Below are 71,644 nucleotides of genomic sequence, written 5' to 3' on the forward strand. Positions count from 1 at the left end.
AATCCTGAGACCCGGCCGCTTGGATCAGCTGATTTACATCCCTCTCCCTGACATGGGCTCTCGCTCCGCCATCCTACGCGCAAACCTCCGCAAGTCCCCGGTGGCTAAGGTCATTCTCACACTCACACACACACACACACATCTCCACATGAAGCCCCCCTCTAACGGTGTGTTCCTCAGGACGTGGACCTGGCGTATCTGTCCCGGATAACGGAGGGCTTCTCGGGAGCGGACCTGACTGAGATCTGCCAGAGAGCCTGTAAGCTGGCCATCAGAGAAGCCATCGAGGCAGAGATCCGTGCGGAGAGACAGCGCCAGGAGCGGAAAGACACTGCTATGGTGAGAGAGTGTGTGTGTGTGTGTGTGTGTGTGTGTGTGTGTGTGTGTGTGTGTGTGTGTGTGTGTGTGAGTGAGTGAGTGAGTGAGAAAAACACTGTATCCAGCCGTGTGTGTGCTGAACATGAATTTAGTCCTGGTTTCCTAAAGGACAGCTGACTCTTTTATGAGCTGGTCTCGGCCAACAACAACGCAAAACTCAATGAAAAACACACATGCATAAAGGAGAACACACACACAATGAATGTGGCGACTGTTGGAATGGAAATATCTGTTGTTAGTTAAAAGAATATTGTTGTTTGTTTACTCGTCGTTTTTGTGAGTAATTTAAGATGAAGAAGCAACACTGATGTCGGATTGTATTACTAATTTTAAAAATTGTATTAAAATAATCTTGACAAAAAGTTTAGGAATTTTTTTTCCTTACTCTAATTATGTTAGCAGCTATTGCTAAAAACAAAAACATAGATAAACCTCACTCATCAAATGTCAAACTAATGACCATTCTGACTAATCCCTTGTGATTAATATCCCCTGTAGTCAATAATTGTATCCCTTAAAACTCGTCTTTGATCACCACAATGACATATTTAAATGTTTTTTCCGTGAATAAAAATTATTCATGACTTAAAAATATCTTGATTTAACTCGACACCCTTGCCTCATTTAGTATGCACGGTTCTATGAATATGCAAATGAGCCCCGCCTCCACTCACTCACTCAGCTCAGAGATCCACTCGTTGACGATCACACGTTGATCTGATTGGTCACAAGATAGTTTGTGACGTCAGAAACACCAGCGATTTCAAAGCGTGTTTTTGAGACTGTCTTTGGTTCACTGCAGTTTTAAGAGGAAAATACTCAGCAATGGTGTCGACTAATGAATTTGCACATGGTTTGTCTTAAAGCAGATTAAAAACACCACATAGACACATAAACAACATTAAAAGATGGATTTTCACCACACATTTTATATTGTGTGTTTAGAGTGTGATATACACACACGTGATTCATACCTGTGCATTACATCTTCATGACTGTTTCCAGGACGATGATTATGACCCGGTGCCTGAGATCAGGAAGGATCATTTTGAGGAAGCCATGAGATTTGCTCGTCGGTCTGTTAGTGATAACGACATACGCAAGTACGAGATGTTTGCTCAGACTCTTCAGCAGAGCCGTGGATTTGGGAACTTCAGGTACTCAAACACACAAACACACAAATCAACATGCAGCAATGCTACAGTTTCTAAATGTCATAATCATTTGTTAACAAACAAGTATTCACTACTTCAATACGCTCATTGTTTCTGCCTTAAATTATTACACTGTTTAAATGAATACATTTTTAGCTATCTGTGATTTTGTATGTACATTTCTGAAATACATAACTCAGTTTCCTCTGATAACAGATCACTCTGAATTGTAATGTGAACTCGTGTATTTTCTGTAAAGCTGCTGTGAAACGATGTGTATTGTGAAAAGCGCTATACAAATCAATGTGAACTGAATTGAAATCAAAGGTAGCTCATCTCATACCTCGTTTTGTGATGTAAATAATCTCTGTCTTTCATTCTTTGCCTCGTCATCAGGTTTCCTACAGCGGCTCAGTCAGGTGGAGGTCAAGGGTCAGGCCAAGGCTCCGGTGGTCAGTTCAGAAATGATGGAGATGATGACCTCTATCAGTAATCAAGGTCAACTCTCCTCGACCAGCCCAACACCTGAGAGAGGAGATGAAACCCACTTGTGACTGAAAATCGGCACATTATGATTATTAAAGAGACAGTTCTCTCGCAAAAATTAAGAATATGGGCAACCAAACAGTTTATGGGCCCCGTTGACTTCCATAGTATATTTTTTTATACTGGAAGTCAATGGGGTCCAACAACAGTTTGGTTGCCCATTTTCTTCAAAAATATCTTCTTTTGTGTTCGACAGAAGAAAGAAACTCTTACAGGTTTGAAACAACTTGAGTAAATGATGACAGAATCTTTATTTTTGGGTGAGCTGTTCCTTTAACAGTAGAAACAACCAATATCTGTATGTTGTGTTTTTTTTCTGACAGGGATTATAATCTCTTTTAGCTCTGCGAGAAACGAATGTCAGAAATATTGAATTGAATCAGTGGTGTAAATGTCATTAGTTAATGTACTTAAGTATATTTTTGGCTACTTAGTAGTTTGACTGAGTCAAAGACTTTTACTCTCTACTTGACTACATTTTTAAATAAGTAAATGTACTCTTTACTCCAATACATTTGTGATGAGTAATGCAATTACTTGTTAAATTTTGCATGGCACCTTACTTTTTCTGCTGCAGTTTATTATGCAAAAGAACAAAAGACAAAAGAAGTGATATCTCCATCTACAGGGAATTGAAGGTAGTGTATGTTTTGCGTTTTAGCCTTGTTCACAAACACTTGTCAGCAAGGCCACTTTACATGAGTGCGAGTGCATTAGCAGGTGTTTCATATATTAGATGAGGACATGAATGCAGGCATGTCCAGTGCAAGTAGGCTTTGACTACTTAATTTTACTTAACATTAGTTTATTTATCCATTATATTGGATATTGGTTTACTTACGCTCTTTTTGAACAGTTGAGCTTAACTGAGACTTGAGTGTCTGTAGATGTTTAAGAGGCTGTTGATCTTGATTCATTGCTATTTTGAAGTGTTCAGTTTTATTTTAAGTGAATAAACATGTGATTGCTCTCCTCAGAAATCAACTGTTTCATGTTTCACGTCACTGGCATGTCTCTTAGGTGTTGAGGATTAGTGCAACTTTGAGCCCACATTCAGTACGAGTAAAAAAAACGTCTTAATTACTGTTAAAATCAGATACCATAATCTCCGGTTTCACAGACCAGGCTTAAAATAGTCTCAGACTAAAATGCATGTTTGAGCCGTTTTAACTGAAAGCATCTTAAACAGTGCCATTGTTTTGTATCAAGATGCACATCATGTTTTTTTTTTCTAAGGCACGTACATTTATAAAAGCTACTAAAAATGTCCTAATTGAATTAAGGCCTAATCCGGACTTAATCTAAGCCCTGTCTGTGAAACCAGGCCTAAGATTTTTACTCGAGTCGTATTGGAATTGGTGAATTGTACGGTTTACTTTACTCCAGATCCTTTACTTTTCAGTTACTCTTTACACCTCTGAATTTTAAACCTATTATTCACATTAAATTATAAGTTGATGCTGTTAAATACATGTGTTGATGTGATTGTGTGTCTGACTGTAATAATAAATTATGCCCCCCTGGCTGTAGAAACCTCTTTCTCATATTTAGCCTAATTCATGAGTGCCTGATCCTGGAGATCTGCCTGTTCAGATCCAAGCCTGATCCAACACCTGTAACATTACGTCTAAAGATCTCAGTTTGCTGGTTCAGTTGTGTTTGATCAGGGTCTTAAATGTCACCATAATGTATATTGAATTTCAAAACGAGACAGTAATCTTAACTTTGTTTAAAATGTTCAATTAACTTAACAAGCTCAAGTAAATATTTGCCGTCTAAATCCTTACCACAAAACAAATTTGCAGATCCACTCGTCTGCCATCTTTTAAGAATCATAAATACATCCAATGAACACATTAAATGAAGAGAACCAGAGCGAGTTGACACTGACCGTCAGTTTTTGAATTTCTGTGGCAGAAGCATGGACAGCTCATCAGGTAAACAAAATTAAGTCTGTTTTATTAAAGTCCCTCTGTAGTCTATCATTTTATCCCTTAAAACTCGTCTTTGATCACGAAAATGACTTATTTAAATGTTTTTGTCCTTGGAAAAAAATTTCTTAATGTCTTAAAAATAGCTTGAATGTAACTTGACACCCTTGCCTAATTTAGTATAAGGTTCTATGAATATGCAACTGAGCCCCGCCTCCACTCACTCACTCAGCTCAGAGATCCACCATAGACAGGAGATCCACTGGTTGACGATCACACGTTGATCTGATTGGTTACAAGGTAGTTTGTGACGTCAGAAACACCAGCGATTTCTAAGTGTGTCTTTGAGACTGTCTTTGGTTCACTGCAGTTTTAAGGAGAAAATACTCAGCAATGGAGTCGACTTATGAATTTAAGCCAAGTTCAAGTTACATGGTTTGTCTAAAAGCCTATTAAAAACACCACATAGACATATAAACAACATTAAAAACTGGATTTTCACCACAGGGGGACTTTACTGAATGTGCTTTTTTTATTATTGAAGAGGGCAGAAAATTGGGTTTTATGGTAATAAACTGAAATCTAACGTCCACGCAATACATGTAACGTGTGATATGAACATCAGCGATTTATTTTCGAGTTAATCTTTGACAGCCTTTTAGGGAGATCTCGAGGCGGAACGGGATCATTGGTGTCGAGGGCGTTCAGGAGAGTTTAACTCGTTGCGCGTGTTTACTTCCGGCGCAGACCGGAAGCTTCAGCTGGTTTCTGGAGGTGACCGAATGGCAATGTGAAGAATTGATTTGCTTTCTGCATTATAAGCGGTACTGTAGTTCTCTGTAGCTGGACGTTAAGCAGTTTTGCAGTCAGAGGTGATATTCTGCGTTGAGGATGGGGTCTCATCTCGTGCGGAGCTACATCACGGAGAGGGACGTGACACCGGACCCGCGGAAGCCGTCAGAATATGACCCGACTCTGGGCTTCGGCGAGCGGAAGGAGAGAGGTGACACGACCGCTCAAACACACACTTCATCCGCGCGTTTCACACACTCTCCCTCAACGGCAGGGTTTATTAACTCTCTAAATATGAACCGCGAGTCTTTAGGTCCTCAGAATGACTCTGAACTTCAGATATGCCACTAAATGTGTCTGTCTAGTTATGAGTTATGAGTGTTTGTAGGGTTGGTGTCATTACAACTCAACTTCATGTAGAGTTGACTAAAGAACATTGTTTCCAAAACACACAATGCATTTGCAGTTTTATGTTTATAAACTTATTGTGATGCATGTTTTTCAGTCATACATAAAAGAAAAAGGTTAGATTTCTGAACTCTGCATTCAAACTCTAGTTTATTATTAACCATTTGTGTCTATTAGATTTCATTTAAATGATTATTTAAAAAGCTTTTATTTATCCAACTCGACTTACAAATGATGAGAATAATATAATCACCATATATCTATTCATTGTGAAAACAATTTGTTATTCAGACAAATTGTTAAAGTGTGGCTAGCCATGAAACGAGCAACATTGGTTTAAAGATTGAATTGATTTTATTCATGATGATTGTATATAAACCTGTTTTTTTTGTGTGTATTTTACACGCATTGTTTATTAATACTATCACAGAGATCTTACCTCTCATTTCATGCACTGACACATATATGCAAACATTACGTGTATTAGTTTGTTAAAACGGTGTAATCCAAATGGATGGATATTTTACATGCAATTCAAATATACAGTCAAAGCAACATTTATTCAGACACCTTCAACATTTCTCACATTATCACAGTTTATTCGCTATAGTTTAGAAAGTGGTAATAAAATATGAGAAGAACTCAGAGTTATTAAATCAGGGGATATTTCAGTGGTTTTGTCCGTCCTTCTGTTAGACTGTCTCATAAATGAATTATGTAGAATATCTGTCAGCTGTTAAATTTAACTACACAATTAGATAATACCAGTTTAGCTCAACCAGTTACCAAGCAATGCTTCATTTAGTTCAGTCTGTGTGTGAAAAGGTCCATTAGCAATTAAAGAAAAAAACACTGAAGAAAACATGATCAGGTCAAAGAGTCGGAATAAGTTTTTGTTCCAAATTTGTATAATTTTACTGGTAGTCACTGTATGAAGAATATTTTTATATAATATGTCACAGTTTCAAACATTTTCCCCCTTTGACTCCAGGTAATATCTTGTTCACTGCTCCTGTCATGTAATAAAACGGGCTGTAAAGTTGAACACACTCTATGATTATTCCAGCTTGTGTTGTGTTGTTTCTCAGTGATGCTGGCGTCGCAGGAGCAGATGAACCAGGCCATGTTGCCGGTGCAGCAGAGAGATTACTGCGCACACCACCTCATCAAACTCATGAAGTGCAAGAGGGACAACTTCCCCAACTTCCTGGCCTGCAAACACGAGCGGCACGACTGGGACTACTGTGAACATCAGGAGTAAGAGACCCTGCGCTCACACACACACACACACACACACACACACACACACACACACACACACACACACACACACACACACACACACACACACACACACACACACACAGTCTGGTCATTGGACTGTTATATGAAGAAGTGCCACTGGTTTTAAACTGATTTCTAATCTGAAAAATCTGCCTTTGAAAGTTCGTTTGGTTCCAAAAGTAATACTATTAACTTCTGCTCACACTAAATTATCATAGATTAATTTAAAGAGCAACATTTGGTAACACTTTATTTTACAGTGTTACATGTACTTACTATAGTAATAACAGTAATTTATGCATAATTAGATGCAACTAACCCTCAACCAGACCCTAATCCTACCCTAACCCTATAATAAATACATGTAGTTTATTATTACTCAGTACTTAACCTTAATTGGTCATTACTGCAAAAAAAAGTCATTGGAAACGGTCTGAGAGTGAGTGGAGTTCAGCTAGTCAATGTGTCCCTGGCTTTAGAAGAGCAATATTATTATCATAACCCTGAATAAAAAAATATTGTCTTATTTTTTATATATACACTACCGTTCAAAAGTTTGAGGTCAGTAAGATTTTTAATGTTTTTTAAAGAAGTATCTTCTGCTCACCAAGGCTGCATTTATTTGATCAAAAACAATAATAAAAAAAACAGTAATTTTGTGAAATATTATGACAATTTAAAATGACTGTTTTCCATTTTAATATATTTTAAACTGTAATTTATTCCTGTGATCAAAGCATCATTACTCCAGTCTTCAGTGTCACATGACCCTTCACAAATCACTCTAATATGATGATTTGATGATCAAGAAACATTCATTATTCAATGTTTTCAATCATATTCTTTGATGAATAGAAAGTTCAAAAGAACAGCATTTATTTAAAATAGAATATTTTCTAACATTATAAATGTCTTCACTGTAACTTTTGATCAGTTTAACTCATCCTTGATGAATAAAAGTATTGATTTATTTTATTTCTTTCCCCCAAAAATAAAATTAAAATTCTTACTGACCCCAAACTTTTGCAAGGTAGTGTTTAATGTTACAAAAGCTTTCCATTTCAGATAAATGCTGTTCTTTTTTACTTTCTATTCATCATAGCATAATGAAATAAAAATGTAAATAACTGTTTTCAACATTTATAATGATGATAAATGTTTCTTGAGCATCAAATCATCATATTAGAATGAGTTCTGAAGGATCATGTGACACTGAAGACTGGAGTAATGATGATAACAGGAATAAATTACACTTTACTGTATATTCTCATAGAAAACAGCTGTTTTAAATTGGAATAATATTTCACAATATTACTGTTTTTGTTTGTATTTTTAATCAAATAAATGCAGCCTTGGTGAGCAGAAGAGACTTCTTTTAAAAACATTAAAAATCTTACTGACCCCAAACTTTTGAACGGTAGTGTATATTTTTTATAATTATTCATTACTGCACACTGCATTTGTTTTATACTGATATTACTGAAGTTATCTGTTTTTAATGTATAAACGCTTAAATACTGATTCAGGCAAATTATCAGTGCTGGTACTACTCGACCTCAGTGCTGCATTTGACACTGTCGATCATAACATACTTCTAGACAGGCTGGAAAACTGGGTGGGGCTTTCTGGGATAGTCCTAAAATGGTTCAGGTCATACTTAGATGGGAGAGGTTATTATGTGAGTATAGGAGACCATAAGTCTGAGTGGACATCCATGACATGCGGAGTCCCTCAAGGCTCAATTCTTGCGCCACTCCTGTTCAACCTGTATATGCTCCCAATGAGCCAAATAATGAGAAAGAACCAAATTGCTTACCACAGCTATGCAGACGACACACAGCTCTACTTAGCCCTATCGCCTAACGATTACAGCCCCATTGACTCCCTGTGCCAATGCATTGATGAAGTCAAAAGTTGGATGTGTCAAAACTTTCTTCAGCTAAACAAAGACAAAACTGAAGTCATTGCGTTTGGAAACAAAGATGAAGTTCTCAAGGTGAACGCATACCTTCACTCTAGGGGTCAAACAACTAAAAATCAAGTCAGGAATCTCGGTGTGTCCCTAGAGTCAGACCTTAGTTTCAGTAGTCATGTCAAAGCAATAACTAAATCAGCGTACTATCATCAGAAAAATATTGCAAGAATTAGATGCTTTGTTTCCAGACAAGACTTAGAGAAACTTGTGCATGCTTTCATCACCAGCAGGGTGGATTATTGTAATGGACTCCTCACCAGCCTTCCCAAAAAGACCATAAGACAGTTGCAGCTCATACAGAACGCTGCCGCCAGGATTCTGAGCAGAACCAGAAAATATGAACATATCACACCAGTCCTCAGGTCTTTACATTGGCTCCCAGTTACATTTAGGATTGATTTTAAAGTATTATTACTGGTATATAAATCATTCAATGGCCTAGGACCTCAATATATTGCAGATATGCTCACTGAATATAAACCCAACAGATCACTCAGATCACTAGGATCACATCAGCTAGAAATACCAAGGGTTCACTCTAAGCATGGCGAGTCCGCTTTTAGCTATTATGCCAGCCGCAGCTGGAACCAGCTTCCAGAGGAGATCAGATGTGCTCCTACTGTAGTCACATTCAAATCCAGACTCAAAACACTTCTGTTTAGCTGTGCATTTACTGAATGAGCACTGTGCCAATGTTCGTCCGACTGTTTGTACTGTATTTTATTTTATTTTTCTAAACTGTTTTAATTATTCTTATTTCTTTTATTATTTTAATTTCTTCTATGTAAAGCACTTTGAATTGCCATTGTGTATGAAATGTGCTATATAAATAAACTTGCCTTGCCTTGCCTAATGTGAAATTTTAAGTAGGCCTACAATTGACATAGAAGAACCATTGTTTTCTTAGTGTAAAGGACATTTTAATAATCTGAAGATTATTTTCAAAATGAAAGAACCTTTTGTGCTCTTAAAAAGGTTCTCAATGGAACAATCAATGCCAACAAAGAACATTTATTTGAATGTGAACCACATTTCATTCTGTGGTATTTCACAGTGGTGTATTTCTGAAGATACGGTCGTCTTATTGAGTGTCTCCTCTTCTTTTTGCAGTTATGTGATGAGGATGAAAGAGTACGAGAGAGAGAGAAGACTGAACTTGAGGAAGAAGAGGATCGAGGCAAATGCTGCTTAAATATCCCGCTTCATTTCTCCATCATTTTCCCCTGTTTCTGTGTATATAAATGGCTCTCTCAATAATAAAGATTATCTTTGAGCTCTACAGAATGAGTCTTTGCTCATATGTGTGTGTCCCTGTGTGTTTTATTCAGAAAGACAACCAATCTAGCAGATTATCATAAAATGTTACGCATGAATTACAGTACACATTACCATCTGTAAATACTTGGACAAAATCACAAGACAATTACCCTTTTTTTTCTCTTTTATATAAATTGTTAGGTCAACAAAACTGTTCTGGGATCTGCAGTTTGCACCAAGTTTCCTTTAGCATGATTAAAACATGAATCACACACACAGCATGTCGGAGGTAAACTTCAGAGCTGAACGCAGGCGACTGTCTCTGATCCGTTCACTTCAGGACCTCTCGATCATCACAATGAATACAAGCAGAACTAAAGATCTTTACTGAAGTCACAGCCATCACATTATCAGTGCATATCCGAGATCTCACAAACACACACACTCAAAACACAGTAGCGGAGCACACACAGGCTACAGGCGGGGAACACTAGTGTGTTTAATGACTAGATGAGCGGACTCTAATGAAGAAACGTGCAGGTCTGGGGAAAATACTGCGCACAAAATGACCTCGCTTTCATGACAAGCACTTTTCCCTCCAAATATTTCATTATTGAAATGAAAATATATATATATATATATATATATGCAAATTTGTATATATATACTTGTATATGTATACTTACAGTTGTATTTCAAAAGTCACAGCTATTGAGAATTGAGGGTGTGCTTAGTTATGAAAACGACGTCGATTTTTGTCTTAAAATGTGCTCTTTTCTTTTGTGCAAAATATGAGTAACTTCTGATTGAATTCTGATGTGGACAGGCTTAGGACAGTTCTCATCAGTTTCCTCCTGATGTTAGAGATCAGGCCTGCAGGGGGCGATACAGCGCCATTAACATGAAGCTTGAGGTTCTGGATCTGAGCAGACTTTATTATTCAGAGTCAGTCCGTTCTAAGAGATGAGCGTGTGCGGTATAAAAGAGAGAGAAGAGAGGTTAAAAGACGGCGATGTCCTACAGGACGAAGGGCAGGATGGGCGAGCGGAGCGTGGGATAGTCCCGAAACTCCTTCAGGTAACTGCGGTGTTTCCCCTTCGCCCACACCGTCATCTGGATGAAGCCCACCAGCGTGAAGAAGGCCACGGGCAGACACTGGGTCATCAGGGTGAAGCCCAGCCACGAGCCCAGCTGCGCACACACACACACACCACAATAGGGCTGTCACTATATATCGCAATACAAAAATGCATCAATATGTATCGTGGATGATTCATCCAAAATTAAGAAAAGATTACTGTAAAAATAAACCAAGTTTTAAGAGTTTTAGTGTCAGTGCTACATTAAACTGCTATATATAATGTTGAATATCATGTGATCAAGACATGCTCACGCCACAAATCATTACAGACACACACTAATCGTTTGGGTGATTGTGACGTTATTTTCATGAGAGTTAAAGGAATTACATTTTTTTAAATGAAAATTCTGTCATCATTTACTCACCCTCAAGTTGTTTCAAACCTGTATGAGTTTCTCTCTTCTGTTGAACACAAAAAGATGATATTTGGAAGAATGTTGGTAACCAGACTTGTTTTTTTTTTCCTATGATGGAAGTCAATGGGTCCATCAGTTGTTTGGTTACTGACATTCTTCAAAATATCTTCTTTTGTGTTCAGCAGAAGAGAGAAACTCATACAGGTTTGAAACAACTCGAGGGTGAGAAAATGATGACAGAATTTTCATTTTTAAGTGAACTATTCCTTTAAGCATATTTCTCCCCCAATCCTCATTACTATAATGCAGAAAAAAAATAAAAATAATAATAATATATATTATGGGGGGGTTGGGTGATCATTACAATAATTATCCACATGAAATAATTATCATGATTTTTCACAATGCAAAAATATCTTAATGGTAATTTGCCTGTATGTAAGGCCATTTTTGTTTTTAGAATTTTAAGGAATTTCCTGATGTTTTTCGTGATCTTCGTGATCAATTAAGTAGCTTTTATAAACATGCCTTAAAAGCTTTCAGTTAAAACAGCTGAAACATGCATTTTAGTCTGGGACTAGCTTAACCCTGGTCTGTGAAGCGGCCAGAAGTGTTTTGTTTTAATGATACACTACTTTGGTCTTGTTGCTCATGCTGATCACTAACTTGATGAAACCACATTGGGAACCTCTGAGGTTGCCTATTAGCTGGAGGTTGCAGTAAGTTTGGGCCAAGTTAGACTGTAATACATTCAACCTGATCCAAAGTATAAATCTATGTCGAAGTCTAACTGTTATTATGTCTCAGCATAAAGCATCTGATTTATATGGAAGCTTGTTTCTGCCACAGAATAAAAAATAAAAAGGAAAAAGTCATAATTGTGAGATAAAAAGTCACAAGTGCGATTTTATATCACACAATTCTGACTTTATATCTCTCAATTGCGTGTTATAAAGTCAGAATTGTGAGTTATAAACATGCAATTCTGAGAAAAAAAAGTCAGAGTTGCGAGATAAAAAAAAAAAGTTTCAATTATCTTTTAAAATGTTTTATCCGGTGGCGGGAACAAGCCTCCACAGATTTAGGATCTTCATCAGAACACAGTTGTCAGTGAAAGGTCTGAACGTGTGTGTGAGAGCGCAGATCTTCCTGACCTCATAAGTGTAGTTGGGGCAGGAGACCAGCAGGAAGATCCAGGTAAAGGGGTTTTTAGTCGGATACGGGATCTTCCTGGTCTTAGATCCTGCAGAAGAGGAAAACACTCTTACTTATGGCAGACTCGATCTAATAATGAGCCGAGCAACAGATACAAACACTGCAAATGACATGTAAACATATGTTACAGAAAAGGTATAAGGTGTATACATAAAAATGTGTAAGTGTGAGTGGGTGAGTGATTGATTGAGTGAGTGTGTAAGTATGTGAGTGTGTGTGTAAGTATGTGAGTGTGTGTGTAAGTGTGTGTGTGACCAAAATCTCAGAGTGGGCTGTTACCTGGTGGTCTGAGATTTCTCAGGGCGATGTGGATGGAGAAGTTTCCGATCTGACAGAACTGTGGTCATAAAGAGATCATTAGTCTTGACCTCTGACCTGAGGTCTGTGTCATCACATGATCCTGTGAAAGAGCTGATCTTACCAGGAACACGATGAGGGCCAGTCTGATCTGCTGCTCTCCATAGACTGTAACGCAAACAAGAGCATGAGCCGTGAAGAACACACGTTTCAATCTCTGCTGACATCACGCCACCAGAGACTGCCAGTGTCATTTATAGATAAAACAATGAATGCATGTTTTGTATTTGTGTTTAAGCAGGGAACAGTATATGAAGGCTCACTGGGTGGCGTGTACAGCGGGTGGTTAATGTAATACGCCATCCAAGCTGCAAATCCCCAGTAGTATGTGCAGTTCTGCAAAAACACACAATGAAATGTCTTGATATTACTGCAAAGATCCGATAATATCTAAAAACATTACCGTGACAGGCTGAACAAGAAGATTGACATTTTATTAAAGTGCCCCTATTATGCTTTTTGGTATATTCCCTTTCATGTAGTGTGTAATTCAGCTGTTTGTTAAGTTTCAGAGATCACAGTGCAGATAAATTGAGTTATTTTCTCCTAAAAGAAAGACTGGGCCATCTGACCAATCAGAGCAGAGTAGACCAATCACAACAGACTGGGCCATCTGACCAATCAGAGCAGAGTAGACCAATCACAACAGACTGGGCCATCTGACCAATCAGAGCAGAGTAGACCAATCACAACAGACTGGGCCATCTGACCAATCAGAGCAGAGTAGACCAATCACAACAGACTGGGCCATCCGACCAATCAGAGCAGAGTAGATCAATCACAACAGACTGAGTCATCTGACCAATCAGAGCAGAGTAGATCAATCACAACAGACTGGGCCATCTGACCAATCAGAGCAGAGTAGACCAATCACAACAGACTGGGCCATCTGACCAATCAGAGCAGAGTAGACCAATCACAACAGACTGGGCCATCCGACCAATCAGAGCAGAGTAGATCAATCACAACAGACTGAGTCATCTGACCAATCAGAGCAGAGTAGATCAATCACAACAGACTGGGCCATCTGACCAATCAGAGCAGAGTAGACCAATCACAACAGACTGAGTCATCTGACCAATCAGAGCAGAGTAGATCAATCACAACAGACTGAGTCATCTGACCAATCAGAGCAGAGTAGATCAATCACAACAGACTGGGTCATCTGACCAATCAGAGCAGAGTAGATCAATCACAACAGACTGGGTCATCTGACCAATCAGAGCAGAGTAGACCAATCACAACAGACTGGGCCATCTGACCAATCAGAGCAGAGTAGACCAATCACAACAGACTGAGTCATCTGACCAATCAGAGCAGAGTAAACCAATCACAACAGACTGGGTTAATCTGACCAATCAGAGCAGAGTAGACCAATCACAACAGACTGGGCCATCTGACCAATCAGAGCAGAGTAGACCAATCACAACAGACTGGGCCATCTGACCAATCAGAGCAGAGTAGACCAATCACAACAGACTGAGTCATCTGACCAATCAGAGCAGAGTAAACCAATCACAACAGACTGGGTTAATCTGACCAATCAGAGCAGAGTAGACCAATCACAACAGACTGGGCCATCTGACCAATCAGAGCAGAGTAGACCAATCACAACAGACTGGGCCATCTGACCAATCAGAGCAGAGTAGACCAATCACAACAGACTGGGTTCATCTGACCAATCAGAGCAGAGTAAACCAATCACAACAGACTGAGTCATCTGACCAATCAGAGCAGAGTAGACCAATCACAACAGACTGGGTCATCTGACCAATCAGAGCAGAGTAGACCAATCACAACAGACTGGGTCATCTGACCAATCAGAGCAGAGTAGACCAATCACAACAGACTGGGTCATCTGACCAATCAGAGCAGAGTAGACCAATCACAACAGACTGGGTCATCTGACCAATCAGAGCAGGAAAGGAGGGGTTTAGAGGCCAAATCCTTGTTTGACACTTTGAGAAATGAGGTGATGCTGCTAAATATATTATGAGCATGTAAACATGGATGTATGTAAACCTACTGTAGGAGACCTCCAAAACAAAAATAGGAACATTTAAAATAGCATAATAGGGACACTTTAAGTGTACACACAAGCCGGAGTAAATCAAATACACACAACAGAAATTAGGCAAAATAGTGTATTAGTATGAAAAGTAACGATTAACTGCATAAATTCTTAAAAATCCATGAGAAATGTAAAAGTTTCTATATTTCTGGTTTATATATTCAAATCCACATATTTTTCTCTATATTAAGAATCGTGACTTGACTTGCGTGTCTGTGTGTGTGTGTGTGTGTGTGTGTGTGTGTGTGTATCTGAGCAGTCGTATATCTCATCTTGAAGATGACTTGACGTGTGTGTGTGTGTGTGTGTGTGTGTGTGTATCTGAGCAGTCGTATATCTCATCTTGAAGATGACTTGACGTGTGTGTGTGTGTGTGTGTGTGTGTGTGTATCTGAGCAGTCGTATATCTCATCTTGAAGATGACTTGACGTGTGTGTGTGTGTGTGTGTGTGTGTGTGTGTGTGTGTGTGTGTGTGTGTGTGTGTGTGTGTGTGTCTGAGCAGTCGTATATCTCACCTTGAAGTTGACTTGACGTGTGTGTGTGTGTGTGTGTGTGTATCTGAGCAGTCGTATATCTCACCTTGAAGTTGACTTGACGTGTGTGTGTGTGTGTGTGTGTGTGTGTGTGTGTGTGTGTGTGTGTGTGTGTGTGTGTGTGTGTGTGTGTGTATCTGAGCAGTCGTATATCTCACCTTGAAGATGTTTCGGAGAGGCATAGTCCCGTGTGAGAAGCGATGGACGAACAACGTTTCCAAAAGTCTCTTAACGTAGTGGAAGGAATGACACATACATGCCAAACTACAACAACAACACACTGAATTACCCATCAGCCCCCTGAAGCCGTTTCACTGTGGCAAAAACACACTAAACAAACATCTAAATGTCTTTCGGTTTGAAAATGACTTCATATGACTGTATTTTTATGACAGTTGCACACGTACATGGACCTTGTTGTGTATTTGTTGCTGTACTGTAAACACTTACTGTACGACCCAGTGTTTGCTGGTGGTGAAGTCATATTTAGGCGCATATATAAACGGGACTCTGAAGTAAAACATCAGATAAATCAGCAGAGGACCGGCGTACTCCGTCAGAAACACCTGAGAGAGAGAGAGAGAGAGAGAGAGAGAGAGAGAGGGGGGGGGGGGGGGGGGGAGATTTATTTACTATGCTACATATATGTTTTGTTAGTTTGTCTTAATATTTATATATAACATGTTAATGCTTTGGCAACATTGTGATACTCAGTAATGCTAATAAAGCTCATTTGAATTGTTCGAGAGAGTTAGAGAGTTAGTGACAGTATATATAAGCATTATAAGGTGTTCACGAGTTCAGTTCCTCTGCTGTCGGGAATCACGTTCATGTTTCCAGGTTATTAATATCTCATGCTCTCACACAGATAATGTGACAGACACTAAACGGGCCGGTTAAGAGAGACAGATTAACACACAGCCACGCACACACACACACACACACACTCACACACACACTCACACACTCACACACACACACACACACACACACACACACACACACACACACTCACACACACACTCACACACACACTCACACACACTCACACACACACTCACACACACACACACACACACACACACACACACTCACACACACACTCACACACACACTCACACACACACACACAGGCTGTCAGACGCTTTATTGAATTAAACGTGGATGAAAACTAGACTGGAACATGAACATACAAAACAGCTCAGTGACATTATCAGGTACAGATTTTGTGCTTTTGAATTTAATGCGAGTGTGAATATCATTTTGCGTGATCTTTATAGCCGTACTGAAAGCAACAATGAATAACTCTCCTCAGATCTTGTAAACTGTGAACTCAATGTGAACAATCAAGTGTCTTCTATGATAAAGAGTTCAGTTAGTCAGTGTGTGTCTTTAATCATGTTAAAATGGTGTAATATTTATATGATCATGTGCCTCTATCCATTTGGTTGAGTGCGCCACACGCTCTTCTGATTGGCTGTGATTTTTGATTGATTGATCATGTCTTGTAGTCATGTGACATCTGATATGGACACACACACTGCTAGTCGCTGGAGTGTTACTGCGTCGTGTCAGGTTATTACATGGCGTAAAGCTGCTCCTAGATCAACACACTTTACAACTCACAACTTTCAAAACTGCCTTATAAAGTTTTTGTTTTCTGAACATATTTTCTTTTGGAAAGACGTTTTGTCAGCGGAACACTATCGTGACTAATGTCTATGGTATGAGCTAATTTGCACAGTGTAGTGTGTATGTGTGTGTGAGTGAGTGTGTGCATGTGTGTGTGAGTGAGTGTGTGAGTGAGAGAGAGAGAGAGAGAGAGAGAGAGTATCTGTGTGTGTGTGTGTGTGTGTGTGTGTGTGTGTGTGTGTGTGTGTGTGTGTGTGTGTGTGTGTGAGTGAGTGAGTGTGCGTGTGTGTGTGTGTGTGTCTGAGTGAGTGAGTGAGTGAGTGTGTGTGCGTGCGTGTGAGTGCGCGTGTGTGTGTGTGTTTGTGTGTGTCTGAGTGAGTGAGTGAGTGAGTGTGTGTCTGAGTGAGTGAGTGTGTGTGTGTGGTTGTTTGAGTGTCTGTGCACGTGTGTGTAAGAGAGAACGAGTGTGTGAGAGAGAGAGAGAGAGAGAGAGAGAGAGAGAGAGAGAGTGAGTGAGTGAGTATCTGTGCGTGTGTGTGTGTGTGTGTGTGTGTGTGTGTATGTGAGTGAGTGAGTGTGTGTGTGTGCGTGCATGTGAGTGCGCGCGTGTGTGTGTGTGTGTGTGTGTGTCTGAGTGAGTGAGTGAGTGAGTGAGTGAGTGAGTGAGTGAGTGAGTGTGTGTGCGTGCGTGTGAGTGCGCGTGTGTGTGTGTGTGTGTCTGAGTGAGTGAGTGAGTGTGTGTGTGTGGTTGTTTGAGTGTCTGTGCCCGTGTGTGTAAGAGAGAACGAGTGTGTGAGAGAGAGAGAGAGAGAGAGAGAGAGTGAGTGAGTGAGTATCTGTGCGTGTGTGTGTGTGTGTGTGTGTGTGTGTGTGTGTGTGTGTGTGTGTATGTGAGTGAGTGAGTGTGTGTGTGTGAGGGAGTGAGTGAGTGTGTGTGTGAGTAAGTGAGTGTGTGTGTGTGTGTGTGCGTGCGTGTGTGTGCGAGCGAGTGTGTGTCTGAGTGAGTGAGTGAGTGAGTGAGTGAGTGAGTGAGTGTCTGTGTGTGTGTGTGTGTGTGTGTGTGTGTGTGTGTGTGTGTGTGTGTGTGTGTCTCACCGTGACCCAGCTGATCTGGGCTCCCAGGTCTCTGAAGTAGAAGGTTGCAGTGGTTCCCACCGGCAGATGCTGGAGAACGTCCTCATCCTTCAGGGATTTACCCTCTGCAACACAAGCCCATAATGCATCAGCACACGACCCCGAACCCTTCACCTATACAGGTGTACCACACAACAGAATCCATCCTTCCCATTCAACCCCTTCTTTAGGATTCTCCTCACCCGTTCATATCATAAAGTTCAGTCATAAACCCTCAGTCATCAGACTTCAGCAGTGTGCTCTGAAAACTGTCTCTAGTGCCGTCTAGTTAACTAATATTGATTTAGGTGTTAATCTCATACAAGTGGCCTGTGGTGTAGAAGTAAATGATGACACAGTGAGCAAGAGCTTTGACAGCATGAATCTCTTCTAACAGTAAATGTCAGCAGTCCGTCACTCAGTCGAGATTATGAACTCAAGGTTAATACGCACTGGGATCCAGACGAATGGACTGTCGGGCCGGATACCACTGAGGGTCTGAAACACACACGGAGAACACAGGACAACATTAACAGCACAGTCAAACACACATGCACACACTTCAGACTCACACTAGCTTTCAAAAGTTTGGGAAAGTCGGGAAATGTTTTTGAAAGAGTCTCTTATTCTCACCAAGGCTGCATTTATTTCATTAAAAATACAGTAAAAACAGTGAAATTGTGAAATATTATTGCAATTTTAAATATCTGTTTTCTATGTGAATATACAGTAAAGTGTAATTAATTCCTGTGATTAAAGCTGTATTTTCAGCATCATTACTCCAGTCTTCAGTGTCACATGACCCTTCAGAAATCACTCTAATATGATGATCTGATGATCAAGAAACATTTATGATTATTATCAATGGTGAAAGGGTTGTGTTGTTTAATGAAGTCTGGAAAGCGTGGAAGTGTTTTTTTCTTCAGTATTCTTTGATGAATAGAAAATTCAACAGAATATATTTGAAATTGCAATCTTTTGCAACATTATAAATGTCTTTTTTTGACCCATCCCAAACTTGTAAGCAGAAGTTAAAGCTGACTGAGGATCAGAGATCGATGTATACTCACGACTCTTGTGGAACATGGACTTGATTTCTCCGATAGTGGCATTGGGCTCAACCTGCCAATCAAACAAACACACAAACACTAGTCTTAGAGTGTGTGTGTGTGTGTGTCTGCATCGAGGGCTATATTTATCTACAATCCCCCAGCGATGTGGCGTTGGCGCAGCAGCTGTTCTGAGAGAGACAGACACTGACCGACTGACCAGATCTCCCAGAAACCCACAGGCCTCGCGCCGAGCTGGGAGATTCCAGACGCCGGCTGACTCTACAAGTCCTCCGAGAAACCGCTTTATCTAACGTTTGTGCGTTTTCTGTCAGTATTGCAAAATAACTACTGAATGTCAAACCAATTAAAAGCATAAATCGTTGAATTAAACCCAGTTTGTAACAAATACAGGGGACACGAGAGATTCCCTCTCTTTAAGGCCCCCAGAAATCAAAATGTACATTTTTTTTTTTAGATTTTAGTATGAATATGTGAGGCTTAAGGTTATGAATCAGCTGGTGTTTTCCAAAACATTGACAAAATTCACATTTAGGAGATATAAGCATTCAAAACTTCAGTCCCGTCACCGCGGACTTCAGCTGCTCATCACATCTTTTGTCCAATCAAATGCTCTCTAGAATCTAAAGCTCCGCCCCCTCTGCTGGAAACACCCCCTGGCCAAAGAGACTGTTGACACCACACAAAGCAAAATGTGTTGGAGGTGTGTGTTCAGTTGCTCGAGTTTTCCAGCTGTACTTTGGTTACGAATGAAATGGCTGGATTATAATCACACCTCTACTATTGAATCCAAAGTATCTTCGGCGCTCGGATTCGCGTCCATGGTGCGGTCAAGTACGACCTGCAGTCTCTGAGGGAAACTAAATGCTATTGGCTATTTGAAAAAGGGGGAGGAGCCAATCAATATGTCCCGCCTTAGCTTCCTGTTTCAGTGTAAATTTCATCATCGCATCAAACAAAGCTGCGCGTTTCAAGACACTTCAGTGGGAATTTAAACACTCCAAAAACGTAATGAATGAACAAGTAAGACCTCAAAATGTGCTCAAATGCACTTATGAAAACTCCTGCTCAAGAAATGTCTGTGATTCTAAATAAAACAACATTGGTGCTTTAATGAAAGACTTTTTACTTGCAAAAAGTGGCATGATTTTATTGATTTTTTTGCATGGAAAGTAGCTTTTGAAGTAGAAGTCTAGAGGCCAAATAAAAACCACCACTGACGCCTCGTGGAGTTTGTTTTGACACGTTTTGAGCGGGACACTTCAGAAACGGATTTAAACCAGACAATGAAATGGCATGTATACAGTACAGAACCACACGTGTTTTCATATCATTATAAAGTGATTAATTTGTTGACTAGTTCCTGCATTAGTGGAGGACTTCAGTGTGTTTGCCTTCGAGGCTGAGAGGGCACTAACATTAGTAGTACATAAAGCGGTAAAAACAATGTGACAAAAACTCACGCAAGCCCGACCCAAATGTTTAATGTCACGATTATTACCATCTATTTGCATTATATCCATTTGTTCATGTAATGTACATAGGAGTCTAATTTCAATGATATGGCCTTTGTTTAGATATAAAGATGGCCATCTTTAAGCATGACTGTTTGGATTTATATGAAATGATAACACTTTAAGGTTAATACAAATATTGTTAATTTGTTGATTTCAACATTTACTAATACTTTTTTACTTTTGAAAGTGTGTCTCTTAACATTAGATAGTGCACTATAAGCTAACACGAATGATCAATGTATCATTCATATTTTTATATTTTAAAATTCAGTTTTTAAATTTTTGTAATAAAGTTCAGCACTATTTTGCGTGCAATGCTTGTTTTCATTCAGTTTCCATCAGTTGATTAATCGGTGCCGACCTAGTTATGGTTAAACTCCACTACCGGTCGCCCTCTCCTGTGAAGCACCTCGAGTAAACTCTGTGCCATTCACTGAGAATGTTAGCATTTATAGTAAATATAGGTAACACTTGACAATAAGCTTTCATTGGTTAACATTGGTTAACATGAACTAATAATGAACTGCACGTATACAGCATTTGTTAATCTTTGTTAATGTTAATTTCAACATTTACTAATACATTATTAAAACCAAAGGTTGTATTTGTTAACATTAGTTAATGCACTGTGAATTAACAAACATCAACAAACAATGAACAGCTGTAGTTTTATGAACTGACATTAACAAAGATAAATAAATACAGTAACACATGTATAGCTCATGGATAGCTCATGTTAGTTAATACATTAACTTATGTTAACAATTGAAACCTTATTGTAAAGTGGTACCTATATAGTAATGTATTAAAGCATCTTCTTGAGCTTATCATTTCTTTCCCGCCAAAAACCTTAAATTCATCAGTTCATCATCATCATCAGTTCATCATCATCATCGCAGGCTGGCATTCCACAGTGACATCACAACACCAGTAGCCAATGACATCACAGTGGAAGCGGCAGTTAATCCGAGGACATACGGGTGCAATCCTCGATAATCCTCCTGACATTCTGGAGGCCTCATTACAGGGACGACTACAGCAAGACCCCGAAACACACACCCTGAGCCCGTTCCTATAGACAAGACGACACTCCAGGGATGAGCACGTCACATTTCACACACCCTGAGCCCGCTCCTATAGACGGCACCACTCTAGGGATGAGGACGTCACATTTCACAGTGGGAAAAAGGGCTTCATTCATTTGAGAATAATCATGAGAGAAGAAAGTGAATTGACTGAGGCTCACGGTTACAGGGTAACGAAGCATCTAGACATGGGTAGTTGAAATATGACACTGATTTGGAAGATTTATAGGTTAAAATTGTGAGGCAAAGTACATAATAGATTGATTTCCATTTCTATTGAGTTAATCAAACATTTTTAATTCAATTTTAATGCATTATTATCGTTAACTAAAACTAACACCATAAAAAAATCATTTTTGTTTCTTAAAATAAACGTCAACTGAAATATAATATAAAAAAAAAATACTTTTTTTTTAAAGTTAGGTGCTAATTTTGTATAGTCGAGGTACTACTGTAACAGAAGTTCATAAAAAATTTATGCACACATTAAAAAATAAAAATAAATAAAAAAAGTAATAAGAGTGTCCAAAAACAACAACAAGTAAATGACCAAAACTTTCAAAAGAACACATATATAAAAATGTAAATAAAAATCATAATAGTGTATTAATTATAAAGTAATATAACACTGCTGCGGCATATTATTGTTAACTAAATCTAACACCATACTAAATAAAAAAAATTGTTGCTCAAAATAAAAATTAACTGAAATATAATATTAAAAAAATTTTAAAATTTTTTTTAGCTAGGTGCCAATGCAACATTTCTCATTTTTGGTGTAGTTTAAGTCGAGGTACTACTGTAATAGAAGTTCATAAAACTATACACATATAAAAAATAAAAATAATAATAATAATAAAAATGGCCAAAAAACTACTAAATTACTAAAACTTTAAAATGAAAACAAATATAAAAATAAAAATGAATTCAAAAATATTAACAAAAATCATAATGCCGTTTTAATGATGATGTAAAATAACAAATAAAAATATAGCTGCAAGCAGCAATTACCGGGGCCAAGCAGAATAAGACGACAAGACATGCCAACATGTCTGAAAGTGTCAGACCAACTGCAACAATGAGCAATTAAAGACATTTAACCCCCTGAGGTCGGCTATCGCGCCGGCGCGATAGGCTCGTTTTTTTCCGTATGAGTGCAAAAAAAAAATAAAAAAAAAATATTAATTTTTATCTTATATGCTTGTGTTATACATCAATCAATCCTGTTTAGTGTGTATTTTTTTTGTGTATGCTCATAATAAAAACAAAGTGTTGTGCTTTTCGCCAAATAAAGAAAAATAAACATGATGCGAGTTCTGCCTACTCTCCGTCAGTGAAGTCAATTCTGAAACGCGTCCGAAAATGAACTGTAACTCAGCGAATACTCAGTCAATCAGGCATACAGTCACACAGGCATGAAGCTTGAATTATCTTCTTTCAAATGAAGTAATTTTTATAAAAAACAAATATTCACAGTTTATATAATATGTATGTAAAGAGAGAGATGTCAGTCGTTCTCATCTCAGCTAATTAAGTTTTAATGTGACTCCGCCTACGGAGACCGCGCTATTCAAACGCAAATGTGAGGCGATCCATACAAACCTGTGAAACGCCCACATCAGCTGGAAAAGGCCGGTGAAACACTGGATGCGTGGCGTTGTCTCAGCTGCGTGGCGTGTCCGTTTTTATTTCGGCTCCCATGTTAACAGTTTAGAGTTTGCATACTGCCTGTGTGAGACGCGCGTCTCAGGCGCGGCACGAGCCGCGTGGAAAACGCGTGCATTCTAGAAATAGAACCGACGCCTATTTTTCACGCGACACGCAAGCGTCTTGGAAGCGTTTCCATGCAAAATTGAATAGGAAAATCTGTTTATTTGTCATTTTGACATGAATACATATTAATAAATGTCCTTTTGATGTTTAAAATTGTCTAGGTTTTGACATAAATGCAAATATAAATGTAATTTTTCAAAATATGATCGATTTTCAAATACTGCTGTATTGAATTAACAGCTTTTAGCAAACTCTATTGCTATACTGAGATGAGGAATATATACTGTATGTGTTTAGTCAAAAATAAAGTCATCAACTAACTAATGAATCCTTTACTTTGAAATACGTATGATAAAATGTATACTTTAGTTTTGAAAGACGTTGACTAGTTTTGAAAAGATTATAAAGTATGTATGTGCATGCATATATGTGTGTGTGTGTATATATGAAGAGTTCAGATGCAAAAGCCTCTAAATGCCATCTGAATTTTTCTCCTAGAATGATCATTTTTATGAAGCTTGTATATTTAAGTTAGCTATAGTGACACACCTGAATGAATGGCTCATTAAGTATTGTAGTCTCACCAGGTGTGAACTACTACATATGCATGATGCTGTTGGAGCGTTTACGCCCCATCCGCATATTGGCTTTCCAAACTAAAAGTGTTTCACAAAACTAAAATCAATGTATCGTTTTTTTGTGAATGATTAGGCAGGATGATTTTCATATCATTTTGAAGAAAAAACACTAGGCGATGAAATCCATTAGTCAAAAGTCTTATTGCCACATATTTAGTATGTGTTTTGTGGCCTTATTTCAGAAACTTTAATTTTTAGTTTTTTCGATAACCATGCATAAACATTATTCTCTCAAAAATGAAAACATGTACATACATATGGCTCACATATTATGGAAGTCCTGTTTGTGCTATATAGAGTGAATTTACACCTTTGCCATTAATATGTTTATAAGCAACTGAAAAAAGCACAAATGTCAGGGCATGTCAGAACATCTCAAGGACCCCAAAAACACCCCAGACCCCAGAGGGTTAAAGAGGATTTCAGGCGAAATGGCTGAAAAATCATGTAAAAAGTGATTCAAAATATGATTTAATGGATTGTCACTTTTGACCAAAAGGTGGCGCTGTTACGAAATTGATGTGGTGTGGTCAGAGTAAGGAGACAGTGACACATACAAAGTTTTGTGTCAATATGTCGAGGCATTGCAGATATAAAGCCTGAATAGTCATTTTGGCATCATGCCTCAACTTTGCTGCTGTGCTATACGAAAACGGTTTCATCAATCGACACGAAATCCATAACATTTTGTCGGCACAGTCTGGAGATGATACGATTCGATTTTGGTGAAAATCGGACAAACGGTCTAGGAGGAGTTCGAAAAAGTAGGTTTTGAATGAAAATCAAGATGGCGGACAGGAAGTTTGGCCAAATAAGGAAAACTTGGTATCTATGTTCTCGGCTTGACCCAAGGAATCTATTAAGACCCGTGGCATTTCAATAGCCAGATTTATTCAAAAGTTATTAGCCTTTTTGGAAATTTTGTTATAACTTTTGACCACTAGGTGGCGCTGTCTTGAAATATTTTGGTTGCCTTCAGGGGATGGTGCTGATGACACAATCTGAGTTTCGTAATATTACACCAATGCATTTGTTTAGTATAGCATTTTATTTCACAAAACTGTATTGAGGTCAATGGGAATTTCATATTTTGTTCAATTATAGCGCCACCAAGAGGCTCAGTCCCACAATTTTTTTTATGTGTCCTCAGAGTGAGCCCATACATATATGTGTCGATTTTGGTGCAAAAATCTCAATTTGCTTCGGAGTTATAGACATTTATATGAAAAAACACGTAAAAAATGACTGACACACGACTTTGATTGAATATTACTACCCCTAAACATCAATATTTTCGCATTTGGGCATTGGCGTATAGCTATCGACCTATGTTTCCAAACTTCTGACGGTGGTTTCGTCTCGATCGGACAAACGGTTTCGAAGATATAGCCTACTGTTTTTTAAGCGCTAAATCACAACGCTACACAAACCGTAAGGCAAAACCTAGCATGTTTGGTATCGTTGGACTCGGCAACGATTCAGGAGTCTAATGAGATGAGTTTCGTGAAAATAAGTCGATCACACCCAAAGTTATAAGCATTTTTAAAAAAAAAATCACCACTAGGTGGCGCTGTTTCGAAACTTCTCACACTCCTTCAGGACATCGTGTTGATGACCCATACCAAGTTTCGTAACAATCCGTTTGTGCGTTCTTAAAATACAGCATTTTAGAACAAAATTCAAAATGGCCGACAGTCAAAATGGCCGATATGGCAAAATTGGATATCAGTCGACTCGGCATGTCGCCCTGAATCTATCAAGACCAATTTTATGATTTTTGGACAAACTGTTCAGAAGTTATAAGCAAAAATAGCCATTTTTCATATCTCCGGACCAGTAGGTGGCGCTGCGCCGAAACGCAGCATGTAGCCTCAGGTCATGCTTGTGACTACATGTACCAAGTTTGGTCTGAATACGATAAACCGTTGCGGAGATACAGCCTTACGACTGTTTTTGCTAGCGCTACGTAAAATGTATTCGTGCGTTTATCGAAAACGGTTTGACGAATCAATTTGAATTCCATAACTTTTGGTCAGCACTGCCTGAAGATGATCTGGTTCAATTTTCGTGCAAATCGGACAAACCGTCTAGGACGAGTTCGAAAAAGTAGCTTTTTCAGAAAATTCAAAATGGCGGCCATATTTATATGACGGAAAATGACGTCATAGGGTGCAATCGAATCGGCATGAGCTCAGGAATCAGAGGAAAAAAGAATTTTGTTGATTGGCCTTACAGTTCAAAAGTTATTAGCAAAATAAAAGTGAAACTTTGGACAGGTGGTGGCGCTAGAGGGAATGACTTAGAAACACAAAAATTGGTGTATTTAATGTTGGGACTGTCCTCTATCAGAATGTCAAACCAAAACAACTTTCCCGCAATCGGTTCTATAGGCTACCATAGACTCCCAGTCGGAAAAATGAAGAATAATAATAAGAACGGGAACAGATACAATAGGTGCCTCCGCACCTTCGGTGCTTGGCCCCTAACTTTCAAAGCACAATCATCTCATGCTGTCTTTTAATTAATATGAGGTTGTAAACGTGCATGTGCATAATTATGCAATGGTTTTAGACGGGGTAATGCATGTCAAATATCAGAAAGGAGGTAAAAGTGTTTCCTACCTTGTCCAGGAAGCAGAGCTTGTCCTTCGTCTTGGCGTCCAGAATCTCCACCTCGAAAAAGACCACAGCTTTCTTAGTCTTTTTAGCGGGTTTGCGTTTGGCCGGGACGGGGAGGCCGGGTAGGGCTCCCGTGGCCCCGTTCTGAGCCTTTTTGGGCAGCGTGGCCTCTAAAGCCAGGGTATCCATACTGTCCTGCTTTCTTTACCCACTCTCTCTGAGTTCACTTCTTTCCTCTCTTAGTCCCTCTCTAACCTCCAAAACGAGTGCAGGACTTTCTGGAAAGCGTGAGGTTTAATGTCAGCTGTGGAAATAAATCTGTCTGTCTGAGCCCCCACCCCTCTCTCTCTCTCTCTCTCTCTCTCTCTCTCTCTCTCTCTCTCTCTCTCTCTCTCTATCTCTATCTCTCTCTCTCCCACCCTCTCCCTCTCTCGACCCTCCCCTTTCTCTCTGTTTTTTTTTTTTTTTATAGCACTTTTCTGGGTACTCAAAGCGCTTTAAATAGAACGGGGGGAATCTCCTCAACCAAAATGTTGTCGTCCCCCTCTTGTTCATCTACACGTTTGGCCCCCAACCCTCCTAAAAACCCACCCACAAACAAGTAAACAAAACTTCTCTCTCTACATGCACCTTATTCTCATTTCTCCCTCTTTTTCTTCTGAACCTCCAGAGGAAACGTGACCCCCTCCCCAGTCATCCCAATATGTGCTAATTATAACTCGCCTTATGGATGCACACATGAACACACACAGGAGTGTAACAGAGCCCAGCCATGCCCTCATCTAGAGACCAGAACCAAGGTTTACACAAACAGATTATTTACAGAATTATGATTTTAGTTATGCACCATTGCATTGGGGTATGTCTGCCACTGCCAGTACAATGATAATGTAAAAAAATAAAAATAGGTTCAAGTGGCAGTCATTCTTACTTTTGTCATCAAATTAGGCCAATGTACGTTTTTATGTAACTGACTTTAAAAAGTTATGAACAGACTTAAAGAAAAAAATAATAATTAATAACTGACTTGACTTATGCAATCGGTCCTTGGCTATATTTCAGCCCAAAAATCAACAGGAAAAAAATATTTAGATATAAGAAATTAGCTTGCTACGTTGCATTATTATTATTTTTTTGACAATTAAGCAAATCTCCAATTCTGACTATTTGAAATTATGATTCGATTTTTTTATATATAATTTAATTTTTAATACATTTATTTGTCATTTGTAAAACCAGAATACATATATGTCACTATGTAAAAAAAAAAAAAAAAAAAAAAAAAAAAAAAAAAAGCATTTTCTATTTCGCGGTAAAAAAAAAAAAAAACACACACACGTTGATTTCCGTTGTTTATCTGTTCTGAGCCGCACTATTTTAGGGAGGGGAGAGATAGATTATTAATAACTTGGAAGGGCATGAGCAGATGACACTGAAGGAAAAGCCCACTGCCACTGAGAGAAACCCCAACTGAAAGCGAACTGCGAGGAATAAACCAACATTAAATGTAGTAGTTTGAGGAGAAATACAGCAGCACTAACGTTACACACAGGAGGAGACCGCAGGAGCGACCGTTACAGAAAAGCACGTGAGTGGCTTTCGCGCGCTTCAACATCGACATTAACCAATTAATTTTTTATCTCTAATTAATCGTATGCGTTGTGTTGTGTTGGTTTTATTCCCCTCTTTGATGTATTAGTAACTTAATTATGATATATTATATGTTTATGTCCCAGAGAGATCTTCAAGCCTTCTGGCGCCCTCCTGTGGACATCCTGCAACATCGCTTATGTCAGTTTTATCAACAAGACTTTGACCGAACGGGTCATACTACATGTTCAATGTACAAGAAAGTGTTACATCAGCATTTAAAATATCCTTAACGATTTTTACGTAAGCCCTATATCTTCATCGGTCAGGACTGATGTGCACAAATAGTAAATTCACACCGAAACATACAACTACTTCCGGGCTTATGGAGAGAGCTGTGACTTCAGTCCCACATGATGAACAAGTCCGTCCTGTTACAGCGCATGTGTTTTTGGTCAGATATCACAACTTAATCGTGTTTATTGAAACGCTGAATGATAGTGAATACACGCGTGCAAGCGAGGTTTCTACGTTTGTGAAAGGCCATATTTTATACTCATCTCGAGGACAAATTGAATTGCAATAACCACCTCATATGTTGCAATCATTGCACATATTGTGTCGTAATATATGGGACAGGGGTTGTTTCAGATTCTGCTGAGATGCGGTGTAACCCTAACCCTAACCCTAACCCTAACTCTCTGGGTCGAGGAGAGCATTCACTGCAAACTACCTTCCCACCCCTGCTTCAGGACCGTCCAGTATGCATTTCTGTGTGTGTGTGTATTGTCCGATTCATAATTCCACATACCGATCAGTTTTGTCCTATTAGGCCGAGGTGCTTGTCACACACTAGCGTGCTCTCTAATCTGCAACCTCAGTGATGTGTGTTTATAGTTCATTCATTTTCACACGGCACGATCATCTCCTCATCTCAACCTCATCATCATCTGAGACCTGAACGCCTGAACAATGAGAACTGAAAATCAGGAGCGATATCTTACCTCGTAATGCTTCATTGTTGCAGTTTGAATTGCTTATCCCAGCAAGGTGAGAGACAGGCACGAAGTCCAATCAGGAGGAACGGAAGATGCCGCACATCCAATGGGAACAGAGTGGTGAGCGATTTCCAACAAACACGAAGAGCTGCGCTTGAGACTGTCATTGGTGAGACGCACCAGAGCCGCCTGACCTAGTAACCAATGAGAATCCGAGGAGACACAAGAAGCGTTGAACTAGCATTAAGCGCCGCCTAGTGGTGATGTGAGGCTATTACATGTAATGACAGCAGTCATTTAACAAACGATTCTTTGTTATAAAACAATTACAGTTTTTATGCATACATACCAAGCTGATTGAAAATATATTTGAGTGTATATTACAAGAAAGCCTTATTTTTAATTGCGTTTTATATAGCCTATAGAGAGGAAATTGAAAAGAAAAAATAGACATTCTGATAGGCTAAATGTTTATATATATATATATATATATATATCAACTTGAGTTTTTTTGTTATACAACAATTACAGATTTTATTTATAAATACCAAGCTGATTGAAAATATATTAGAGTGCATGCATATTACAGGAAGGCCTACTTTGTTATTTTTTTTTTTTTTATATATATATATAAATATAGCCTATTATATAGAGGAATTAAAAAGAAAAACATATATATAAAACTCAACTTATTATTTTTTAAATAACTGAAATCTTATTTCAGGAACATGTAAGAAGAATAGAGACAACTTTTATAATAAATAAATTCAATTATAATTTATTTAAATTAAATTAAAAATGTTTTCATATCTTGCAAAAACAAGGACGATGCAAAAACAAAACAAAATGTAAAACCAAATATATTTTTGTTATATAATATATTTTTTTTGTTATATATTTTTGTTATATGCATATACACACTAACTGAAGAATCAACCAAATATCTTTCGACCAAATGTCTTACTTTATTAAATCATTTCAAATAACAACAGGCATTAACATATTATCATTGTTAAACACATTAACAATAAGACCAAGCTGCATATCGTAAACAACATAACAATAACATAAAAAATATGAAAAGCAAATTATAACAATAAAATAGATTGTGGGGGTGGTAAATCCATATATATATTGCCATTAATTTAGAGATTTTTAAGGCACTCCTCCTTTTTATTTGTTTTAAGAATCGAAACAAACATTTAAATGCCACAAAACATGGAGAAACTTTAACAAAATTTGTGTAGGGTGAAGTCAGCTAAAATGGGCCACATTTTGGTAATAAATGCGCTGTGCATGAGCTCTAATGATATATAAATTAGCATGGCCGGCCTCTTAAATAGCCTATATCTTTTTTAAATGTGAAAAGTATAATTGTTTTAAAATCATGATAGTTAAGAGTATCATCAGGTTCCTTATTGAGCCACAGCACAACATTCAGGTAAAATGGGCCTGTGTTAAATTTGTGTTAAAGCTTGGATACAATCAAAATATTATTAGCCTACACAAAAATGCAATGTGCAGAATAAAAGACACAAAATCTGCAATAAAAGACACCAAATCTAACAATGGGATAGTCAAAGGCAGGTATTAAATTTTTAGTCTGTCTGCTTATGCAAATGTGTGATCCACTAAGACGAAAAGCGTCCGGTATCCGTCCGTATGTATTTCATTGCCATGGTTTCCTTGTTGCGAAAGGCATCGGGTTTTATTTTGTATTAATATTATATGTATATATTTTTAGTTTCGGTTTCATCTGTGTCCTGCAGGTCTATGGGTGGAGCGGCATGTTCACGTGGTTTGGGTGTGGAAACTAGAAACAACCAGAGAGTTTGAGACATTTCTCGAACTTTCCTCACGGTTTCAAATAGCGACGATCCGCAGCGAGACGGGGCAATACAAACCGCTGGTCGACGGGACAACAGCTGTCCGATAAAGTTATTCTAAGACCTATTTGCAAGGATATTTCTATTAAGTTGATGCGAACCGAACGCGACTGAGAAACACTGCATCGGACTGGTCTAAAACCGCTGTTTGATTTTTGGAGAATATCGAGGCTGCCTAAAATAAACGCTCAATGGTGAAGATGGGGAAAGATTATTACAGTGTTTTGGGGATTCAGAAAGGTGCGTCCGATGACGAGATCAAGAAAGCGTATCGCAAACAAGCGCTCAAATACCATCCGGACAAAAACAAGTCGCCCAGCGCCGAGGAAAAGTTCAAGGAGATCGCGGAGGCATACGACGTGCTGAGCGACCCGAAGAAGAAAGACATTTATGACAGATTTGGCGAAGAAGGTGAGTAAACCTTTCGTGCGACTCTTGTTGCACTGCTTAATGACACAGGTAGAGATGAGAGGGAAATAAGAAGCACTATACTATGCCTATCGTTTAAATTTTAAACATTTGTGTTTAGATATTATCTGATTAGATCACTGATTGGATTAGTTATTAATGACAACAGTCTGGATATTGTCAACACAGTACGTAGCCTATAACTGTAGTGTTTTCGGGTCGAGAGAAATAAATCTGGTAAAACTACTGAAAAGTTCGGCTTTGTACAATTACATTGCATTGATCCGATTTGTGATGCTGCACGCTGATTGGCTATTTGAACGGTGTGTGCGTTCTAGAACGCTTGCTGGAATATTCTGACGGTCACGTGATCGAACGTCAGCAGTTCTGTGTGTGTCTGTGCGTGTTCAGCAAACCTTCTCTTGCCAGTCTGGCCTAGGGCTAGGGCTGTCCCCTTCTAGACATTTCTTTACAAGTCTAGTCTATTTTTGAGGAATAAAAAGGTAAAATATTAAGTATGCTATCATTTAAACCAAGGCCATTACAATGTCTAGAACATGTTTTTAAATTATTTTTTAGTGGGTGGAGATGTTATTGATATTATTTAAAGGGTCATGAAACCCCCCTCTTTCAACTCAAGTCTAGCTCACAATCCTTTTGAAAAATGCAACTTAAATGGGCATGGATGGCTGTGAGAAGAAGAGAAGGGAAGGGAGGGGAGTGGGTGTGGTATGGTAAAGGGTGTGGCACAGGTAAACGAAGCTTGACACTCATTCACTGTATTGCATTTCAGTATCTAATCAGTCAAAATACGCGTTTTACCATATGTAGGTGTTGGGAATGTTTCCATTCAATATTTTTTATATATATATATATATATATATATATATATATATATATATACACACAAAATATCATGAAAAAAGTTATATCATGAAAAAAGTTGAGTAGTTAGCATCACTGATATTAGTCTGCTAATATAAACATTTCTGTCGTTAAAAAAGTTGTCAAATATTTACATCTATTTATTCTCACCACGCACTCTTTTACTGCAAAAACTAGAGAGGGACTTTGGTTAGAATTATCTACACTTTGACATTGACGAGCGCCATTAGACCGCATTTTAACTAACAGTAATGGAGTGCAGCAGATTTGGCCATTTCTAATTTCAATTTGGGGCACAATTTGGCCATTTCTAATTATTGCGAGGTACTTGTCCCCTTCAATGTCTACGGTGGTTATGGGCCTAATTTAAACTACAATAACTGATTGTATTAATGATGAGATTTTGCATAAAAGTTCAGATTCTGTGAATTTGAGTTAGGAAGTAGCCTATGTGTAGTAGTTGGGTAATCAAGGTAATGAAGAGTTTCATATAAAATAATAAATATTCCTGGGCAGCAAAAGTTATTAATACATCTTAATTCAATGTTGTCATTTGGTGGAGTTTTTAAGAGTTGTCTATACGTTTTATTCAACACCACACAGTTCTGTAATATGTGCCCTCTTTGTTTACCATGTGCAGGACTGAAGGGCGGCGCCCCTGGTGGCGGAGGAGGTGGAAGTAATTTCACCTACACATTTCAAGGTGATCCTCATGCAATGTTTGCAGAGTTTTTCGGAGGGCGAAGCCCTTTCGAACACATGTTTGGCCGTAACGGTGGCATGGACGAGGGAATGGAAACTGATGACCCATTTGCTAGTTTTGGCATGGGTGGCATGGGTGGTTTCCCACGCTCCTTTAACACGCGAGGTCCTGGTGGGGCACTGACCAAAAAACAGGATCCTCCCGTGACCCACGACCTGAGGGTCAGTCTAGAAGAAGTGTTCACTGGCTGCACCAAGAAGATGAAGATCTCCCGAAAACGCCTGAATCCCGACGGGAGAACGACGCGCACTGAGGACAAGATCCTTACAGTGGAAGTGAAGAAAGGCTGGAAAGAAGGAACCAAGATTACTTTCCCTAAGGAAGGGGATGAGACGCCATCAAATATCCCAGCAGATGTGGTGTTTGTGGTGAAGGATAAGCCACATCCAGTGTACAGAAGAGACGGATCGGACATTATTTATCCTGCAAAAATTACACTCAAAGAGGTAAGATGGGCTCTTATTTTAAGAGTTTGCTTACAAACTCTTTTCTTCCCTGTATTTTTCTAATCCCGTTCTTCTCTACTTTCTCAGGCACTTTGTGGTTGCACAGTTAACGTTCCAACACTGGATAATCGCACGGTTAACTTAACAACTCAAGACATTGTCCGTCCCGGGATGAAACGGCGTGTCACCGGGGAGGGTCTTCCTCTTCCGAAATCCCCAGATCGTCGTGGGGACTTGATTGTCGAGTATGAGGTCAAGTTTCCCGAAAGATTAAGCCAGAGTGCCAAGGACACTATCGCAAATGTTTTGCCGGCTTCTTGAGCCGTTTATACTGCAATGCTGGAGACATTGCCATTGGGAATTTTTGGTTTCATAGTATTTAAAGGATGAATATGAGGGGCTGCTGAAATTGTCGAACTGTTATTCTGTAATGTACTGCCAATGAGAGACTATCTGAACCAAAACATTGCTGGACTAGCCTGGTTTATGTGTTTGTCATGTACATTTTGAACCTATGTTTCCTTTGGGTCAAGTCCAGCAGAAAGTCTCCAGCTGCGAACTCTTGGCCAGCATTTTGTTGTCAACTACACACACATCTAACACATCTAAGTTTACTTATTCCAAAGATGGACAGTAGAGCATGTTGTGATGTTGCAGGGCTACAATAATATATTTTCTTATCAGCAGCCTGATCCTTTGGACACCTCAGGGAAGTCTTTCTGTGAAAGCAGCCTGTACTTTTTCTGCTAATACGGTCTAATGTGACCATTTAGTCGCCATTAAAAGTCATTTCAAATATAGTGGTGGCTCAAAGTGATGCTTGGATCATCCCTCTTCTAAGTATGTGAAACAACACTTGATGCAGAAGTTATATGGTGAGAAACTCAAAAGCTCAAAGTCAGCTAGAGGACAAATTTGTAACAAATACTAGATTTATTTAAAATAAATTACTCAAACTACTGATATTGTGGTTAATTTCTTATGCAAAATCATACGGAACTTTTTTTGTTTTATTACAGGTAATTTATGTTATTAATTGTTTTTAATTGTGAAACTGAATTTGTTTATTCACAAATTCAGTGGGATACTTCTGTGGGATCTTTTTGGATTGTGAGATTATGAGTTATGGGCTGTTTTGAATATATTATTTAAAAGAAAATAAGATTTGAAATGTTACAGATATCACACTGCTTTAATAAAACACTTTAAACTGAAAAAAACAATTGCTTTATCTTCGTATTTATTTAGCATATTAAAAGTGTAACCCAGTATACAAGCCTCTAAAAATCATGATAGTTCCTCTACCAAAGAAATGTTGCACTTAAAGAAATGTACAGATTCACATAAGTGTATTGACCGCTGTAAATATATAGCATGTTAACTAGTGAAATGTGTAGCTGAGACGGTCATATAATATCTAAATCATGACAGAATCTCTTTTATAATAATGACACTTCCTTTGCTGAATATGGATGCTTTAGTCTTCAGTGTTTCTTGATGGTGTTTGATTTGAGTCCACAGCAAAGACATCTGAAGAACTTCCTGTACTGCTGCCTGACCTGGACAAGAATGAGAAGAAAAATAATTTTAAACTCTGGTTAAAAAAACAAACAAAAAACAAACACAGAACATGTCCAGGTTATTTTTCAAGAATTTAATTTTAGAAGATGAGAAATTAAAAATTAACTTAAAGGGCTAGTTCACCCCAAAATGAAAATTAGCCCATGATTTACTCACCCTCAAGTCATCCTAGGTGTCTATGACATTCTTCTTATAAATATACATTTTTTAAACTATCGACTAAAATAACTAGCTTCCAGCAGACGGCTGTGCGCATAGATTTACGGCGAAAGAGTGACCCTTGACCCGACGCACAACGTAATGACGAACGCGGAGATAGAGCAAAACAAAACACCAGTCACAAATTAGTCTAAAAAGACAATTTTTTTGAGAGAAATGTGGGAGGAGCTTGAGTTTGTTGCCCAGCCCTGTTTGTTTGAACTGCGAGAGGCGTCAAAGCTTGCGCCACTTCTACATCTACGTCATACATGCGTCACTGGTTACTCTTTTGGTGCAAGTCGACTTGCGTACGGCCGTCTGCCGGAAGCTAGTTGTTTTAGTCTGTATATTTTTCTCACACAAACACATCGCTTCACTTCAGAAGGCCTTTATTAACCCCACAGAGCAGTGTGGAGCACTTTAATCATGAATAGATGCACTTTGATGGACTTCAAAACAGAAACGGCGAAACATTAAAGCCATTATAAAGCTTGGACGAGCCAGGACATTTTTAAATATATCTCTTGATTGTATTCGTCTGAAAGAAGAATGTCATAGACAGCTAGGATGACTTGAGGGTGAGTAAATCATGGGCTAATTTTCATTTTTGGGTGAACTATCCCTTTAATATAAAGTAGGTGAGAGATGATTTTCTGTTAGACTGTCTGTACTGATGTCTGACCTCATCATTGAGGACACAATAGACCAGGAAGATGAAGGTTCCCTGCTGGGAGTTCAAGATCAGGAAGAGGACCTCCAGCTCCTTCCAGAAACCCAGAATCCAGGAGCAACCAAGAACCACAAACTGAGCCAATGTTTTAAATGTCATAATCCTGCAGAGAAAGATGGAGAGTTAATATATATTTATTGATTATATTGTTGTGGAAAATCTGCAATTGTCCTGTTATAAGTTTGCCTTTTTGTCTGTGGAACACTTCTGTATTGTAATCAACCACACTTGAAACTTGTTTATTAAGAAAGTGGTTTATGAAGAAAAACTCTGCAATTGTTATTGTAAAATGTTTTTTTGAGAAAGTGGTTTATAAAGAAAAACATACCACACTTAATGTTTTAAGCAGAAGAGCTTTGCTAAAGAAAGAAGATAAATGCAAGCATTACCGTCGGATGTGTTGCGGACGAAGCGCAGAATGCAACAAAGAAGAAAAGTCTGAAGAAGGAAGACTAAGAGGCAAAAGGCTTTATAAAGACAGGTACGAAAGGAATTCCCAGAACTCAAGACTTAGGATTGGATAAATTGTCTGTAAGAGACTGATCATTTATGAGGGGATTTCCAAAGATGACCTCAAGAAATCAGATGGTCTATAAAAGGCTGAAAGGAGAAGATGAAGGCAGACGCTGATTCTTAATGGCCTCTCCGGTGTTACAACGCATGTAAACGATTTACTCTTGATGTTGTTTTGTCTTGTTTTTTTATACACTCACCTAAAGGATTATTAGGAACACCTGTTCAATTTCTCATTAATGCAATTATCTAATCAACCAATCACATGGCAGTTGCTTCAATGCATTTAGGGGTGTGGTCCTGGTCAAGACAATCTCCTGAACTCCAAACTGAATGTCAGAATGGGAAAGAAAGGTGATTTAAGCTATTTTGAGCGTGGCATGGTTGTTGGTGCCAGACGGGCCGGTCTGAGTATTTCACAATCTGCTCAGTTACTGGGATTTTCACGCACAACCATTCCTAGGGTTTACAAAGAATGGTGTGAAAAGGGAAAAACATCCAGTATGCGGCAGTCCTGTGGGCGAAAATGCCTTGTTGATGCTAGAGGTCAGAGGAGAATGGGCCGACTGATTCAAGCGGATAGAAGAGCAACTTTGACTGAAATAACCACTCGTTACAACCGAGGTATGCAGCAAAGCATTTGTGAAGACACAACACACACAACCTTGAGGCGGATGGGCTACAACAGCAGAAGACCCCACCGGGTACCACTCATCTCCACTACAAATAGGAAAAAGAGGCTACAATTTGCACAAGCTCACCAAAATTGGACAGTTGAAGACAGGAAAAATGTTGCCTGGTCTGATGAGTCTCGATTTCTGTTGAGACATTCAGATGGTAGAGTCAGAATTTGGCGTAAACAGAATGAGAACATGGATCCATCATGCCTTGTTACCACTGTGCAGGCTGGTGGTGGTGGTGTAATGGTGTGGGGGATGTTTTCTTGGCACACTTTAGGCCCCTTAGTGCCAATTGGGCATCGTTTAAATGCCATGGCCTACCTGAGCATTGTTTCTGATCATGTCCATCCCTTTATGACCACCATGTACCCATCCTCTGATGGCTACTTCCAGCAGGATAATGCACCATGTCACAAAGCTCGAATCATTTCAAATTGGTTTCTTGAACATGACAATGAGTTCACTGTACTAAAATGGCCCCCACAGTCACCAGATCTCAACCCAATAGAGCATCTTTGGGATGTGGTGGAACGGGAGCTTCGTGCCCTGGATGTGCATCCCACACAGCAAAATCCCCAGTGTTAAAGTTAATGAGATAATTAAGTGATTAATTAAGTGATGATTGGCCATTAGTGGTGACACCTAATGTTAATGAGCAGAATCACTGAAGGAAAGAGAAACAAGAACTACAACTGACTTTGAGCCTTTACACATTATTGCACTTATTATTACCAGTTTGACTTTATTTCTGTCATACATCAGTTATTGAGATTCAACAGAAGTTTAGACGGTAATGTTTTATGGAATTTTTCGTTTAAAGTCACCATTATGGTGGTCAGTGTTTGCTTTAGCTGGGCTCTTGACCCTTTTCATACTTTATTGTTAGTTTTTCTCTGACTGTTCTAACATTGTGTTTATAAAGCATGTTTATTACTCCAAGAGAAAACCTGCTCCCAATATGTTGTGATGTTGATATTATCATCATGTAGTGACATGATTCACTGAAGTCATTCAGAGTCTAAATCTTTGACATTATGCTTTGTCTCATTTTAGTATTGGTGATTTGTACTTAGCCCTGAGACTTTATAATTTGAGATCCAACAGCATTATGAACAATTTTGAAAATACTTTGAACACAGACATCATTGTGTTTAAACACACAGACATCAAGAATCAGCATATGAATCTCAACAATGGTGACAATAAACAAATTAGTGACAAACATATCAAGTCTGAACATCACAAACAAGCTACTAAAGTCACAACAAAACAATAGCAAAATAAAAGCAAAAAGGAAAAAACAATGAAAATTACAGGACAATTCAGCTGCATAATTTATTCATCGTGCAGTGCATGATGTGAGCCAGGGATGCATTTTGATTGGTGGCTCCCATCATGCACTGCAACATGAAGCATTTGTGTGATTGTCACCATTGTTGAGATTCATATGTAGATTATTGATGTCTGTGTGTGATTTTACAATTTCAGCCTTTATTAAGCACTGCTGGAATTAACTACTGTAATGCATACCCTTGTGAAAAAAAGTGCACTTAAGTGTACTTTTATAAAGTGTACTTATTACATAAATAATATACTTTAAATATATACACTTAAGTGTGAATTAAATGCCATCTTTTCGGCGCACTTAATGCACATTAAGTGTAATTAATTTCAAATATATCATATATTAAGTTGAAATAAAATGTAATAAGTTGCCATTAAGAGCGATTTTTTGGAACAACTTAATTGGTACTTTATTACAACTTTATATCTACTTTCATAATTGCTTCTAGTGTTTTTAAAATATACTTAAAGTGCACTACACAATATAATGACACGCAATTAATGTGATTTAAAATATACTTTAATGTCAGTTAACAATACACTTAAGTGTGAATTAAATGCAATGTTTTCGACACACTGAATGCACATTAAGTGCAATTAATTTAAAATATATCACATATTAAGTTGAAATAAAATGCAATAAGTTGCCATTAAGAGTGATTTTTTGGAACAACTTAATTGGTACTTTAATACAACTTTATATCTACTTTCATAATTGCTTCTAATATCTTCAAAATATAGTTAAAGTGCACTACACAATATAATGACATGCAATTAATGTGATTTAAAATATACTTTAATGTCAGTTAACAATACACTTAAGTGTGAATTAAATGCAATGTTACAATCAACAAAACTAAATGTAAAACCCTCTAAATTTACTGACAAAATAATCTCTAAAAGAAGTACATAAAAACCTTTCTGTTGATGCACAAGAAAACCCCAAGAAACACTATGCATAAACACAAACAGTTTTGGAAAGAGACCTTTGGGTAATGCTTTACAAAAATATATTAGTTACCTACTTCAGTTAACATGAACTAAGAATGAATAATACTTTAAACATTTATTAGTCTAAGTAAGATAATATTAGTCTTGGTTAGATCATGTTGGCTAAAAAATAAACTAATATTAACAAATGAGACCTAATTAAAAGTTACCGAACCTTGTTATTTAGCTCTTAAAGGGATGTTCAGCAGAAGAAAGAAATTCAAATTTCAATCCAATTTTTTAAGTTGTTGGAAAGTGCTGTTTATGTCAATGTCCCAGATGCTCTCCAGAGTATATGTGAATGGAAATGTTTCAAAGATGCAGGAAAGTCAGAAAAAATGCCTTGAGGAAAAAAACAAAAAAACAGAAAATTTGTTTATAATACAGATCCAGTCCATTATTATATTTGGCTCAATTGAATGAAAGAGATAGATATACAGTTGCGCTTCAAAGTTGATATACACCTTGCAGTATCTGCAAAATGTTAACAATTTTATCAGTAATAGGGATCACAAAAATGTATACGTTTTATCTTTATTTATTACTACCCTGATGAAGCAGTTTATTCTGCAAGGTGTATGTAAACCTTTGACTGTTAACTGTTGATAAATTGTGTGATGTGATTGATTACCTCAGTCACCAGGGCCACATCGTAGTAGAAAGCTGGGCAAGGTTCCTTCTATTTCCCACAAACACCAGGATTCCACTGACTACGCCATCTTTACTGACACTGGGCTTAAAGTGATTAAAAATAGAGAACCTTTTTATTGCTACTTTACAGGGAATTAAGCATAACTTTATCAATTACACAAATATAGATATGACCCATGCAAACCCAGGACCAATGCAAATTAAGAAAGGTATTCTTACATTTTAAGCTTGCCCCACATAGCTATCTTCATGAAGGATGTTCCTGTTCTTGTATTTACCACGGTTGACACAGCAATGCTGCAAGCCTTCTTCCTTTGGTTTGTTACCTATAAAATATATGATGATTATAGGGCAGGTGTAAATGCACAGGTGGGAATTTATTACTTGCACATGCAAAAGATTCAAAGCATTTAAAAGCTATAGGGATAACGTTAGTTAGTGACTTGAAAGTAGTGTTTTAGCTTGATCAGGATGTGCTGTCATGATAAATCTTGTAAAATCACCTCATCAATACAGGTCTGTGATTCCACACCGCTTGCACTGTATCTCCAATAACAAATATGAACTGATCCTGCAAAATGAATGTTTAAATCCAGATAAACACAAAAATATTACATATTCCAAAACAAATAATTGAACAACTCTTTAAATACAAAATGAAATTGAACACATTACAAGCATTTTTTCTAGAGGTGGGTAATATATTAAATATTTATGGTGGTTATAAGATTGATTATTTGTATTAAATGTAGGCTATATAAACGTCTTCGAGTGTTACAATATTGGATCAGCATTCAGCAAATGTTTAGTAGCTTGTTTAAAATAATTTAAAAAGTCGGTTTAGTTTTTTTTTTTTTAAATCAGCAACCAAATTCCTCGAACACGACCACACACGCCTTCCTCACATTACAATGTAAGACATTATTAGAATGCCATCATATATAAATTATTGAAAACATGATTAATTCACCTCCCGAGTCTATTGAGTTTATAATATCTGTGATTAAAATGCACTCAGCAACTGACATGTTACGGTGAAAAAAAAATTAACTAAAGAAAGCATCAATATATACTTACTTGACTGATTATTTGCAGCATAACGTCTCATCTGCAAACAAACATCCAAACGTGGTGCTCCTTTTGTTCTCTTGTTTGGCTAGCTTCAGTATCATCCTTTTTACAGTCTATGGTATCATCACGCATCGCAAATGGATCGCAAAACATAGCGCATTTTTCAAACTCTAGTGAAGTAGAGCGTCATAATGACGTAGTATTTCTCGCGCATGCGCATTAAACAACATATTCATATATCATGCATGGTTAAATGTTATTTCAGCTTTTCTGTTTAAGTTGTTCTAACTCATTGTGTTGTTAAACTCTGTAAGTTCACAAAACTTTACTCATTAACCTAACTAAAAGTAAATCTTTTTTTTCATTGTAGTCTAGTGTGATTAAAATTAAATGTATTTTAACTGAATTGAAATGCAAATTCATTTTGTTTACATTTGTTTAACTTTTGCTCGCAATTAATACAATTTTAAATGTGTGTTTAATTGACTTAGAACAACATAATGATATTGAAAGTATTATGTTCACAGATGTAAAGTAGCTACAACACATTACTATTAGACTCCTCTCATATATTACATTTTATTTTCAAATATTATGTAGAAAGCTGACACTAGTTGAGTTCATAGAGCAAGGGCTGGTGATAAAAATGTCAACAATAAGTTGTACTGGATTATACTGTATAAGCAGATGTATTGGAAAAATACATTTCAACTGCATAATGCACAGTATATATTATAGACAAAACACATTTAAAATACATTAACAAATTAATTTTGGACAACACACTTGAGTTGGAATTAAAATCAATTATTTTCCATGTTTTCCATTAAAACTGTTATTTTATATATTAGTCAATACATCAAAATAAATTCCCTTTAATAACTTATAACTTTAACTTTAATACATTTAAAACACTATAAATCATAATTATTTAAAATGTATGTTTAAGTAAAAATTAGCAGACATTACAAAGTGCATTTTTTAAAACATGCACTTAAGTGTTTATAAATATTGTCATGAAAGTGTTCTTTCTTTAAGTAACATTTAATTAGACATTATTAAAAAGTGCATTTGTAAAAAGTGCACTTAAGTGTGTTTATAAAAATTATGATGAAAGTGTACTTTCTTTAGGTTAAGCTTAATTAGACATTATTACAAAGTGCATTTTTTAAAAGTGTATTTAAGTGTGTTAAGAAATATTGTGATGAAAGTGTACTTACTTTAAATTAGACTTAATTAGATATTATTACAAAGTGCATTTGTAAAAATTGTACTTAAGTGTGTTTATAAATATTGTGATGAAAGTGTACTTACTTTAAATTAAACTTAATTAGATATTATTACAAAGTGCATTTGTAAAAATTGTACTTAAGTGTGTTTATAAATATTGTGATGAAAGTGTACTTACTTTAAATTAAACTTAATTAGATATTATTACAAAGTGCATTTGTAAAAAGTGCACTTAAGTGTGTTTATAAATATTGTGATGAAAGTGTACTTACTTTAAGTTAAACTTAATTAGATATTATTACAAAGTGCATTCGTAAAAAGTGCACTTAAGTGTGTTTATAAATATTATGATAAAAGTGTACTTTAAGTAAAACTTAATTAGACATTATTACAAAGTGCATTTTTAAAAAGTGTATTTAAGTGTGTTAAGAAATATTGTGATGAAAGTGTACTTACTTTAAATTAGACTTAATTAGATATTATTACAAAGTGCATTTGTAAAAATTGTACTTAAGTGTGTTTATAAATATTGTGATGAAAGTGTACTTTCTTTAAGTTAAGCTTAATTAGACATTATTACAAAGTGCATTTTTTAAAATGCACTTAAGTGTGTTTATAAATATTGTGATGAAAGTGTACTTACTTTAAGTTAAACTTAATTAGATATTATTACAAAGTGCATTTGTAAAAAGTGCACTTAAGTGTGTTAATAAATATTGTCATTAAAGTGTATTCCCTTTAAGTACACTTAAGTGGTCTTTAATTTTAATTTTATTATATTATCTGCAAGTGCACTTTTCAAAAAGTATACTTTGATTATTTTAAGCACACAAAAAGTACGCTTTCAATACAATTAAGCACACTTCTTTTTCACAAGGGTATGAATAAAACATTTGTAAAATAAGTTCATAATGTTGATTCAGTGAATCAGGACACTACATGATTGTAATTTCATCATGTAAGCATAACCATCATGACCTGGGCTTCATTTCCCAAAAGCATCGTAAGCTTAACTTGATCGTAGAACAATTGCAACAAATGGTCTAAACAATCAAATTAGGCTTACGATGCTTTCGGGAAACACAGCCCAGGCCATAGTTTCTCTTTCCACAATAAATGTGCTTTGTAAACACAGAGATGGAGCAGCCAAAGAAAAACTAATGTTAAAAAAGGAAAGGGTAAAGAGCCCAGCTAAAGCAAACACTGATCACCATAATGGTGACATGAAACAAATCATTACATAAAACATTACTGTCTAAACTTCTGTTAAATCTAAATAAGAATGTGTGTAGATGTATGACAGAAATAAAGTCCAACTGGTAATATTAAGTGCAATAATGTGCAATGGCTCGAAGTCAGTAGTTCTTGTGTTTCTCTTTTTTCTGTTCTTGTTGTTTCTCTTTCCTTCAGTGATTCTTATTAACATCAGGTGTCACCACTAATGGCCAATCATCACTTAATTAATCACTTAATTTGCTCATTAACTTCAACACTGCTTCAGTGTTAATTTTTAACACTCTGTAGTTGGACCTATATGTACACCGAGGAGTGTTAATTTAACACTGGGGAGTTTGCTGTGCACAAATCTCCATCAACTGCAAGATGCTATCCTATCAACATGGGCCAACATTTCTAAAGAATGCTTTCAGCACCTTGTTGAATCAATGCCACGTAGAATTAAGGCAGTTCTGAAGGCGAAAGGGGGTCAAACACAGTATTAGTATGGTGTTCCTAATAATCCTTTAGGTGAGTGTATATTAGTACTTTATATGTAAACTAATTAACCTGTAGATAATAAAATTATACTTAATTGAAACTAAGAAACTCTTTTGCTACTCTCGCCTGCCAAAAGTCTTTGATTTCTAATAAAGTGAGCTGAACAGACCACGAAGAAGTCTTCTGACCTATGGATTGTGAGTATGAAAATTCAGATGCTTATGATTTAGGACAAATTTGGCTTTACCTAACCTGAGAATAATCTAAATAAGGTTAAAAGTGTCTAGAAATATGCAGCATAAAACAATATATATACACATTTCATGGAGTGTTCAAATCTGTTTGTTACTTGGTTCGTTTCATCTGTGAAACTTCAGCGTTCAGATTTTTCAAGGTGAAGATCAGATTGATGATGATGCAGATGAAGAGAATCATGTTTAACTGCACAGTAAGAGAAACAACAGGAATTAATCTTTAATCACTGTTTTCCTTTTAATACAAAGTCATGATGAGAAATGTGCTTACTGCTAGTATGACGCAAACAGGTCCCAGAAAACTCCAAATAAAGCCTTTATCCATTTTAATCAAGCACCTGTTTGGAGGAAGATACAGACACACACAAAAAAATCAATGAACAAACATGAAGGATGAAGGTGTTGATCTCTGAGTCGTTCAAACTAAACTCACTGTTCACTTCCGTAGCCTTTGGGCTCCACCACAGCAGACACGGCCACCACAACCAGAGCAACCGTATATCCAATCACACACAGGAATCGATCGTTAAGCACCTCCCTCTTTTTGGAGATGATCTGTGATAGGTTCTTCACACGGATGAAGTGCAGCACAGCTTCAATGAACATCCACACAAAGCCGGAGAGAAAGAGGAAGTGCAGCACACCTGATATCACGGCACACAACACCTGGAGATCATGAGAGACGGTTATGATGATTCTCAGTGAGACTGTGCTGAGCTGTAGGGCTCCTTCATCATTCTCACCTGATGACGGCGTATGAGGCTCAGGAACTGTTGTGTGAGCAGGAACAGAAGGTGAGCCAACAGAAGACTCACACAGAGGTTGATTCGAGCCACATTATTCACTCCAGGACTCCACTGACAAAGGACAAAGGTCAACAGGGCCAAACTGAAGAACACCAGCCCCACGATCACACACACCAAATTCAACAGCTCCAGCAGTGAGTCGCTCTGAGAAAACATGTCAGAGTACATGAGTGCCAAATCTGTGCTGATCTTCAACGCTCACTATAAATGTTCTCGTACCTCTGGTGGACGGCTGGTTTGCATGATGAGAGCAAATGTGGACAGATGAACACAGGAACACACAGTGTAGCTGCTGTTGGTCTCTAAAACAGAACAACCATCTATAATCCACTCGCTGATATTCCAGTACACACAGGACAGGGAACCGTCGGGGTCAAACTCCTGCAAAAAGAAGAAAGAACATGCAGAAAATATAACAACACTGAATATTAAATGTTTTCAGATGTTCATCAGTTCTCAGGTTGGACAAAAACACATTTCAGTCTCTCACTCTGATGTGTTTGAGGGTGAAGTTGACTGGTTTGGTGAGTTTAGTGTTGGTGGTTTTGGGAAGAGTAGCTGAGATCACAGTGGACATCATGGTTTTAATCATGTCAGTTGATGTGGTGAAGAAGTCTGGCTTCAGTAGATTCTCCATTGTGTTATAACTCATGAAAGCCACAGCAGCTGATCCTGTGTGGCAGAAACAGAAGAAACTTGTATTTAACACAATAAAAATCTTTGGTAAATGTGGTTTAGTGATATATCTTCTAAAAATGTTTTATTAAAAATGTTATATTAAAACACATCTCACATACTTGTTTCATTGTTGTTCTTGGCGATCCCAATGAGATCGATGTCCACAGAAGAATTTGTCGTGTCAAGTCGAGGAATTTTATCTAAGGTGACATTGGGTCCAACCATGAAGACTTCAACCTCTGATTTAGAAAATAAGCAGTTGGGGAGAACGGGGTAATGTGAGACATCGGGTAATGTGAGACAACCCCTATATCTAGGCTATGGAACACAATTTTGGTCATTTGACCATTATGTTTTCAAGCCCCTTTCATTTCACCTTGGCCATGAAGAAGAGGACCTCATGGTGCTGTAGTAAGCATGTTTTTTTCACAAAAATATTTTTTTTGCATGTAAAAGTAAAATTTCTTGCTGTCAACTTAATCAACTGTTGTGCCAAAGCAAATTGATTCAGGTAGAAAAACTTATATCATACATGTTGATGAACTACCCACATATAAAACCATGTGATGATGCTAGCTGAAGATACGCCCGAATTGCTAAGAGAGATCGTTTTTGTCTAAAATGTGGCGGTGGGGTAAAGTGAGACAAATGCTGTGGGGTAAAGTGAGACATGAGGCACAAGTTAAGTTTAGTCTTAAACATATTTTAATGTAATATTACATGACATATGTTTTATTTTTAATGTCATAAACATAGTAGAAAAGCCATCATGCCAAGGCAATACAGCAGGAAGAAAACCTGACGGCCCGAAGGAGAGGGTGTGCTCCTCTGGGCCCCAGGCAACCCGGAGGCGCCTGTTTTCCATTACCTAGTCCGATAAGAGTGTCGTCTCCCTCCTCTACAACACCCCGAGCACCCGTGTTTGGACCGTCATTGCTCCAGCAGGAGCTCCAGCAGGTATACGGATCTGACTTTGACTGGAGATGACCCACCCTCCCTGGGGCCGGCCCGGGAGGTCTGCAAGCATGGAGCTCTTCTTCAAATACAAGATATTTTTGGACATTTTTACAAGGAGGAATATCCTCCAGTGTGTCTTTCACCCCTAGCTCGCCCAGGATGGTGCACATTCACCGGTGTGCACGCCCTGGCACCGAGGGACTGGGTGTCCAAACCAGACCCTATTTACTGGAAGTCTCGCCCGCACAAAGTGCACTTTCTCTGGGCTGGGTCAGGCGGTTTCTCCACCCGGTCTGACCACCACGGTTCTCTGGTCCATGTTCCTTGTCCGAGCGGAGCATTGTCCCTCCTCCACAAAGACCCAAAGGTCCGTTTTAGGACTGACTTTGCTCCAGACGGAGCTCCAGCGGTGTCGGACAAATCCGAATCTGGCTCAGGACGGGCCACTCTCCCTGGGCTGGCCAGGGGAGGTCTGACAGCATTGAGTTTTCCAAATGTATCACAATAATTTGGACATAGTTCTTTTTTTTAGGAGGAATTTCCTCCAGTGTGCCATTCACCCTTAGCACGCCAAGGACGTTGCACCTTCACTTGGATGCGCACCGGTGGGTCATCAAAAAATGTGCTTAATTGACCAATCTCTATGATTCTGTTACTAGTCCGACATTAGTTCTGGAATGTGTGGTTGTCAAGCTAGCTGTCAAGATTCTTACTGTTACAACATGTGTTGTTATGGAAGTTTCAGAGTGGAAAAAGTAAGTGGATCAGTTTACCCCCAGCTGGTTCACTTTACCCCCTTGATTTCTCTGGTCTGTCTCAGTTTACCCCTAAGCTGGGGTAAAGTGAGACACAAGACCACTTTTTTTAAAACAATCATATTTTCACTGCCCTTCGTCCTGAATACATTCTAATAATTTCCATTGCTAGGAAACATCCTGAATTAATGGGAAATGTGTAAATTTGACTGATATATCATTTTAGCTTGCTTAGAGGGGAACGAATGTAAAAAATGTCTCACTTTACCCCACTCTCCCCCTTATGTTTTGTTTTTTGTTTTTATTAAAGTTGATTCAATCTGCACAAATGTGCAAAAAACAAAACAAAAAAAAGACAAAAAAAAAATAACTATTTGATCTAATTACTAGTTTGAACTAATCAGTTTACTTTGTACACAGCAAAATCCCCAGAGTTAAATTAAGTCAAGCTGGTAATGCTGTTTGTGGAGTTGTTTAATCCTCCACTGATGAGATCTTGAGAGATGTAATGTCTTCTTTTGTCTTCAGTTGATTCATCTTAGGGTACGTTTACACGACAACGATATGCTTAAAACTCAGAAGTGTTTCCTTTGAGTTTTCAAAACTTTGCTTTTTCAGGCACCCAAACTGACTCTTTGTTGTCATGGAAACGAACGGCCAAAACTTATACAAAGTTTTAAGTTTTTAGTTGAAAACGGTGTCGTGTAAACAGACCCTAAGGCTGTGGCTGAAGTGGGTGTTCATCACTAATGCTCAATCATCTCTTAATTAATCACTTAATTATCTCATGAACTTTAACACTTTTAACACTCTTTAGACTGGGACAATATGTACTCTGAGCAGTGTTGATTTAACACTGGGGATTTTGCTGTGTGCCTGTGACGTTGTAGTAATCATGAAGACATTGGTTCAGGTGTGTTTGATTAGGGTTGGAGCTAAACTCCAGGAAAGTGGATCTCGTGGTTCAGATTTGAGAACCCCTGCTCTAGACTATGTAAACTCCCTGATATCATATATTTCATAATCAATAATAACAGTTCCCTATCAATGAGGTCTCTCCTATTGCGTAGCTATACGCTATGGGAAAAATCCTTTTTCTCGAGAATATGAAAGCTAACTTTTAAAACGCAGTGCAGCTGCACAGCTAGCACAGTGAGCGCGGTCATTGGCTGTGCTGCAGCAACTGCATGAACCGATGGCGTGGCGGCGCGGGCGCGCCAGCCAGTCAGGGCATGTCATAGCCCGCCAAGATGGGCGTGACTTATGTCTATAATACCCCATGACACGCCATAGGAAACCCAGATCAAATTCCTTTCAGCGTGGACTTCTCTGCTCTTCGCTGGACTCTGGAAAGAAAGCTTCGCCGCCGTAGAAAGCACCATCAGCAGGACGAGCCGCTGCCTTGCAGTTTCTGAAGACGTTGGCCCCGCCTCCTTCAGCCCGCTGTCTTGCTGCGCCATCCGGCATGCTACTATATCCTTTTATACACATTTAGCGTGTTCGCCGCCGCGTTCACTTTATTCTAAAAGAGCAAATTCAAGGCGTTCTAATGCCTCGTTCCACCTGTGCCTCGTGTAGAGGCCCGCTCATCGCCGAGGATTGTCACATCCTATGCCCCTCCTGCCTGGGTCACGGCCACGCGAAGGCCGCGCTGACCAAGGGCGGCTGCCCTGAATGTGATTTCCTGGATCTAACCTCGCTACGTCAGAGGTTAGCGGCCTTCGACGACAAGCCTGCTCTCCCACCTCTCTTGCTCGAGCCGTGTAAGAAGAAACGCCGCTCGCAGAGAGAGCTTGAGCCTGCAGTTGAAAGAGAACCCACGCCAGCCAAGTCCCCGCGTGCTTCTCCGACACCTGAGTCCTCGCCCTCGCCCGTCCTGTTCACACAGGCCGACCAACGCCCCTCCTCGTGCGCGGCGGGTCTTCTCTTATTTGGAGCTTTGGACGAGGAAGACAAAGACAGCCTCTCTATTGCCGCTTCGGATTCTGAGTGGGCTGCTTCCGCCCCGTCTACTCAGGATAGCACGAGGTCTAGTGTCGACGCTGAACTTATCCGCGTGCTCACGAAGGCCGTGCAAGACCTCGGCCTCGATTGGTCCTCGCCCGACCAACCGACGCGCAGCAGGCTCGACGAGTGGTTTCTCGAAGGGCGTCGACAGGCCCCTGCACAGCGGCCCGCGCCCTTTTTCCCGGAGGTGCACGACGAGATGACTAAATCCTGGAAAGCACCTCACTCCGCTCGGATCCGCACTTCTTTTCTTCAGCGCTCTGCAGTGTTGACGGCACGAGGGAAAAAGGCTACGAAGCCCCCCCTCCCCTCAAGGAGGCTGTGGCCGCCCATCTGTGTCCTCCCAATGTATCGAGCTGGAGAACTAAGGTGACGCACCTGCTGAAGCCCTGTCGTGCTACATCGGCGCTCGCCAGCCGTGCTTATGCCGCCGGGGGCCAGGCCGCTTCGTCACTGCACTCAATGGCGGTCTTACAAGTTTTCCAACGGAGCGCTATTCGCAAGCTCAGCAGGTGTCTCAGGCTATGCGCCATTTTCTCCCGAAACGCTCCAGCTCAACCTCAGGCGGTGGGAGAAGAGCGCCGTCCTCCCAGCGCGACAAGCCAGCGCCACCGGTAACTAAGCCCCGGCCCACGACTGAAACTCGCCGCCGCTCACGTTCCTCGAAGCGGCAGCCGTTCACAGAGAGGAGGGGTCCTCGACCTAAGATCACGTTGAACCCCGAAACTCGCAAGCCGTCCTAGCCGGGACGAAAAGGGTGAGTTCAAGCCCTGCCGCGGCCAGGTTTATCTCCCAGAAAAGAGAAAAACTCTCTCCAGCCCCCCTCGCTCAGGTGGCTGGAAGAGTCAATTCTGCGGAAAATGTGCCTGTTACAACACACGCTCACCTGCACTCAAACGCCATTTTCTGCCTGTGTAATGTCTAGGTCACGTGCCCATCATAAAGCGCACGTCCTCATTCACAAATCACTGTAAGCAGCCTGCCATCCCACGCTGCAAGCACGAAAAATGTAGATATAGTGCCCACTCTCACAAACTCACCAGCTCTCATTGCGAGTGTTGTAAATGTAGTTCCAGTGCCCACTACAAAGTCTGCACAGCTACACATGAATACTTGTCCCAAATCACTAGCCCGCGCTGTGCAGACAGCAGAGGTCCATGTGCCAGTTACAAGCCCCGCACATACCCACATAATCGCTGCCAACGAGGCACACTATCAGCCTTTGCAGCGACGGGCTCTGAATGTTGCACGCGCTCTCACTGATAAGTGCTGTCAGTACGCTGTCACAGCGTTGCCCGTCAGGTTTGATAGAGAACATGAATGTAGATTCGGTGCCAGCGTCGCTACACGCACCTCTGCATATGATATCAGCCCGGAGCCAGATTTCTCACACACATGCCACAAAGGGAGCGCGCGCTGTGCAGCGCCCCGCCCGCAACAGACAGGGACCGCTGAGCAGTGGGCAGAGCGAGCTTCCCCTTCATGCGAACACCCGCCCAACGCTCATTCAACCCCTGTTTCTGCACGCCAGTGCATGGCGGGCCATCCCAGGCATATCACAGTGGGTACTGAGGACAGTAGAACAAGGCTATTCGCTCTAGTTCGCCCGCAGACAGCCGCGCTTTCGAGCCAAGGTCGAGACAACAGTGAGAGAGGGCGTGGCCCATATTCTCCGCACAGAAGTGCTGAAACTGTTAGAAAAGGGATCGATCCAGCCGGTTCACAGCTCGCAGAGCGAGTCAGGCTTTTACAGCCGTTACTTTCTCGTCCCCAAAAAGGACGGCGATCTCAGACCAGTTCTGGATATCAGAAAACTGAACGAGTCACTCATGAGACGGCCATTTAGAATGCTGACAACCAGGCAGATTCTCACGCAAATTCGCCCGGGAGACTGGTTTTCTCAGTGGATCTGAAAGATGCTTATTTTCACATCCAGATAGCGACCCGTCACAGGCCATTCCTGAGATTTGCCTTCGAGGGGCAGGCTTACCATTACACAGTACTTCTGTTCGGCCTGTCTCTGGCGCCTCGTACATTTACGAAGTGTATGGACGCGGCGCTTACCCCTTTGAGACAACGGGGCGTGTGCATGTTGAACTACCTAGACGACTGGCTAGTCATATCGCAATCGGAGGAGTTATTATTAACTCACAGATCCTGGCTTCTCAGTCACCTGGACTCTTTGGGTCTCAGGATGAATGCTGCCAAGAGCGAACTATCGCCCAGACAGAGGTTTTCCTTCCTGGGCATAACATTGGACTCTTTGGAGATGAGAGCGCACCTGACGTCAGTGCGCGCTCTCTATTTACAACGTCTGGCCACCTCTTTCAACGTGGGCGCGTTGACACCTCTTAAAAGGTTTCAGAGGATGCTGGGCATGATGGCTTCTGCATCCCCGGTCCTGCAGCTGGGCTTGCTGCGCATGCGCCCACTGCAACACTGGCTAAAAGACCGCATTCCAGCTCATGCATGGCGATCAGGCCATTTACGAATCAGAGCGAGTCACAGCTGTGTCAGAGCTTTGGCTCCCTGGAAGAGGGCCAAATGGTTTTGGTCAGGCGTGCGTCTGGGTGTTGTGTCAGTCAGACAGACCATCTCGACAGATGCCTCCAACCTAGGCTGGGGGGCTCTCCTCGTGGGCAGGCCAGCATCTGGTCTTTGGTCAGACTCGGAAAAGGGCCTTCACATAAATTGTTTGGAGATGAAGGCAGTTGCTCTAGCGCTGGAAGCCTTTCTCCCATACCTATGGAACCATCACGTGCTGGTCCGAACGGACAACAGAGCCGTGGTGTCGTACCTGAATCGCCAGGGCGGGGTCAGGTCCAGAGACCTGCACGCACTGGCGGAGAGCATCATCCTCTGGGCTCAGCGCAACCTGCGCTCGCTCAGGGCAGCTCATGTACCAGGCATCCTGAACCAGGGTGCAGACATGCTGTCCAGAGACAAAGTACTCCCAGGGGAGTGGTCTCTTCACCCGCAGACGGTTCAGCAGTTGTGGAGCGTCTTTGGCAGGGCAGAGGTCGACCTCTTCGCCTCAGAAGACAACGCTCAGTGCCCAGTGTACTTCACGAAGAGCAAGGATGCGTTCGCCCACGTTTGGCCGGAACGCCCGCTCTATGCTTTTCGCCGGTACCGCAGGCCATCGAGCGAATCAGGGAACACCTGAGTAGGGTGCTGTTCATAGCCCCGCTCTGGAAGAATCAGTCGTGGTTTCCCGAGCTGATTCAGATGGCGGCCTCAGCCCCCCGGCCGATCCCGCTGAGGAGGGATCTCCTCTCTCAGGCAAACGGCACGATCTGGCACCCTCGTCCCGATTTATGGGCCCTGCACACATGGCCGCTGAACAGATATCAGGGGACCTTTCTAACAGGGTGTTGAGGACTTTAAATGTGGCCAGAGCGCCGTCGACCAGGCGCCTATATGCTCAGAAATGGGCTACATTTTCTAGCTGGTGCACGGCACGGGTGATAGACCGGCAGTTATGCGAGGTACCATCGTGCTCGCCTTCCTACAAGAGCTGCTGGGCGCGGGACGCACTCCGTCCACGCTCAAAGTGTATATGGCAGCCATAGCGGTTTTTCATGCTACGGTACCCGGTAAATCGCTGGGAAGGAATGACATGGTTGTCCGATTTCTAAGGGGCGCTAGGAGGTTGAACCTCCCGCGGCCCCCCTCTGTCCCAGGCTGGGACCTGTCACTGGTGCTAGAGGCCCTTAAAGGCCCCCCATTTGAGCCACTTCAGTCTACGGACTTGAGTTCGGGCCTAATGACTCCAGGGTTGTCCTCAGACCGAGGCATGGCTATGTGCCAAAAGTGCTCTCCACTCCGTTCAAGAGCGCAGATTATCTCCTTAGCGGCCCTCCCTGCGCCGGACAGAGAAAGCGATGTGAGTCTGCTCTGCCCCGTCAGGGCATTCAGGACTTATCTGGAACGTTCCGCTTCATTCAGAAGATCGGAACAGCTTTTTGTGTGCTTTGGCAGCCGCTCTAAAGGGCTAGCCGTTTCTAAGCATAGTTTGTCGCGTTGGATAGTGGATGCTATCACGCTGGCTTATGAATCAAAGGGCGCTAAGTGCCCTTTGGGGATTAGAGCGCACTCCACGAGAGGCATGGCCTCTTCCTGGGCATGGTCTAGTGGAGTTCCCCTGGAAGATATTTGTGCGGCGGCAGGCTGGGCCTCCCCGTCCACATTTATGAAATTTTACAATCTGGAAGTTCCTGCTTTGCAAGCTAAGGTCCTTTCCGTTTAAAGTGTAAGCACTAACATATTCATAGATCCAACCCAGTTGATCTGCCATACTGGCCTATATTGCCCCACATAAAGCCCGTCAGTGACTGGCTATTAATATATGTACATCTATATACCAGATATATATCGTGTGTACACAAATGGGCTTATTCTCCTATCTGGTCCCGAGCTTACTGTGGACTGTAGGGAGCGAAGAGAGCACGCACGGCGTTTTGCAAGGGTTATCCCATAGCGTATAGCTACGCAATAGGAGAGACCTCATTGAAAGGAAACTACTCGGTTACTCACGTAACCTCAGTTCCCTGAAATGAGGGAACGAGTATTGCGTACTATGCCGTGCTTGTGCTACGATCAGTGGTCGCTTCAGGAATTTTAACATGATTTCCTATGGCGTGTCATGGGGTTTTATAGACATAAGTCACGCCCATCTTGGCGGGCTATGACGCGCCCTGACTGGCTGGCGCACTCGCGCCGCCACGCCATAGGTTCATGCAGTTGCCGCAGCACAGCCAATGACCGCGCTCGCGCTCATTATGCTAGCTGTGCAGCTGCACTGCGTTTTAAAAGTTAGCTTTCATATTCTTGAGAAAAAGGATTTTTCCCATAGCGTATAGCTACGCAATACTCGTTCCCTCATTTCAGGGAACTGAGGTTACGTGAGTAACCGAGTAGTTTCTCCACTCACCAACAGCAGCAAGAGTAAAACTGACACTGTCATTTGTGTCTGTCGGCTTCACCAATGTAGAGATGAGTTTCTCGTTGGCTTTTAACACACGGTTTCCATAGGAGGCTAGTTCAGCTGGGCTGACTGATGATCAAGACTCTGAAATCTTTTCTGAAGCGTTGAGGACCATATTCAAAATATCGGTCACATTCTAATTTATTGATAAGAAAAAGAAAAAAAAATGACTGTACATGTAAATATTAAGAAAGCCAATTAATCAGACCTGCGATGTCAATCATGTAACTGACAATTACATTTGATTTGATTATTTTATTAAAAAAATACACTTAAAGACTTACAGTCAAAGGAAGCACTTGATCTGTAATGTTCTCGATCTGCTCTAGAAGATTTTGAAGGCATTCAGTCAGAACCGGGTATGCTGAGTGCCTCTGAAATGAGACACAGACAGTGTTTTTGAACAAATTTCTTTAAAGGGTTAGTTCACCCAAAAATGAAAATTCTGTCAGTAATTACTCACCCTCATGTTGTTCCAACCCCGTAAGACCTTCGTTCATCTTCGGAACATAAATTAAGATATTTTTGATTAAATCTGAGAGCTGATCACTCCTCCATAGGCTGCTAGGTGACCGAAACTTGCTGGCCCAGAAAAGTTATTAAAGAGATCGTTAATATAGTCCAAGTGACTACAGTGGCTTAATCTTAAGTATATCAATCGACGAGAATACTTTTTGTGCGCAAAAACAAACAAAAATAACGACTTTATTCCACTATTCATTTCCTTCTCTCTGGGCCTCTAGTTGGTTCACGTAGTGTTTTTGCGCAGCGCGTCTGTGTTACACGTCACCACGTAGGCTCACTATTGGTCGACGCTTGTCATGTGTGTGATGCGTGTTGACGTGCAACACAGACGCGCAGCGCAAAAACACTACGAGGCCCAGAGAAAAGGAAATGAATAGTGGAATAAAGTCGTTATTTTTGTTTGTTTTTGCGCACAAAAAGTATTCTCGTCGCTTGATATACTTAAGATTAAGCCACTGTAGTCACTTGGACTATATTAACGATCTCTTTAATAACTTTTCTGGGCCAGCAAGTTTCGGTCACCTAGCAGCCTATGGAGGAGTGATCCAGCTCTCAGATTTAATCAAAAATATCTTAATTTGTGTTCCGAAGATGAACGAAGGTCTTACGGGGTTGGAACAACATGAGGGTAAGTAATTACTGACAGAATTTTCATTTTTGGGTGAACTAACCCTTTAACAAATGATTCAATGACATACATTTTTTAAACATTTGTCGCCACCTACTGGTGTAAATTAAAATACTTTTCTAAAGGTGCTTTTCTGTAGTTTGCTCGCTATAGTGGACAGTGTTTGTATCCAAAGTTCCAAACTAACAAACTTTTGTCACAGAAGTACTGGAATAAAAGTTTATATAGTTTATATAAAGTTTATGTTTGTAAAATAAGTAATGAGAATGTGTGGTTGAAATGGACAGCTTCGTGGACAGCTTTCTCTGCGCATTAAATCCCCCATATTGCCAGCAAACCAAAGAGAATGCAGAACAATGATGAAGACAGAGAGTATAGGCTTCAAAGCTATTGTGGACCCGCTTACACAAAACCCTCAGTAAATTACAGTGGTTTGGCAAATAAATGAATGACGGACAGTTACGTATTTCCAACATTTTATTATGTAAGCTTTATGTTACTCCTCAAATAACAAGGGAATTTGTAGTAATTTATAGTGTTAATTAATTAGCGAGTCCACAAACTAATTCTTTCAATTGGCTTTTGTATGCAGAGTATTCACAGCTTATATGGACTGAATGCCCCCATAAACCATCAGCAATTATTAGAAAAGCACATTCATATTTCAGATTACACACATATCTAAAATGCACATGCTATTGCACTGCTTCAGTTTGGACTATATTGATAGGAACTGTGAGTCTCTACAACTTCAATTTCAGAAACTCAACTTACGTTGCATCCTTCCAGCGGCGTTATATGTATACCTGCAATGACAGAAATCAGCATGAAGACAATAATATAATAAACTGCAAAACTTTGAAAAATATCTATTTTATTAAGCAGCAATTTCAGCAAGATTGTGGATTCATCAAGATTTCAGCAGTTGTGGACTAATGGTGAGAGCAGTGGTTCCAGCTTTTTAGAGTGGTGTTCCTCCTTCTGCGTACGCCCTCTCTTCCACTTAGACTTCAGTCATACCTTTTAAGGAATATAAGCAATATTTGCCCCTTAAATTTATTTCCCAGTGTTTTTTTTTTTTTACCTTTATGAATAATTTTATAATATAAAATAAAAATTTAAATGAAAAACGTTCAATAGAGCAGTACGCAATGATGGTAAAAACGAAGTGATACTTTGAAATATTAAACTAAAACCGGTTAGTCACTGTCTTCTCAATGAGTGCGTCATTGAGTCATTCTTACATTCAGTAACAAAGCAACTAGCTGTATTTATACATGAATCATTGAATGATTGACTCACAATTCTTTTCAAAGCTGCAGAATTGTTTACGAAACACCGGTGTGTGCTGTACACTGTAAAAACTAAAGGAGCCTCAAATATCCTGTCGGATACTCAAGGAACTTAAAAATGTAATTTAAGTGCCTCAAAGCTCTTTCTCCTATAGTAGGGTTACTGGAGGAGCATTGACAATATTTGAGGTTCTTGCTGGAACTTATGGGATCCTTTAAGCACTTTGTATTTAGTTCAGAGGTTCTGGAGTCACCTTTTCATTACTATGAGACCTCGAAGTGCTTTGGGGGGAAATAGAGGAACTTGAATGTGATAAAAGGGTTATTGGAAGATCTTTTAACATTTAAGTGGTTCCTGGAAGATCTCTTATGTTAAAGCCAGCATCTGGAGGAACCCAATGGTTCAGTGAGGCCAGAATGATATTATTATTATCCTATTATTACTTACGTTTGATTCAGTATACATACCCAGGTGAAAAATACGTATGCTACTATTAAAAATGTACTTGAGTGTGTTTTTAGTAGGCCTTCAATACAAATATAACCTACTTTAATGCATATTAATACATTTAACAGTAGCCTACGTCTTTTTCACCTGGGTAGCTTACATTTATTTAGTATAGGCCTATTTTATTGATTAATTTAAACCTTAAACAACAACACTAAATAATAATAATAATATTAATAATAAAAATTCATTAATTATTATTGAATAAATAATAGTAATAAAATAATATTTTTTACTTCTTCATAAATTATTATTTGAAGAAGAAGAACCAGGAGGATAAAGGTTTTATTCTGTCACGAAACTGCTGCTATTCCTCTGCTGTCGTCACTTCAGTGATGCTCGCGCGCAACAGCTCAGCTGATCGTCATCGAGTTTGAAAGTAACGGCTCTCCTCATCATAGCCTGCCGCATCTTCCGCCGTTTGTTCGGCTCTCCGTTACAAGGTTTGTAAACTCGCCAAAGAAATATAAATACTCACTATATATTCAAACACACACATATATATAAACTAAATTTATTATACATTACTACGTTTTTACAGTGTTTACCACTCGTTTATTGTACAGTATCTGGTATGAAGGTTTTAGCCGCGATGCTAACTACGTTGATGAACAACTAATGAACAAATGGAAATTATTGACTTATTGTCTTAGATTGATTTAAAGTTAGTCATTCAATTCAACATATTCTGTACAACTGTGTCTTCAAATTGCTGATATAGCCTAACTAATTTAGCTGATTCCTGCTGTCATTGGCGTTTGTTATGAATAACAAAAGCAGGTTAATATAGTTTGGTCTGTTTTTGTTTAGCCTAACTTTACTTACTACAGGTGCCCTCATTCTCTCAAATACCATTTTGAATCCATTTAGTGGTCAATAAATATTATGTAACTTGTGAATAATCAATCAGCTTCATTATTTTGTTTCCCCAGAACAACCAGTACAATGTTTCAGTGGCAACATTGAATTACCTGCACCACATGCAAGTACTTTATTACTATGAACTCTGTGTGCAATTGTATTGTTTGACTGTGTACTTGTTTTTTAATCAGTTATTCTCTGAAAATCTTCCCTCATGCTCTCAAATCTCATTCATGTTACATTCATGTAATATCACAGGTTTGGAGCCAATAATGCTATGCATTTTTTATAGGCTATACCTTAATCATATGCATTTGAATATAAGACATTTGAACCCTGAATTATAACTTCAAGTTTGGTCTTTTTCGACAAAAAAAGGAAAAAGCTATTAAATGGCTTCATAAGACTTACAACACAACACATAACACATGAGTTGTGAATTCATTGATTATTTTTAGGATCTTTTCTGGGACATTTTTGGAGCTTAACCATGTTTACATTTGTTGCATTGAATTGAACTAGACAAGTGTGCATAAGAATGGTTTCATGAATGATTTACACAATTTTTTTCTGCTTGTGTTTCATGCAGTGAAAGCGAATGGTGACAGGGGTTGCATTATGCCTGAGATCTGCTTTTGGGTTCCACAGACAGAAAGTCAAACAGGTTTGGAACGTCACAAGGCTGTGGAAATTATTTAAATTTCACAACTATCACTTTAATAACCTTAACAGTAAATTTTGTACTTTGCAGGGACCTCGGTAAACTGAAATACAAGTTTGAAGTTTGAACAAGAATAAAAATCCTCCTGTAGACCTGAAAATCATTGAAGTGCCTGGACCATCCACCAGAAAAGAAGAAAAACAAACAAAAAAAGAAGCTGATGCACCTTTTCACTTTTCTAACTCGTTAAGTACCTCACATGTCCCTTGTGAAGATTTTATAATTGATTGCATTTTATGTTGCAGTGAGTAAAGGTGCGGTCACATTTGTGAATTTCGTGAATTTCATTCACCATTGACAGCAGTGTAGCAATGTAATGTATGAAGCACCACACAAAATTGCTGATCGTGTGGATTCTTATTGAAATGACTGAAATCACCAGTGAACATTCACAGAACAACAGCTAATTTGACTGCACCTTAACTCTGTTCAAATGGAAAATGTTTTCTGCTTGTTGTGACATAAGGAATACTGTTTCCGGGTCGAAGCCTCTACTTCTACTTCCTTTATCTTGTTTCTAGATATTGAGAATACTCAACAACCATTTATGGGAACTGTTGATTCAAGTCACACATTTAAGCTTTTCAAAAGCCGTAGTGTACATTACAGTCTCCAGTCTCTCAGCATCCTAGACTTCAACATTTTATGATTCAAAATAGCTGAATAAAACTAAACCATCTGAGATTTCGGTATAGAGATAAAGGTTAGGATCATAATTTTCAGGAATATTACAGAACAATGAGTGCATATTAGCACTGTTGTTTGTTTTTGGCATCTGATAGAGCTTTTGGACATGGAAACAGTAGCGTCAGACTAACCATCAGACTGAAACACAAATGTTTTAAAGTTAAGTGAAGATGGACATTTTTAATTAGTCAATTTTAATTTTTTACATTGATTTATTACATGGAACATGTGTTTTCTATGCATTTTGTTGAGATGTCTTTTCTTGTGTAGTCTTTTGTATATGTCACGGTAGGGATGAGTGCAAAAAGGTGCGAGGACTCAAGTGCAGGAGAATGAATATTTATTAACAATAAAGAAAAACAAACACAAAACAAAACCCACGAGGGGGGAAATCATAACTATTAAATACAACACAAAACCAGAACATGAAACTTACTGCAGGATCACGGGGAACAAGAAACATTAGACAACATACCGACACAGACTGCAAACACGAGGGGACTTATAAAGGGAACAAATCAAGAGGGAACAGGTGGAAGAACTCAAACAATAATCAGATAACGAGGGGGAGGGATCAGACAATGACATGAGCACATGGCCCAAAATAACAAAACACCCAAGTGCAACACAAGACAGGACAAGCATGTGACAGTATACACATGGTTGATTATTCATGCTACTTATGTATTATACAATTTTTTTTGTGTGTATTCATTGATATTAATCTATTATTAGCTTTTTTCCCCAAGTGCATTATTAAAATGGATCTAAAATATGTAATAAACAATTCTTATTTTGTATTTGGTTCAGTTTGTTTATTATAATAGAAGTTTATGGTAACCGTAGTAACAACATGAAATTAATTTAATACAAAAAAAAAAAAAAATTAGAAATTTGGTTCCTGGAGGCACCCACAGTGGTTCCACACAGTGCCTAATATACGAGTTCCTCAGGAAACCTGTGTGGTTCCTCAGAGAACCGCCCCTTTTTAAAGGGTGCCTAGAGGATCTACAGACGGTTCCGCCGGTGTGGCAAAGTGAAGAACCCCAAAAGGTTCCTCCAGGCACCTTTAATTTTTACAGTGTATTTCTGCTGTGTCCTTCGTTGGAACTAATATTTCGTTTCAAAATAGAGTAAGTACTGACAGTACTGTGTTTAAAATACACGTTTTGTTTGTTGACCTGTTGTATGATAATCAATGTCACGTTTGCCATCGTGTGGATATTTGGGAACAATTGCATTCTTGCTCGTTATCAACATTAAATACAAGAACTCGCGCAAGGTGTTTTTGTATCAAAGAATGTTTGAGTCTTAAATCTCTCACTCTGTGTCTATATTTGTTCTTCATGTGAGTACGTACTAAATCCCCATTTTTGGTGTGTTGTCGAGAACGGCAGCAATACTCTGCACGCAATCTGTCATATGCTCGCTGCCTACCTGTCACTTATCACTTAACAGATAAGTAGTAGAGTCAAAATGAAAGAAAGATTCAATTTGTGAAATATTGATCCAACACACAAAAAAAGTACAATATTGGAAAATCAACCATGTGACCATGTGAGGAGATGACCAGAAATTGACCTATCGGTAAGCTCCGCCCCCCTTAGTTACTGTTGCTAACTCGGATAAACAAACGGAGTTGCTAACTGTCTTACAATTTGCTAACTGTCTTACAATGACAGCTGTAAGTGTGAAAACCTTGTCCCAAGATGTTTTTGATACATTTTGGACGCAGAAGGACCACCTCTCGTCGAGGAGCATTCAAGTAGGACTTAAATATGCCATGGAGGGATCAAAGATTATAAAATAAATATGGTGGGTAACAAGATTAATTTGGAAGCGAGGGTTTACAGATCACAAACAAGCGGGAGAAGCCTCATGTTGCGGTCGTCACGATAGCAGAAAAACAATATCTAGGATCAACACTGTTCATTTATACCGCAGGGTAAGTTTAAATTAATTTACATTAACCAGTTTAATATGGAGAGGCACTCCCAGTCAACAATTTGATCTCTCAGTGATCTCACCATGAGCTCTTAGGATACTCATGATGTGGTCACAATCTGAGTTCACAGTGAGCTAAAAGTGTATCCTCACAGCGCCCTCACTGTGTGCTCATGCTAGTCACAATGTGAGGTCAAAGTGCACACAAAGACTAAACCGAGCCTGATCCGCCGGCGATTTGATTTCGCCCTGCAGCTCAGGCTGGAAACCTGTACATTCTTTCATCAAGCTTCCGTTACAAATTTGCGGGAACCAAACAGAAACTGGCTTATCCACCTGGATCCTGGTGCGCTATTGGCGGGTTTAACACAATGACGATAGAGAAGCAAAGTATGTCACCCGGATCATTGGTCTGATTGGTTGAAGGACTATCCAATTGCTTACAGAGTCATTTGAACTATGCCCGTTAAATGTAGACCTTCGTTTATGTGTTTCTGACCTACACTGAACATGACGTGAGAACAGTTAGCTATTTAGGTTTGTACGTTAGCATGGACTCACTAACTTTAATTGTAACTTAATGACAACCAGAAAATGAACGTTTTCATCTTCATTGGGATTGGGGTTGAATCCTCAGGGAACCAGGTTACTGCGCCCACATCATTGGATTAATACACCGTGTAGACATTTTGCTCTGTCTTGTTTGGGTTTAGGAAATGGAATAAAATAAAATAAAATCCATTGCCCATCCTCTCAGGATACCTGGAATCAGTGTTACACGTAGTGTTGCCCCAGGCACATGCTTTTACCATACAGCAAAAACTCCAGTGTTAAATTAACACTCCTGGGAGTGTATATGAGTCCACACTCAAGAGTGTAAAGTGTTAAAATATGAGTGTTAAAGTTAATGAGATAATTAAGTGATTAATTGAGTGATGATTGAGCATTATTGAAGACACCTGATGATAACAAGCAGAATCACTGAAGGAGAAAATCACAAAGTGTAAGTCACCATTATGGTAAATATTATGTAAGTATTATGGCACCATTATGACCCTTATATGTTTACTTTAATATTGCTTGTCCACTGTTATTGATTTATAACAGTCAGATGAACAAAGAGACAATGTGATCTGATGGTGTTGGTTTTGTTTTGACATAATCATGTTTTGATCCAAAAAAACGAAACTTATTGAGATAGTTTATACAGTATTGTTCATATAATCCAAAATATTTAATAAACATTGTTCTGATCAAAAGACTTTCAAATGAATTTATTTAGAAACACAGACATCAATAATCAGCCTGTGAATCTCAACAATGGTGACCATAATAAAGCAATCTTGATGTCTGTGTGCCTAAAAGAAAGATTTTTTTTTTTCAAAACAACTTTTAAGTAATCCTTTGTATTTTATCTAAAATTCTGGATATTTATGCAGAATCACAGTTATTCTTTGATCAACAACATAAATCTAAGTCAGAAATAAGGATCTTATTGAGTTCAGTGATCAAGTTCAAATGATGATTGTCATATTATGACCAACACCATCAGATCACTTTTTTCTTTGTTCAACTGGTGATTATAATTCAGAAACAACAGCCAAACAAAATTTAAAGTAAACATATAAGGGTCAAGAGCCCAACTAAAGCAAACACTTATCGCCATAACGCTGGCTTACAATTTGAGATTTTCTCCTTCAGTGATTCTGCTTGTTAACATCAAATCGATGAGAGCTTCGGATCTTCTAATGTTTCTCTAAGGCGCTGAAACCTAAAGATGTCTGAGTTCCCCGTGCAACTGATACTCAACTGCCATTGGCTCATCTGCGTTCAAGGGGAGGGGCTTACCGATAGGTCAGTTGTTTAAGGAATGTGGAAAAACATGAAACTAAAATCTAAAGGTGACTGTCACTCTACCTCCTTTCAGTCTGTTCAAAATGTACAAATAATCATTCAATCATCATGCATTTCCCTTGCAACCATATGCGTCTATAAACTAACCATAAACGTCTGTGTATTATTCCTGTGAATAATGTGAAAATATATCAAATAAAGTGACTAAAAGGATTTCGAAAATTTGAGTGCAGATCACAGCTTTATCTGTTAGTTTCTTTCGTTCATGATTGTTTCAGTTTTTTTTTTCTAAATAAAAATCAGTAAATTTATTCTTGTTTTTTTTATTTTTGTCTATTTAAATTCTATATTTACAAACTCACCACACACAATAATGGTCAATAACTATAATTTGTTGAAAGCTAATCTTTTTCTGAAAAAGATAACACCTTGCACATTAAGATAGCACATTGTTTTAGAATTGTACAGTCAAAAAAAAAAAAAAAATCTAAATATGTGAAAAACACCTTTAGTTTCAGGTTCTAAAGGGTTAAAACCATATGGAAACTGTCAAACATGATTAATAACAGCTTGAGCACAAGATGTCCATGAACATATCTGTAATGATGTAACTGCACATTTCACAGTCTTTTCCCCCTAGTTTATACCTTGAAACACAAACACACTCACACATCTGTTCAATTCCATCATAATAATAAGATTAAAGTTTTAAAAACAAACATGTTACATGTTAATCTATTCACGGGATATTATAAATTGATTTTTTTTAAGGAATCTCTTCAGAATCTGCCTCTTTCACTTCTAATGTCTAGATCAAGGATGGGCAAACTCGGTCCTGGAGGGGTTGTTTTGATGGTTGCTGTCTATCTGACCCTAATCAAACACACCTGAACCAGCTAATCAATGTCTTCAGGATTACTAGAAAGCTACAGACAGGCGAGTTGATCAGGGCTGGAGCTAAACTCTGCAGGACAGTGGCCCTCCAGGACAGCATTTGCCCTTCCCTGATCTAGATGCTGAAAAATCAGGAAAATGAGTTGCTTTTTTGTGTATTTGTTGCTTTTTTACCTCTGTTGAATCAACTTAGCGGAACAAATAAATGGTTAAATTATAATAGTAATAAAAAATACTTTTGTATTAGTTTAACATTAGGGTTAACTTGGGTTGACTCTTTTACTCCGCGGTGGATTTGCATATGTGATACAGATACAACATGTAAAGTAGTGAGATGAAACACTGATTATTTCTCTAATCCAAGGTTCCTGCTTTCAAAACATTGTCAAAAGGCGCATTAAAGAGAAAATTGGCATAATTTACTCAGCCTTTTATCATTCCAAACCTGTATGATTTTCAGTATTGGCCTTCAAGTGGTTCATGTTAAAAATCAGATCATTGACAAAAATAACTTCATGTTGAACTAGTTTGTTTGGGAAACCTGGTTTAAAATGTGTTCAGCATTTTAGAGATTGATTTGTTTATAAAGAAATATGTTTCTATAGAACTATTTATGCATTTCATATTTGCATAAACCGACTCTGTGGACTTATTCAAACTATGACATAATTTTACAATGTAGAAACAATGGATTCATCTATTCACACCGGTCATGAATATTAGACATGCTGAAGTTTGTGATGAAGAGCAGTTTGATGATGATTTTGGTCACTTTGGTCAAACTTGGGCTTTAAACATTGAAGATGAATGTGAAGCTGTGGTCGTCTTTGCAAACCCACTTTTTGAGCACAACTTCAAAATATGCATTATGGCAAATATGAAGGTCTAAGATGATATAAAGGTCTAAGGATAGAGAGAAAAAACATAGTCATTTTATAGTAAATAACATTTTTTTAATCACACACACACATCACCTTTAAAGCAAATGTACCATGTTTTTAGAAATGTGATCTTTGTATTCATGTATTTGGTGTGTTTTCTGTCTAAATTTGAATTTTATCAGGAAGGGTTGACAAAATATGTTTTTTTCCTCATTGGATGAACAGATAACGGTCATATAATCTTCTGACACATATGTCTGTGTAGTCAGTCTAGTTGGGTGAATAAACTCATATCAGGTGAGTCTCTCTTTACTTAAATGAGAATTAAATGCTTTAGTGTCTCTATCAATCTACACGTTTTTGCAGTTTTGTCATTAATAGCTGTTTGTGATACTGTAGACCACATGTTTCACAGTATTTATGGGATAAATATAGTGAAAGCAAATGTAAAATTCAGTGAAAGTTTTGCTGCTATTAGATTAATGCTCTGCTTTTAACATGGTCGACACAGTATTCTGGTCTCCATTATGGAGAGTTGTGTTGGATGAGGCACTTCTTTAAAACGCTGATAACAGACCAACACTGAATCAAGATTGATATGTAACACTGATTTTTTTTCATCAGGTTTGCACTTTGAAATAATGTTATTTCAATTATAAAGAATAGATCAAGATGGACATTAAAATAAAATCACTTATTTTACATTGAATCAACATTGAAACAATAACAAATCAATCTTGCTTTATGTACAACACAATCTTAATTAAATCTTAAATAAATAGAACAAATCTTACTTTATTTCTATGCTGGTGAATCACGTCCGTTTTTACATCTTTTAAGCAGAGACTATGTTTAATTTCATTTAGAAAGTGTGTTATATTATTAATGCATTTTACAGCAATCAGTTATGAATGATTTCAGTGATGAGGGAAGAAAAAAAAGCATTATCAGCAGTTCAGATCAACAGTTTCCCAAAATCACCTGATCATATTTTCTCTTGGCTTTATATATATATATTTGATATATGTATATAAAATAGACTGACTCTAATTGGAGAAGAATATCCTAGTTTGTAAAATAAAAAATGAAATTAAGCCATCTTCTGCAACATATCTATTTAAAATGTAACATACAAAAGTCTTAACTGTAGATATCTGTGAAACAATCAGAGAATCTGATCACAACGTCTATGTACAATTTATATTTATGATACGAGTCAATAATCTGAGTTTGAGGGATGGACGGGAATGTTGGGATTATCCATGCCGGGTCGCGTCGATCTGAAAAAAATAGGGAGAATGAAATTACACATATTGTGTGGAAAGTTGTATTTGAGGAAGGAAAACAGTGGACTTGGTTTCATATTTCCTCATTAGAATGATGGACAGATAACTTCTCTACATCATCTCAACACACACAAACTTTTTCTTCAGTCAGTCGTGTCGGGTGATGATCACTGTATATCAGCTTATATCAGGTAAAATCTTCTTTCTGCTCATAATGATCCTCATCACTCTCTTTATGTCAAAAACATGTATTGATGTGTGTGTGTGTTACAGTTGTGTAGTTATAATTGATTTGTGTGTAGTTATAGTTGAGTAATTTGGGTAATTTTAGTAATTTGAGTAATTATAGTTAAATAACTCCAGAGCACTTGTTGATTTTCAACAATTTTCAGGTCTGATGTTTTTGGGAAACAGTTTGTGATTGTAAGATTATTTGTGATTCTTAATTTCTAGGAAAACAACAGAGCATTATTTCATCCGACACTATCTCACGACCGATTTATCTAAACCCCAGTGATGGCTTTAGGGGCGGGGTCAGGCGTATAGCTTATATCTCGTAGGAATTGATCGAATTGTTTCATCCTTTATTGCATTGTGTTTGACAATAACGGTTTTAAAAGTCTCAATTTGAACTCTGATCCAAAATCAAATGCTGTGGAATGTTTTACATGTGTGTTTGAAACAAAGAGCCTTTTTATAAATCATGTGTCAATGCAACTAATTTGTTTATTCTCTAACTGTAAAGGAAACTCGTCCTCTGAACTGGTTTGTGGATAAACAGAAATAAACTGACAATGGTTTCCTTTCATAAAGGTGAGTATTCTTCTTGTGTTTAAAGGTTGCCTCTCATCGCCCCAAAAACCTTTTGAACTGTGAACTTATGAAGAATGTAGTTTTCTCAGACTCAATCCAATACAATTTCAGTTGTTTTTATTGACTTTTTCTTCATATTTCAGGTTTTATAAAAACTCATCCTCTCATCTCTGTTATTCTGTGTAAGTCTAAACAGTGTTTTTTGCTTTTGTCTGTATGCTGATGTAATGACCAGTGAATCAGATCTGGTTTATCCTTCACGTCACTTCACACAGTAAATTCCCCGGTGTTGAATTACCATCGCTCAGTGTTCATAAGGGAAACTCCAGCAGAGTGTTCAAAGAAACACAGAAGCAGTGTTAGAGTTAATGAGATAATTAAGTAATTAATTGAGTGATGATTGTTTGATTATTAAAGAAACCTGATGATAACAAGCAGAAACAATGAAGAAAAGAGAAACAAAAGAACTACAACTGACTTCAACCACAGCTTAATATGAAATCAACTGGAAAAAATTAAATTTCTATTTCAAACCAGACTGACTCTTTCTGTCGTTCGTCTGAGAATTAGCAGAGGTTTAGATGTTAATGATTTATTGAAAATGTTTGTTTTTATTGAATCAGTGTTTCTTTTAGTTGTGCAATCTTAGCTTTTTATATCCGTATGACACACACATCATACTTCATATAGATACTGTAGAGTTACAATGGTGCTTTTTTGTTAGTTTGAACAGAAAAGGCTTGAGAGTTTCATAATGTGGAAAAGATGGATGAGAATAATAATAATTTCTAGGATAGACAATACAATATTCTGTGAAAGAAAAAGTCATGATGACAGAACTTTCATTTTTGGGTGAACTATTATTTTAAGAATTTGTATTTATATATGTTTATTTATATTTTATTGTGTCCTAAACATGTTGATTCATTTGTATTTATAATTATTTTTTAGATGTCTTAAGACTGTACTTGGCCTTTTCAACTGTCTCACCGGTGACGACTGCAATAGGTAATGTACACTGAAAAAATGTTTTGTCATTTCAACTAAACATCTACAATAACTGAGCAGAGCGAGAGAGAGAGCCCCGGCCGCGCGCGCGCACTCACTATTAATAATAATAATAATAGCTAATTATTATTTTTTTCGCGACCAAAACAGTTATAAAAATGCTGTCATTAGGATTCTAGTGTCAATGTATTGCTTGTTTTTTCTGTTTACATTTCATATGGTGACACTTCTCTTCTCCCATGATCGAACATAGAATGCTGCTACGTCTGAGCGGCCAAAGCGTCAACAAGCTTCCCCGAACTTTTTCACAAGCGTCCTTGACAGGGCGGCCAGAGCTTCTTTGCAGCTCAAGTCGGCGGCGGTGTGAACGTACAGTAACAACTTCCGTTCTGATTGCCGCGCTTGACTTCGAGGTGTAACCTTTATTATTGTTCGGTCTGAAACGGCGCCCAGTGACGGATGGTGGAGCAATATTGTTGTCCAGGTGGAAATCGGGAGGGGCTTTGAAATTCAAGAGTCTCCCGGAAAAATCGGGAGGGTTGGCATGTAGGCTATGCTATAAATGCATTTGAAAAAATAAAATAAAATAAAAAATCGCTTAAAAAACGTTCAGTACACCTAGATCTACGTGCCCCCTAAACCCACATAATAAAGATGGACAGTGACATAGAAATTTGCACAAAATAAGCATACGTTCCATACAATTGAGGTATTATCGAAATATCTAAATTTTAATAACGAGTGATTATTTAACAAAAGGCAAGTAAAACGGTCAGGGTTACATTTTAGACACACACACACACACACCTCTGAAGCGATAGAAAAGTCCTCGGGACCGCATCACTCGCAAGACGAAACCTGCATTGGTGTACAGGGCCGAAGTCCACCATTCTCCCGTTGAATGGTTGCTACTGCACACACATAGTTTAGATGTGTCCGTGGTTGATGGCCAACCAGCCGCCCGCAGTCAGAGTCTAGCCCTGGCAGCATCGCGGGGAAAGATGCACTGGAACTTTTGCACCACGAAAACAAACGCGTGTCCCATCATTGCCTCTCTCATCTACTACGCGATATCATAAGGCTTGTTCGACTTCATGCAGCTCTGCGCAGACCGATCGGCGGCTGACTTAAAGCAGTGCATGCCGGTTAGAAATTTTGTCCGACTTGATACAGCGGCGACACCACGTGACTGTGACGTGTGCCATCAAAGGTGCCGGAGAACTCAGCCAGCGCAGCTTCTCAAGAGCGGCTGCACTGGGCTGCACGAGGGCTGATGACGACACAGCTGTTCCACGATCACGATCACGTGTGTTTCGTGTTTATTCGAACACCTTTAGTTCCTCTAAAGCTCTCAAATCAGTTTTTTATAACAGTAAACACTCTTTTCATGTCGTTGCGATGTTGTGTCATGTTTATCAAATTAAAACTGAATAAAAAACGTAGACTCCACTTCATTGATAGTAGCTTATGTTGAACTTTATTCTTGTTCAAACAGACGCTGTATGAAGCAGTACATAAAGTATTGAATGAAAATGTCTCAGAAACATCTGTGTATTATTTGGCAAATATTGCATTTATTTCACTTCAGCTGTGGTAAAGTATGCAAACACCACATGAGCGGTCACTACGGGAACCAGAAAGTGTCCGACTTCACGTCTCCGTTTGCAGCTCCTCCCCGCCTGCACGCGGCTTCTCTCGCCGATCGGTTACATCCAGCCGCAGCCAATGTCCAACACACCTATAGTTTGACATGTCTGTCATTGGAAAGATCCACGTGGTGTCATGAATAATTAAGAGAAAGTGTCTTCTCATTGGATAAAAAACTCAGTCTCATTAATAATTATGAGACACCGATGAGTCATCAAAGTACAGCCTGTGACGTGGACACGATGAAGATTTTAAACCCGGAAGACGAAAATAGCGTATAAAAACTAAAATTTAACCATTTTCCCCCTACTATTAAATCTAACAGATGCTAACATTGTCTTCAATGGTGTTCAACACACATACCTCTGTTCAAATCTCAGAAATTTTGGTTTAGGGTGTCATGACCCTTTAAATATGAATATGAATATCTTATTCTTCATTCAGTTCTGAACAGAATCAGACTTAACAGATTTTTTAAACGCTTATCAAAATAGAGTAGTGCTACAGCGCTATTATTATCAGAGCATGTGAGCAGAAAGCCGGGAGAGGACGAGTGAACGAGAGGAGAGCGTCATTTACCAGCGTTGCCCAGCACTGCTACACACACCATGTTAAAGCTCAGAAGATTTGCAAACAGAAACAAGTCCAGAGAAACTTTCCAGACCACAGTTTTAAGCGGACTTTGCTTTTACACACACTGTGGAGAGCACACACACACACACACACACACACACACAGTGGAGAGCACAGCACACACACACACACACACAGAGGAGAGCGCGCGCGCGCGCACACACACGTTATTTTCCTATCAAATGTCGAGAGCGCATTATTGTAGCGCGAAAGTATATTAATATAATGCGCGAGCACGAATCTCTCTGCTCGCGCGCGGGAACTGGGCGCACGCTCTCAGATACACGCTGCTCTTGTAAGAATTTGCTCTGGGCTCGCTCAGAGAATATACCTGCAGGCTGCACTTAAAACGTGTTCAGTGCAATCGCGAATCTCTCCTCTTCGCTTAATGTAAGCGTGTATGTGCTTAGACTGTCCCGTGAGTATCAATGAGTATTAGTTCATGTGTGCAAATGAAATGTAGATAATCGAGGTTATTATACGATATACTGCA

At 38.9% G+C, this 71,644-nt stretch overlaps 6 protein-coding genes across 8 annotated transcripts in view; 4 read left to right on the forward strand and 2 right to left on the reverse strand.

The window, feature by feature from the left end:
* Window positions 1-3,058, forward strand: part of LOC307152254 (transitional endoplasmic reticulum ATPase) — a 16,615-nt gene extending 13,557 nt beyond the window's left edge. The window contains exons 16-20 of one of the 2 annotated variants that reach the window (XR_013819979.1): window positions 1-109; window positions 181-339; window positions 1,384-1,535; window positions 1,929-2,121; window positions 2,228-3,058. The exon at window positions 1-109 is cut by the window's left edge and continues 21 nt beyond it. Coding sequence is in view for 1 of the 2 variants with exons in the window: in XM_079860736.1 (XP_079716862.1) it covers window positions 1-109; window positions 181-339; window positions 1,384-1,535; window positions 1,929-2,025 (517 nt within the window). In the remaining variant the exon portion in view is untranslated. Of the gene's footprint in view, window positions 110-180; window positions 340-1,383; window positions 1,536-1,928 lie in introns of both variants that reach the window. The other variant, XM_079860736.1, reaches the window with a different exon arrangement.
* Window positions 3,059-4,719: 1,661 nt separating this feature from the next.
* On the forward strand, window positions 4,720-9,768 carry ndufb7 (NADH:ubiquinone oxidoreductase subunit B7). The gene is made up of 3 exons (XM_079861670.1): window positions 4,720-5,012; window positions 6,298-6,466; window positions 9,579-9,768. Exons 1-3 carry the CDS (start codon window positions 4,901-4,903, stop codon window positions 9,658-9,660), a joined length of 363 nt encoding a protein of 120 aa, XP_079717796.1. The 5' UTR covers window positions 4,720-4,900; the 3' UTR covers window positions 9,661-9,768.
* A 127-nt stretch (window positions 9,769-9,895) lies between these two features.
* Window positions 9,896-29,567, reverse strand: tecrb (trans-2,3-enoyl-CoA reductase b). Of its 2 annotated transcripts, none has more exons than XM_079861250.1 (12): window positions 29,440-29,567; window positions 26,849-27,123; window positions 19,215-19,266; window positions 18,598-18,642; window positions 18,127-18,230; window positions 15,850-15,965; window positions 15,558-15,663; window positions 13,058-13,130; window positions 12,859-12,902; window positions 12,717-12,774; window positions 12,377-12,465; window positions 9,896-10,916 (listed from the first exon to the last, which is right to left on the reverse strand). In XM_079861250.1, exons 2-12 carry the CDS (start codon window positions 27,032-27,034, stop codon window positions 10,743-10,745), a joined length of 1,047 nt encoding a protein of 348 aa, XP_079717376.1. In that variant the 5' UTR covers window positions 27,035-27,123; window positions 29,440-29,567; the 3' UTR covers window positions 9,896-10,742. The 2 variants fall into 2 exon arrangements, with proteins under 2 accessions (XP_079717376.1, XP_079717377.1); XM_079861251.1 differs by having other exon boundaries at window positions 26,849-26,899; window positions 29,440-29,563.
* A 1,522-nt stretch (window positions 29,568-31,089) lies between these two features.
* dnajb1b (DnaJ heat shock protein family (Hsp40) member B1b) lies at window positions 31,090-35,141 on the forward strand. Its single transcript, XM_079861273.1, has 3 exons — window positions 31,090-31,730; window positions 33,253-33,821; window positions 33,909-35,141. Exons 1-3 carry the CDS (start codon window positions 31,511-31,513, stop codon window positions 34,140-34,142), a joined length of 1,023 nt encoding a protein of 340 aa, XP_079717399.1. The 5' UTR covers window positions 31,090-31,510; the 3' UTR covers window positions 34,143-35,141.
* On the reverse strand, window positions 34,998-51,171 carry LOC307152427 (adhesion G protein-coupled receptor E3-like). Its single transcript, XM_079861064.1, has 11 exons — window positions 51,023-51,171; window positions 46,383-46,502; window positions 46,076-46,257; window positions 45,805-45,966; window positions 45,523-45,729; window positions 45,213-45,445; window positions 45,051-45,117; window positions 44,875-44,966; window positions 37,605-37,661; window positions 36,283-36,433; window positions 34,998-35,380 (listed from the first exon to the last, which is right to left on the reverse strand). Exons 1-11 carry the CDS (start codon window positions 51,087-51,089, stop codon window positions 35,306-35,308), a joined length of 1,413 nt encoding a protein of 470 aa, XP_079717190.1. The 5' UTR covers window positions 51,090-51,171; the 3' UTR covers window positions 34,998-35,305.
* Window positions 51,172-67,140: 15,969 nt separating this feature from the next.
* LOC307152235 (uncharacterized protein) overlaps window positions 67,141-71,644 on the forward strand; it is a 295,127-nt gene continuing 290,623 nt past the window's right edge. The window contains exons 1-4 of the mRNA XM_079860681.1: window positions 67,141-67,241; window positions 67,796-67,863; window positions 68,007-68,045; window positions 68,815-68,871. Coding sequence (XP_079716807.1) covers window positions 67,845-67,863; window positions 68,007-68,045; window positions 68,815-68,871 — 115 coding nt within the window. The 5' untranslated portion in view covers window positions 67,141-67,241; window positions 67,796-67,844. The remainder of the gene's footprint in view (window positions 67,242-67,795; window positions 67,864-68,006; window positions 68,046-68,814; window positions 68,872-71,644) is intronic.

The sequence above is a fragment of the Squalius cephalus genome, assembly GCF_949319135.1.
Source record: "Squalius cephalus genome assembly, chromosome: 2".
Classification (NCBI taxonomy): domain Eukaryota; kingdom Metazoa; phylum Chordata; class Actinopteri; order Cypriniformes; family Leuciscidae; genus Squalius; species Squalius cephalus.

Bases quoted from the DNA above. Each gene is read 5' to 3' on its own strand.
- ndufb7 (XM_079861670.1), top strand. From the start codon at position 4,901: ATGGGGTCTCATCTCGTGCGGAGCTACATCACGGAGAGGGACGTGACA. The intron at 5,013-6,297 runs GTGACACGACCG...GTTGTTTCTCAG, and splicing joins CGGCGAGCGGAAGGAGAGAG to TGATGCTGGCGTCGCAGGAG. The intron at 6,467-9,578 runs GTAAGAGACCCT...TTCTTTTTGCAG, and splicing joins GACTACTGTGAACATCAGGA to TTATGTGATGAGGATGAAAG.
- tecrb (XM_079861250.1), bottom strand. From the start codon at position 27,034: ATGGATACCCTGGCTTTAGAGGCCACGCTGCCCAAAAAGGCTCAGAAC. The intron at 15,664-15,849 runs GTAAGTGTTTAC...TTGTTGTTGTAG, and splicing joins AGCAAACACTGGGTCGTACA to TTTGGCATGTATGTGTCATT. The intron at 13,131-15,557 runs GTGAGATATACG...GTGTTTTTGCAG, and splicing joins CTCTCCGAAACATCTTCAAG to AACTGCACATACTACTGGGG.
- dnajb1b (XM_079861273.1), top strand. From the start codon at position 31,511: ATGGTGAAGATGGGGAAAGATTATTACAGTGTTTTGGGGATTCAGAAA. The intron at 31,731-33,252 runs GTGAGTAAACCT...TACCATGTGCAG, and splicing joins TGACAGATTTGGCGAAGAAG to GACTGAAGGGCGGCGCCCCT. The intron at 33,822-33,908 runs GTAAGATGGGCT...CTACTTTCTCAG, and splicing joins CAAAAATTACACTCAAAGAG to GCACTTTGTGGTTGCACAGT.
- LOC307152427 (XM_079861064.1), bottom strand. From the start codon at position 51,089: ATGTGTAGCTGTGCAGACTTTGTAGTGGGCACTGGAACTACATTTACA. The intron at 37,662-44,874 runs GTAACAAACAGA...ATGTCTCAACAG, and splicing joins TCACAGATGAAACGAACCAA to AAATCGAGACTCATCAGACC. The intron at 35,381-36,282 runs GTCAGACATCAG...ATTCTTGTCCAG, and splicing joins ATTGTGTCCTCAATGATGAG to GTCAGGCAGCAGTACAGGAA.